General features: G+C 41.4%; 1 protein-coding gene across 1 annotated transcript; it reads left to right on the top strand.

Moving 5' to 3' along the window:
* Positions 1–17,574: 17,574 nt before the first annotated feature.
* olfm3a (olfactomedin 3a) lies at positions 17,575–42,226 on the top strand (the record flags this gene model as incomplete). The annotated part of the gene is made up of 6 exons (XM_084049268.1): positions 17,575–17,643; positions 34,116–34,259; positions 37,401–37,556; positions 39,728–39,947; positions 41,076–41,182; positions 41,549–42,226. 6 exons carry the CDS (start codon positions 17,575–17,577, stop codon positions 42,224–42,226), a joined length of 1,374 nt encoding a protein of 457 aa, XP_083905394.1.
* Positions 42,227–72,089: the final 29,863 nt, after the last annotated feature.

The following is a 72,089-nucleotide window of genomic DNA, read 5'->3' as shown; positions in this document are numbered from 1 at the left end:
CCTTTCAATTTTCAAGTTATCTTACTAACAGCTATTTCAACCACTTTTTAAATCTGATGTGGCTATAACGTTGAGTTGAGTTGAGTTGAGTTGAGTTAACAAACAAACAGACAGACCAACAACACACAAACACATCAAGAAACAGAGGGGACTGGTTACAATACCCTGCCAAACAAAGTTGCATGCTGAAAAAGTATTAAGTTGAAACAAGGTTCAAATACTGTATTGCCCATCCTGACACTGATAACGGCAGTCACCACCAGACATTTTACTTTACAAAATAAAAAGCATCAGACTGCTGACGTCTCTTGAAGCCTGCAGCATGTCCCTTCTCTGTGCTTTACTTTAAATCACTCAAATATGTTTCAAAAGATGGATTCCTCCTCTAAACTATCTCCACACACCAGATGGGAAATAGCCAGATGTACCCTCCGTTTTCACTACAAAAACACCACATCAACTATACAGGCAGAAAGCCATGGTCAGCACAAACAGGACCTCAGGGGAGAAAAAAAAAGAGGTTTGATTCTGTCTCTCAACTGCAGTATTCCGAAACAAGTCTGGGAAATCTTCTGACTTGTTAAGAAGAGGCAAAACCTTTATGAATGTTATGGATTTAGTTTTCAGACAAGATGGACATTTAGTGTCAACTCAGTAAGCACCCAATTGAAATGTAAGCACAGAATTAGGTTACAGAAACACTGACCGATGTCCTGTTCATCTTTGAGAAAGTTTCAAGCATGTTCTTATACAGATGTAATTATCATTGTGTTATTGAACACTGTTGCCAGCGATAACAGAAACATTCTTCCACAATTCTAATAGAAAGTGTATAGCACCGGATATGGATGTGCTGCAATAATAGTCTAGTGGGAAGAAGGGGTTATTATGCAATATGCACCCCCTGGAAATATACTTCTAATCAGTCTTTCCAGACTGGAGAAAATGTGTACAAAATGATGAGCTATGTTAAAAAGTTGTCAAAATGTACCATGCACCATTTCTATGCAAATTAGTAACGCTGTATCGAAAAATCTATTTTCACTATATCTCAGCCAGTATTGCAATTAACTGAACAAATAAGATGCTAGACCTATGTTTCGTGGCTCAAGGATCATAATGACACTAATCTTAAAGTGATCACATATACCTTGGCATGCTGGTGTGCAAATGAGTACTGCCATTACTATATAATCACATTTTTATCAATTATTAGTATAACTTTTTTAGCCATCTGCAAAATAATTGCTCACCAATAGCTTTCTTCACCAGTGTGTTCATAAAGGTGTCTTCTAACACCTCTCAATTAGTCCGACTGATCTGGGAAGCTTCGTGGGAGCCAATCAAAGTTGAGAAGGCCTGGTGTGGAAAAACTGGAAAAATATAAATTGGCCAATATGAGCTTGTGGGATGTCAAATTAGGGGTTTGTGGTGGTGCTGAATCTATTCCAACCATTCGTTTTTATTAACAATGACTGCCTGGCCATATAATCGTCCACGCTTACTTTTCAGGGGGCCTATTCATCAAATTGTGGTGGTCATCATTTTCACTTGTTAATTTTGGTTGAGTGACCAAAAGCTGTCATGGCTCTTCCTTTGGATGAGAAAACCACTGGTCATTACAATATATCATATAATCTGTATTTACCCTGGTTGAGGGGAGTGTTAAAAGAGAGAGAGAGAGAGAGAGAGAGAGAGAGAGAGAGAGAGAGAGAGAGAGAGAACTGATAAACACATATACAGTCCATAAAAAATAAATGGCTGAACGAACATAAAAGCAGTGACAATCACGCATACATTTCCCACAACGCATTTTCTCATCACAAGTAATGACACAAGAACACAATGAAAGAACACAAACACACACTGATCACGCCCCTGGCGCATCCTTGAAAATCCCCCCCTGCCTGTAATAGCCTGAGATGCTACAATATGTATGACTGCACTGTTGTTAACCATGGATTTATTACATTCATATGTGTGGGACTGACAGTATTCTATTCATTTGCTTTCATAAATCCATCCTTGGACTGCTGGCCACTTATCTATCCACTTACATTCAAATATACACAAAATCCCTTTATAGTCATACAACAGGAGCTTTCAGATGCTCCAAAAGTGACAGGCAGGCATGTAGCATACACAACGTTCCTCTGTTAGTGCCCACAAAGAGTGACTCAGATCAGTATGTCCATATTTCCCTCTGATGTCTTGTGTGCGGGGACACATCCAGGGTTGCCAGATCTGCTTATTATAATTTCCCTGCAAGATTTTATTTGAAAATAGCCGATCTACAAGCTCACAACGCGTCGCATCGCAACGCGTTGTGAGCTTGTAGATCTGCTATTTCAAATAGCTGATGTATATGTTAAAGCGCTCATGTGGCCCATAGTTGCTTCTTTTGGGCTGGTTTTCCTAGACCTGGTTGCTTGTTTCTCTCACAGAATCTGGCAACGCTGGACACGCCAGTATGTGCTGTTCGTTTTGTATTCCTTACATGTTATGTACCATGGCTATAGCCTACACTCCAGGGCTTTATATCACTCTCTCCATCTCCTCAGTCCACTCCATACTGAACTTGGTAAGAAGGCCTCCTGCTCTGCCCCCTCGACCAAAGCTGTCTAGCTTGTTTGCCCTTGGACATTTCAAACTTTCTTTTTCAAAACTTAGAGGTAATTTTTCTCACTCACTTTATGACCTGTTTTTATCTTGTCTTTGCACTGAATGTCCTGTCTGTCAGTATCTTTGTGTGGATTGCTGCCACAATGTCTGACTAAGGTCTCTCTTGAGAATAATAGACCTCACACTGCGTCACGTTTGTGCCAGTAAGTAAGTGGCAGCATGTGCGATGGAAAGAATATTCAGAGAACAGAACAAAATCACAAATATCTGTACCTGTCTGTCCACGCGGGTCTGCGGAGGAGACACCCCCCCCCCCCCCCCCATCTCTGTATGTTTGGCTTCCCTGATTGGCCAACACGACCCGTCGGCTTCACTGATTGGCCAACACGACCCGTCGGCTTCACTGATTGCCTGAGCTTTGTGTCATGTTTGTGCAGCTTATAGATGCCAATAAGTGCCAGTGTGTACAATGGAACAAATAGTACGAGATCTATGCTCATGGGTGAAGGAAGAAGCCGCAGCGAATGAAAGCGGCGGTGCGAAGCAAAATATGAGCTGACAATGGGTACAACGAGTACGTCAGATAACATTTTGTATTGCACTACAGGTGGGACGTGTCGTGTATTCCTGGTCTACTTGCATGGCCCCCAAGTATAGCAGGTCTAGTAGAAGTAGTAATAATAACGATAATAATAATAATAATAATAGTAATAATTCCGAATTCACTTCAGAGTAGATGAGGCGTTTTCAGTGGACTGCAGCTGAACTTTCTTGGAGGAGACCGACTGTCAGTATTAATGATTCCTCTGGTCGCACTGAACCAGCACCTACAGTATGTTGTCTCATTCTGTGTTTGTCTTTCACACTCTTCACCCCGACTTCAAGGGTACGCCTAAAAATGTGGGGGAGTGTAAGAAACAGGGTAAGGGATGATCAGAGAAGCAGGCAAAGTGATGTTGAACAAGCCCTGAGGCACACCCCAAGGTTTACCTCTATCAAGAGCACTGAGCTGACCCCATGTGGGGCTTCAAAGCCACTGGGCTCATTTGAATAAGTTCAATCATGAGTCTGTGGTTCGCGTTCCTCCCGTACATTATGTAGCAATGCGTTGCAATTCATTCTGGACAGAATGTCTGTCTGACCTCTCTGCTATAACAACTCCCTGCATAGCTCAACGGTGCAGAGCAGGTGAAGGATATTAAAGTATGAAACGTTGTGTTTGGAGATGAGGGAGGCAAAACTCCCACAGAGGGAGAAAGTATCGAGTAGGTCACTTTTTTCTTTACTTTTACAGTTGACTAATCTCTCAAGAGTCTGTCTTTAGAGACAAGTAAGACGCGCGAACGCTGGAAGCGAACGCAGCTCGAAATATGTTGCAGGCTGTTGTGCATTTTAATCAGAGCATTGTCTACATTCCTGCGTTCTACATGGCCACACTGTAGTGCAGGTGTGTGTGTGTGTGTGTGTGTGTGTGTGTGTGTGTGTGTGTGTGTGTGTGTGTGTGTGTGTGTGTGTGTGTGTGTGTGTGTGTGTGTGAAACTCTGCTCGGCACTCTGGCGCCCTCTAGCGGCTGCACACAGGCAGTGCACGCACACAGACAGACACACACACACACACACAAGCCGAGCAGGATTTCATAGTAAGCTCCACTTGGGCGGAGGCGCGCCTTCGGCGTTCGCAATTAGTCAACTGTAAACATTTGCATTGTAGTGCTCATTTCCCCCCTTGTGGGCAGAATGTGCACATATTGGAGTCATAGCCATCAATACAAACATTTTTCAAATTAGCATATAGAAGGTGTGGTGAGGTAAGGTACTATACACATATACATCATGTACTGTAAGTGAACTTTATGTGTATTTATGCCATACCTCACAGTGCTTTCTATTATCCTCCCTCCTAATTCTGCACATTCCCTATTGCTGGTAAGAGGTTTTTTAAAGAGGGTTACGCCTCCTTTACATTGAACGCTATAATTCTGTTAAATATTATCGTCGCTGTTGTGTGGAAACCTCACATGTCCAAAACCAGCTTGTAGATCTGCTATTTTCACACATTTTGTGCATCACGTCACTTCCACTTAAATATGGAGATTTAGAGGCAGGGGGATGTCGGGCAGAGGTTTCTGCCCGACAGCGACAATATGCAAAATTCCCTCCAGTGTTCAACGCAAGAAAATGTGTTAATTTAACGGATGAATCGAAGCGATCATTTTTTATTAATGTAAAGTGCGACTGAGTACTCTGAAAGCACCCTATATATAAAAACTGTATTATTAACACAGCCAAGCACCTTAATTGAATGAAATGCTGTCTTCTGCATTGTTTCCTGGCACGCAATGCATGCAGTGACTGCAGTCCCTCCGAAATACATAAATAAGTTCAAATCATTTTTTTACGTACTCAAGGCAAATTCCGTATGGAAGAAAAATAGAAAAATAGAATAGTTTCGCAAGCGCTCTCAGATCACGGAGGTTCCCATAGATAGGAGAAGGATGGACCAAACAGAATTACAGACATCACACAGAGCTTGATGGAAATGAGACGTTAGATTGCCTTATTAACTGTACTTTTTAAACCTTATTTTCTAACCTAATTTTTATGTTAATAGTTAATACTATTATATTTACTTTCCTTGCAATCCAGTATTATCGCTATTATTATTGTTGTATATTGTGTTGTTATTGTTAGCACAGTCTTGGATTGAAAGCGCATAGTGCTCAGTTCACATTAAAGACAATTTCATCTCTTTAATCTTTACACTACCTCGCTCAATTTACCTCAGAGCAATGGCAAGTTGATTTGTTGTTGGACATGAATGTAAGTGAACACGTGACATCAAGTACAAGTCTGTCAGAAGTTTATAAAATAAAGACATGGAAAACAAATTTATGAGAGAGGAGCAATTATATTATTGATTACTCCTCTGCCTCTGAATGCGTTCTGTATGCACATCGAAAGTTTATCGAAAGTTCAAAAGTGATATAATTTCAATATAATTATTTTGAACTTGTACAAAGGCTTCCCCACTTGAAAAGGTAATAATTTAAGTTACAAAAGGGAGCAGAGGTTTCTACAAAGAGCCAGTGAAATTAACAGCTCAACAGATACAAATGCCATAATTCGCATATGGGCGGAATAATGCACTCATTTCGTATAAACAAGCACATTTGGAATTGAAGTTAAAACACTATTCTTTATTGAGCATTTGACCATAGGCAAGCGAGGCTGCCATCCTAATGACAAGTTTAAGGCGTAAGCTTTGCAGCTGCGCAGCCGGGTCATGTAGGAATCACACAGTTACCCTCCTCAAGGCTTTCAAGAGACTGTGCTGACCTTAAGGTGGCACACACTCACATACTCAGACAGATCAATAATTCAAACACACACAGGGGCGCGCGCACACACACACACACACACACACACACACACACACACACACACACACACACACACACACACACACACACACACACACACACACACACACACACACACACACACACACACACACACACACACACACACACACACAGTGGATTTGTGCTAATGAAACCATATCAGGTGCCCCAGTGATTCAAGCAGAGGTGAATCAAGGCAAAACTGGAAAGGGGAGCAAGGGCGATATCAGGACAAACTGGAGGGGGGTAGAGGCTGTGACCGTGTCAGTCAGTCTTCTATGCCTGCCAGATCAAGCAGACAAAATGTTGACTAATATCTAAAAGGTGATGAGTCAGCGGTATGCAGAACCAAAAGGTAGCTTAATTTTTACCCATCCATGAATGCATTAAATCTAAATGTACTCTCTGTGAGAGGAAGGCTTAGGCAATCAACACGGTGCACAGCAGAATAAATTAGCGGAGTCTAATCAATGAGTATAGAATGGGCTGGTTAATGAACGCAAACATCCAGTGAGACCACTGCTGCCATTTTGGCCCATTTCCCTGTAGTAATGAACCAATGAACCAGGGTGTCCTTCTGTTGCCTCTTCTTCAAAATTAAAGTTTGTAGTTGCCAGCAGGCTCCCATGACCACAGACATAGCCTGACACCTCTCCTGCTGCTGTTTTAGCTTTTAACAACATAACTGGGCATAATATGCTGAAGTTTGTGTCAGCGAGTAGGCATGATAAAGTTTGTGTCAGCGACTAGGCATGATGGTCTGCTTTGTGTCCAGGTCCTCAGGTGTAGATAGCTGTCAGCTGTCTATGAGGTCATCATTTAGCCTGGCTCCAAAAAAAGTTCTAATGGAGGGAAATAAAATGAAACTTCAGGCTGAGTGTCAGGCCAGTTGTCATTGGAAAGTTTGACCTGAAAGTGGTGCAAGAAGAAAGGTCAAAGGGGTCACCAACACACTCTTTGGGAGCAAGAGTGTGCACACTCACAGCATATCTTGTGTCTATTAGGGCTGTCAAATAAATAATTAACCTTCAACTAACGGTCAACTCTTTCCGTCACGTATCTGAACCATTCTATTGATCGAACCTCAAACTCAGTGTGGGGAGTGCAGTGCCTGGTATGAAGAAGGTTAGATCAGTGCCACGGTTCTCCTATCTATTAATCCACAATTGTAGGCCCCTCAACGTGCTATTCCAATTTTGGTATGATTGGATGTTGCATTATGTTTCTTTGTTTGTTTGTTTTACAGATTTTGTGAAGGCATTTACAGGCAAATGGTATGGAGTAACAATACCCTGTTTGACGGTCATTGTCACATGATTCTCAAAACCATTTCGCTTAATTTGGTGGAAAAGACATTTCCACAACAAACAGTGACATTTGTAGCATTGGTGGAGCACCCTAGAGGAAATGAAATCACTTTAGGCTCTGTGTTGTTTCGAGGCTCCTGAATCTGTGATTAAAATGTCTAGATTAGCCGTTGCATTCATGCTTTTTAAGCCCTTCCGCAAAGCCAATCGTAGCCAATCACAAAGGAATATGAAACATCTGACTAGGAGCAGTAGTACAAGCAATAGCTGTGTTTTTAAGAATGGGGGGAAATCTTGACAGGGGGAAATGGGCGGGTTCTATATGATGTTGCATCATGATCCAAGGAATCCAGGGGATTCGTTTTTTAATTGTATGACCTATCATGGTTCAAGAGTTATAGGCCAAAATGTTAAGCATCCTATTATAGCGCCACCATGAGGCCAATTAGAAAAATATGGGGTGGAGGTTCTTCCTTGGCCTACTGGGAGTGTGTAGAAAAGTTTTGCGAAAATCGTTCAGCGGTGCCTGAGATTAGCTGCTCACTGACACACATGCAGATACACAGACATACAGACACATGGACAGGGGTGGCTGTTCCGGCTTGGCAGAGATAATAAAAGAGAAAAGTGAGTTTGCCTTCCTGTTTCGTGTTCAGACCTACAGTAATAATGATAAAGATAATGAGATGAATGGATGGATGGATGGATGGATGGATGGATGGATGGATGGATGGATGGATAGATGGATGGTTGGATGGATGGATATAATGCAGCCTGTTTCGCTGCTGTGCTGTCACCAGGCCAGTGCTGCTGACTGCACACCAAAAGTCCCTGACTAGTGGGTGACATATTCCTATTCCCTAGACTGCTCATTACAGGCACACTGGGGCAATGCATTCAAATGAAATTATGGGTACACGCCCGCACACATGCACACACACACACACACACACACACACACACACACACACACACGCACGCAAAAATGCATGCAGCACACATTTTGATGTACACAATTTTGTTCACAACTTTTCCAAATGTATTAGGGAGGAAAGTAGGGAGGTAAGTAGATAGATAGATAGATAGATAGATAGATAGATAGATAGATAGATAGATAACAGACAGACAGACAGACAGACAGACAGATAGATAGATAAAAGCAGCTTTTTAGAGATATAAGACTTATAAAAGAATATGGGTATAGTTGAACACTTTCATCTAGCAGAACAAAATGTACTGTTTTTCCTGAAAAGGCCAATATTAGACCCTGTGTGAATATATAACGGTAAACACAGACCATGTGTGTGTACAGCACAAACAACATTACAAAAGACAAACAGGAAGGCCCATGCTTCACAAACACAATCACCTCAGAGAATGTTTAATCTGAATTACTACCATCACCCTCCACGGGCGCAATTATACTTTACACCTGCTCCATTAGATCCCATTAGATTTCGTAAGAATACTTATTATAGTCTACTGCTCAAAGGGGGGGTTTGGAGTCCTCCTAATGCACTTTCAGATGGGACCTCATTTCCTTTTCATATCGTCCACAAAGAGAAGAATGAGCATGGCTAGAATGATGTCCTCTTAAGTGGAATCTGGAACATCCACTCAAAACTCAGAAATAGTTACAAATGGATGGTCTGTGATGGATGAAGTGCACTCAACACCCCTGTTGTGCTCTTTTATATTGATGTGCCACTGATGGATCTTTTGCCAAGCTGCCTAGCTACATGGTGAAAAATAATAATTGCTGAACTACTTGAAAGCTACATTATTCTGAAAGTAGTTGAAGTAGGGAAATAGTATAAGTAGACAACATTTCTGGCTGTTTTGTTTCTTTGTACTATGAAAAGGTCTCTGAGGACCCTGGCCAGACTGAGTAGCGAAGTGAGAAAAAGACGAACGTAGCGAATCAGTCTGGATTCTAGGCTACTTTATCACTGCAAAGTCCATACTGTGTTGAAAATAAAATGTATGTCATAAAAAAAAGTTCTTATATAGTACAAGGTACGGGCACAATAGAAGATCATATTTGTACAGTGCATGTAAGTACAGTAATCAACTACATTCACATGGTGGTCTAAATTAGTCCCTGGGTAAAGTGGATAGAGAATGTACTCCTCAGGACTGCTGAAAGTTGAGGGTTGAGGGTTACTGTAGGTTAAATATAGTCAGCAACATACAAGTTGATAATGGAGAGTCTTGAAATCAGTGTTCGGAAAGTCCCTTTGAAAATGTAAAACATTACACTTTCAATTAAAAGTAAGTAGTTACTAGACTAAATGGAATAGAGACAGCATCCCCAAATAATGGTCTTCAAAAGCAATTTAGCAGCTCATATTTCAATGTCACGATGAAACACAAACAGCTCAGCAGCTGCAGCGGTCTCTGTCAGCACAGCGTATAGATTTTGAAAACTCTTCAGAAAACTATAAATAACACAGTTTCTGAAAGTAATACGTTATTTGACATAGTAGCTGTAGGCTGTTAATTAATTTGCTACTCATTACAATATTATGTTAATTAATGTGTTACCCCAACTATTTGGGCCCAACACTACTTAAATATATGTGTTCATACCATGGTAGGGTCTTTTGGAGGGTGTAGGTTGAAAGCTTTTCTTTTTTTTTTACCAATGGTGCGGTATTTTGGAGTGTGGACAGTGTAGGTTGAAAGCTTGTAGTTTTTTTTAACCAATGGTGGAATATTTTGGATGGTGGATAGTGTAGGTTGAAAGCTTTTCACTCGCTTCACTGCACTGCTGACAGAATGAAGCTGGGCTGAATGCGGAAAAAACCCGAAATATACTCACGCCCACCTTGAACGTCTGCCCAACTTCTGTTCTGACCAATCACAGGAGCGGAACTAGTTTGGCTAGTCAAAACATCTCGGAGGTGCAGACCGAAAACCGAAAATAGTTTTGAGACCGCCCCCCCGACGCTCTGAATGACGTCATATTGTGGTCTGTAGCCAGCCGAACTGAACAAACTTTGCCTGTTCTGGTGTAATAATAATAATAATAATACATCAGACTTATATAGCGCTTTTCCTAGGACCCAAAGTCGCTATAGAAAACAAATCAAAACAATGCTTTAGCATTGTCTCCTTGCTTGGCCCTCCGCACTTTGACCGCCCGGGATTTGCATGTTGTATGATCTGTTAACAGGGATAAATATGAATATACATACATACAAGTTTATTCATTGAATTATTAAATTAATGGTTGGATGCGTCATCCATCGTGTACAACATGACATAATAAATAAGCAGGACACTGATCAAGTCATATGTGATCAAGTATCATGAGAATAAAAATGTTATTGCCAGTTATGTTCACGTGTGCACAAAGGAATTTCACATTTCTATTGCAGTGCCTTTATGCAAAGCATTCACACACAGATGGCAGAGGCATCCATTCAAGGCACCATCAGGAGCATATAAGGGTTAAGTGTCTTGCTCAAGACGCTTTGAGAACTAAACCAGGAGGGCAGGGATCGAAACTGAGAACCTCCCGGCCGCTCGGATACTTTCACTACATTTGAAACACGGCTTCAATACGGTGGTTAATTCATAATTCATAACATCATACTTTTTTCCCCTTCCAAGAAATGTAGTGGAGTCAAAAGTAGGAGAAGGGGAGAGATAGAGAGAGAGAGAGACGTGAAGAGATGCACAGCAACAGGAAAATAATAGTCCATGGAAACCCTTGATCCGCAGCCGGGGGTCCATGATCATTATGGAAGGCACAAGAACTCCAAAGGACTTCCTTACCAAGTATTACACAACACAGGCCTCCTGCTGGAATCGAAGCAGTGATTATTATGTGGTACACACACACAGGCACCGCACACTGTTCTGTGTTTTTAATGATGTTGAGCGCATCGTTGTGGTGCTATCAATTGGTGTAACGAATAGGTCCTCCGCTTATAATTGGCAATACTTTGCACATTTAACTTATTGAACCAGTATTGATTGAATTATTTAAATGTGCACTGCATATGCACTTTAGTCATTTGCACAGTATATTTGCACACAAAGAAAAAGCAGTCATGATTTTAATTGGTTTATTTTAAGTATTAAAACATGGAAGTTTGTTTTCTAGCTGGCAAGATGGCCACTCAGCCTTGGACAGTAGGCTGGGCTGGACCACAGTAGAAGGGGGCAGAGGGGGGTTTTGTGTTTGTGCATTGGAAGCTGCAAAGAATATTGTGATATGGTTTATTTTGCAATAGTGTGCCTAAGTTATATTTATTTACCTGTGTAGATGATATAGATGTCCAATGGAATGTGATGTGGGTTTTTGTTTGGTTGCATGTTTTCAGGTTACCTGTAAAATGGTAGAGTCCACACTGATTGACTCAGTTGAGTATAAAGTGCTGCCAGATACAAATATACTCAGTTACAGTAAAGTAATGTGATGGGACGTGGTGGAGCAGCACTCCACCATGCCACCTTTTGCTGCTTATGCCATTTCCCATTTTGTAAGTTTGTAAACACTCTTTTTGGCCAGCCCTTACAATTGGCTTATTATTTTTCAGATTTTGCGAAAGGACACAGGTATCAGGGAAAGGAAGGGAGCATAAAGGAGGGGAAGAGAGGCTCCAGCTACAGCGAAGGCAAAAGGAAATGTTCTGAAAACACAAAGTGAGGTGGGGGGAGTGCAGACAACAGAAAATGCGAACATGGAGGGGAAAGCTGGAAAAGTTTCTCAGATATGCAATTCATCAGCTATAACTCTTTCTGACCTACTAGAGCACTGTGGCGGCATGTATCAGAACTTCCAGCTGCTACGTTGCTGCTTCTCTTGGCATTGAACTGGGCACCTCTGAAAAAATACCCGCTCAAGGCAGCTGCGTCTCATCTCCCACCCTGCTGCTCCGCTGTTGAAAGAGTCATAAATTTCTCAGGGGTGGGGGGGCGGGGGGGGGGGGGGGGGTTGAAGATGCACCCATCGATGTCGTAAATAATAAAAAGCTCTCCGCTTCTGCTCTGACAGAGTCATAAAGAAATGTATGCATTCTATTGCTTCCCCTCACCTGCGGAAAAAAAGAGAAAGAAATAGCCTTGTGCTGGGTTTATTTGTTTGTTTGGTCTCTCTAAACTCAACAAGTCTTTTCAAACAAGCAATATGTATGTTTGATTTTCATTTACATTCTGGGATCTTTTTGTACACAAGTGAGTGCCTTTCACGTTGAGCAGAATCTGAATACCCCAACATTAATGCTTGGAAGATTTGATTCCAACCTGCAGCAATATAATTATAGGCAAACAATGGAAGTAAACTGATTTAGCTTACAGTATAGGCTATGACTGTTTTGTAAATGTAAGTGTCAGTTGCAAACACATTTTGGGCTGACATATACAGTACTCTAATAAAAAAGTGTTGTGAAAGTGTTGTTGGAATGCAATCTCTAACCACTTACAGCCCGCATAAAGAACAATGCCATAGCCTTCATTGTTTTTTTTACACAACACATGATTGCCCTGACTGACATACAGTATTACAGTAGCTGTTTGAATCGCTGGTGCCATTGCTTTCTTTAATTTAATTCTATCGAAGTAGACTGATTTATTACGGTAGACCTGTGGTCTGGGTCGCTGTCAATAAGCTATCACGCTGATGTCGTATAGCGGCCAATCCTAGAGAGCATCATTATATCCGGAATTACTGCATGGTTTGGCAACCTAACAGTGCAACTTAAAAAAAAAACAGGCTTGCCAGCAAGAACAAAACAGATTAAAGTGTGTTTGTGAGTATACTGTGTGTTTGTGTTTTGGGGTTTCTGCAGCTTATCTTGGAAACTGCTACACTGATCAGCATCAAACCTTTTCTTCAGTAGGTGAAGGAACTCAACTCCCAAATACTTTTCCAGTGTCAACAACAACTGTTTAATTGTTTTGAATTAGGCTTGCTGTCCTTCCAGCGTATGGGATATGTTTCCATGAGGCTATGCTATGGAACAAGTCAATTGGGCACAGTATGGGATCTACTCCTACAGGGATATTCAACTAGGTTAGGTGGGGGGGCCACAATTAAAAATTTACTTCAAAGACTTGAAGTAAAATTACTTCAAGTCGGGGGCCAAAAGACTGTGACAACAAAACCGTTTGTTGTTATATATAGGTCCGATAGGACACAATAATGGACACATTATGTGCATTATATAGTAACTTATCAGGACCTGCTTCATACTGCATTCATGCAGTTTGATGTTTGATAGGAACATTTCTGTGTCAGTCCTTAGTGCACAGGCTTAGATTTTGATTTTGATTAAGAAAATAGGAAGGCAGGCTGGCGAGGTGAAGTGTTTCATCTTTCATCTTTGTATGAATGAAAGGTTATTTCATTTAGTTCAGAGCACCCGGTGATTTTGTGTGTTTGAAGTGGATGGAGATGCTGGGAGATGGACAAAATCCACACAAAACTAACACATACAAGCTAACGGATGCATAAGGAGAATCATTTCTTTGGTGTCATTAACAACATCCACCCAAAACTCAGAAATAGTTAAAAATGGATGGTCTGTGATGGATGAAGTGCACTCAACACCCCTGTTGTGCACTTTTATATTGATGTGTCACTAATGGATCTTTTGCCAAGCTACCTAGATGGGGAAAAATAATAATTGCTGAACTACTTGAAAGCTAGTTATTATTGTGAAAGTAGTTAGAAGTAGGGAAGTAGTATATAAGTAGACAACATTTCAGGCTGTTTTGTTTCTTTGTACTATGAAAAGGTCTTTATACGTTTACTTTTGATATTTGATACATATTTTAACACCAGATGCTTTTCTTAAGTACATATGAGCTATACTTTAACACTTTGAAGCGTTTTTATTTTTGAGTGAATTACTAAAGATTGCATTTACTGCACTTGGGTTCCTGTAGCAGTGTCTTGACTGCAAATGCAGTACTGTTACTGTGGGTGTTCATTTGGGACCCTGGGCGAGTCACTAACATTCCTCCATGCTAAATAGTTGCCTACATTTGATTCTTATCTGTTAATGGTTGATTAACCATGAACGAGCTTCAGTTAACGGTTGTGAAAAACATTCAAAATGGTCATCCTGTACACACCATCTAATTTACATTTACATTAGAACATGGAATATGTTCCAGGGGCCACAAGAAAGCTCTGCTCGGGCCAAATTTGGCCCGCGAGCCACCAGTTGAATATCACTTTACTACTAGATAGAGCAGTGGTTCTCAACCTTTTCAGGCAGTGACCCCCCAAAAAACACTTGGAATTGCAGGAGTTGAAGCATTTAGATTGACTCGGTTCCACAGATAAATATTGTGAAAAAAGCAGATCTACAAGCTCACAATGCCATCTGGGGGACCCCCCCCCCCCCCCCCCGCCTACAACTTCCTGCGGCTCAGGGAGACCATACTGCTGAGGAAGGAAGCCCGTAAGATGTTTGTCCAGGCCAACACCAACGTCAACGGTGACAGCGTAGAGCTGGTGGAATACGACGGCAGCGCATCGGGTTTGATTTGCTCCTTCATAGACCGTTTCCAGGACAACGCAGAGAAGCTAGAGGCCGACCTGTTGGAGCTTAACAAGAGAGATGCGCCTTGTTGGTGTTGATGGGAGAAGCTCCAGCTTACTCGATTCCTCTCACTATGCCAACTGAAACCTTCTTTTTTTAAACCATTCTTTAAACATACAGAATCCCCCCAAAAAATAAAGAAAAAAAATAAAACTATACATGAAAGGGATTCATGTGGGGACCCACAGGGTTGACGACCACTGAGTTGGAGAGAGCATTTGTAATCCGACACCACTGTTTCACAACTTATCAGAGAGACACAGAGACACACACACACAGACACACAGACAGAAATACAGAGACACATAGAGACACTATCAATAGTGCATGCGTACCCCACAGAAAGCGAACGAGAGACTGCATGCAGTCAAAATCTAAACATAACTGGACTTGACTTGACTTTGTTAGCCTTGTTTTTGTTCTGCTAACAATCACATATCAGTGTCAACTTCCTTGTATGTGTTCACATGCTTGGCCAATAAAAATGATATATATGATTACACAAATATGTAGTAGCCATGAAAGTAGACAAATATGGATGTTGCTGCAAAATTCCAAAACATAGATGCGTTACACTCTTGGGTATTTTAGCTTGATGAAGCTTTTGATGCTTGCAGAGCAATTTACAAGTACAAGATCATCAGAGTAAATGGGCGTGCCCTGTCTTTCAACGAAAGACAGGGTAAAACGAAATATGAAGCCTCGGGACGTGATTCACTACTGACGGAAATGGAGACACATCTCCAAACATAAACTCATAAACTGTGATTGCATTTACACCCAAGTTTATGACAAAGTGTATGACCATGATGTGCCAATGGTTAACCACTTAATTCACTATTATGAATCAAAGCCGGCTACTGCCAGAGAGCTCAAACACAAATAAAGACTTTTGTGTGCTCCTGGATTTTAAGAACGAAAGAGAGCTTCTTTGAAGGTGAAACACAAGGGTCTGAAAAACTACAAATATTTTGCTAACACTCGCAGAAGGAGAGAGCTGTCTACTCCAGTAATTCACTAGCAGCAGCCACACGGTCAATGCCGGCAGGCTTGTATCAATAATCCATTATAATACATTGCATTGCATTGCATAGCATTGCATTGCATTGCATTGCATTGCATTGCAACACAACACTGGCAACAATAATGTACAGCTGTCTTTTGTGCTCGAAGTTCAAGTCATGTGGTTGTGAGTGAGTGTAATTAGTCATTGCGTTTAGCCAATGGGAAAATAGCACAATATAAATGTTGGTACTATGTTGTGATTGGTTGGGGGTAAGCTCTACAGCAAAGTTTGTGAGTTATTATTGCTCTACTATGATATATATATATATGTGTGTGTGTGTGTGTGTGTGTGTGTGTGTGTGTGTGTGTGTGTGTGTGTGTGTGTGTGTGTGTGTGTGTGTGTGTGTGTGTGTTTTATCTCTTTATGTAGCACTATCATTTTCTCTGCCTGTATGACCAGTGACCACTGATTGTGCTGCTGCATATAGTCTTTCAGCACCAGGGAGTGGACAGCTCCACACCGAGCTGTTTGGCTGAGACAACAGTGTGTGCGTGTACTGTATGGGTTGAGTGCTACTGCTGCTATATAATGTTTTACACAACCTTCAGCCAGAAAGTATAGCCGTCTACCTGGTAGCTATAGGCTCTACTGTAACTGAATATGTTTTTAACCGTATCTTCACAATCATATTGCATATAATACATAAAAAACGCCTATAATTCACATGTGAAAAACAGCATTTGGTATTCTCATAAACAATAAATATTTTACATTTTAGAAACCGTTGTTTGAGCAGCTAAATCTTCCCCACCCCAACATAAAAAAAACACCCTATATGTGAGTACCAATAAATCCTGAAGGGGGCGTCAACAAGTGTAATTTGGAGCAGAGGACATCTTGGTGGGGGATAAACAGGTTGACTTAACATTGACCCCCACCAGTATGTCTGCAGCTACTTTGCCACGCCCCCATGGTGATGACATGTTGGCAAGCGCTATAGCATCAATAATGTCCTATTTAACAGTAGCCTAGAAAGGGTTCCAGAGCCATATGGGGTTTAAGTGGTTATGTCAATTATATATTTTTATAAAAATAATGGATATTGTTGTCTAGGTAGTAGCCTACTAGCTAATTCTATGTAAATATCTGAAGTTGAAGCAGGTGGTGAGTGGCATTATTGGGTAGGCATGAGCGGAATTTTTGTTTTTTCTTAACCTAAGACCTACCATCATCACCATGATGTCATAATAGGCTCCTCTGCAGTCAGCTAGATAGATCTGAAATACCTTTCCCTACCCCAAACTTCTCTCTCTCTCTCTCTCTCTCTCTCTCTCTCTCTCTCTCTCTCTCTCTCTCTCTCTCTCTCTCTCTCTCTCTCTCTCTCTCTCTCTCTCTCTCTCTCTCTCTCTCTCTCTCTCTCTCTCTCTCTCTCTCTCTCTCTCTCTCTCTCTCTCTCTCTCTCTCTCTCTCTCTCTCTCCCCCATATTGTAGCGTCGGGCACTGCCTCAACAGCGCAGAGAGCCCCAAACAGCAGCATCATATCAGTGCTGAGGTGTGTGGTGGTGAGTGTGGATGTAGCCTCACTGGTTTCTGACTGACTGTGCCAGCGGTCCCTCGGTGGTGAGCTTCATGTGAACAGCTAAAGGAGACACATCAAGCACACGCGGAGCCCTGTCAGCCATGAGGCTCCTGTTGAGCGTCCTGTACCCCGTGCTTTACCTCACTGTCTTCGGATTATATCCGTCAATGGTGAGTTTGATCTGCCTCGTACTTTGTTTGTTGCCTGGTGGTCATCACATCACATACCATGCCGGCTTTTTTTTCCATAATCTTTTACTGAAAAGTGGAATTAGTTGTGTTCATGCGTTGATCGCAGTGATAAGATATTCAACTAGTTTGTTTTTGAAACCTCGGATCTTAAGTCAGATTTTCGCTGAACAAAAGGTTATTGTAATTGTGGAATTGTCGCATAAAGGCTGCTGTAGCCTATTGTGTTTTAAATGCTTTAAATGTACGTAAATCCAATCATTTTGTATGCTGACATTACTGGCAAAGTTGTACCAAAAACAATATTGTAAAAAAACACTTTTAGCCAACTTGATCCTTGTGCCATGCATTAATGTGATATGAATAGAATATTATGCATGCGGGAGATTATTTGATTTTTTATTTTTTTAAATACTTTTTTATTGGGGACAATTAAATAGCATACGGCGAAGTTCATTGCATATAATGTCACTCATGTTATTTCTTTACACCAATATATATGTAAATATGATTTGTTTTATGTCTAACTTTATAGCATGTTGCCTATACTTAGTTTGATACGTGGCTATGTTAAAATATTAAATATTCATAAGGTTGTGAATTATTCTACTGTCCATTGCTCGTGTCGTAGCTGAACGATCTGTTTTATATATGTAAATAATATTAGATTAATATTCCCATACGTGCTCAAGTGTGCTGTGACTGTTTCTGACTGTTTCATTTGCAGTCAACAGCTCGCTGTGGAGCTGTCCCCCTCCTGGTGCTGATCTATGAACTGGGCTATGCAGTGCACCAGCAGGTTGAAAAAGTACTCTTTTTTTGTTACCTACGTAAAAGTATCAAATACTGCAGTGTTAGGAAATACTCTGTTACAAGTAAAATTAATTAAACGATGTACTTGATTAAAAGTACAAAAGTATTGGTGTAAAAATGTACTTAAAGTACCGAAAGTATACTCATTATGCAGAATGTCCCATTTCACACGTTTTCAAATGTATAAAATGTATGAAAATCTTTTGAAATAGCTGCTGGCTTGTAGATCGGCTATTTTCAAATGGTCGAAATGTATATAGGGGCTGTTGTGGTGACTGTATGTGTTGTGATAATAATCAAAATCTGCAAAGTAACTAGTAACTGGTTTTCAAATAATTGTAGTGGAGTAAAAGTGGAGGAAGAATATATTTGCCTCTGAGATGTAGTTGAGTAGAAGTAAAAGTACTGAACATTTAAAATACTCCAGTAAAGTAAAAATACCTCAAAATTGTATAGTACTGGAGTAAATGTACTTAGTTACTTTACGCCACTGTGCACCAGCCACAGTCACAGTGGTCATAGGCAGAGACAAATGACAATAATGGGGAAAGAGTCTTGAATTGTATTTATTTAATAGCCCAAAGCATATTAACCCTTGACCGTTACATAGGCTACTGTGTAGGTTGATACTGACAAAAAGACAAAGTTTTGCATTTTGTTCCTTCAGCAACGATGCTTTATCCTGAGATCATTGAATTGTTCCTCATCATATGTGCAGGCTTATAGCTTCCAGATAATTTATACGGTATATAAATCACTCTTCTTCTTCTTTTACACAAGTGTTTTGCATTCATTCCCCCTGGTTACTTCTAACGCTGCAGCTTTTTTCCAATACTTTCACCATTGTGACACAGGCTTAAAGAAGGTGTCACACCTGAAAAAATGTCTGAAAATGCAGATGTTGTTGATAAGCTTAGTGACTTTCAGTGGTGGAAAAAAGCAGTAGGTTAAAGCACTGATTATGCAGGATGTCCCATTTCACAAGTTTTCAAATGTATAAAATAAATAGCTCACAACGTGTCGGAAAGCGACGTATTATGAGCTTGTAGATTGGCTATTTTCAAATTGCCAAAGTATAGGTCTGAAGTGGTTTTGTAATAATAATCAAAATCTACAAAGTAACTAGTAACTAAAGTTTTCAAATAATCATAGTGGAGTAAAAGTACAATATTTGCCTCTGAGATGTAGTGGAGTCAAAGTATTGAAAATTGAAAGTACTCCAAAAATACAGTCAAAATACCTCAACATAGTACTCAAGTACAGTACTTGAGTAAATGTACTTAGTTACTTTCCACCACTGGTGACTGTGCTCCATCCACAGAGGAACAGCAGAAAGTCATGACATATAAATGCTGAATACTAATTCCCACCATTGCCCTGAAGGCTCTCTGCTCCGCTGTTCAAAAATGATCTGAGCAGCCCAAAGCTTGATGTCTCCAAAACTAAAGGCCGATTTATAATTTGTCGTACGGTACGATTGGTGTCGCGTGGCGAAAACACAGCCAATGTACAAGCTCACAAGGCGTCGTGGATGTCACGCATTGTGAGCTTGTACATCTGTTACTTTTGCGCACGATCCCGTCGTATGAGGGAACCCGGCATGAACTGAGAATCAATCCTTACTGTATAGACCAGTGGTTCTCAAACTTTTTCATGTCAAGGACCCCCAAATTGTTGTATTGTATTGGGCTGTGGACCCCCATCTGGAAAGGTGTTGTGCCAGGGACCACCAGAAGATTTATGTTAGAAAAAAAACAAAATTATAACAAATTTCCCAAACATTTCCAATATTTTTCAGACATTTTTTGATAGCCAACATATACATGGATAAAGCGGTTAAAATGATTGTGATGCTATGTTAACTCATTTTGCTGGGAACCCCCAGGAAGGACCCCTGGGGGACCCCATTTTGAGAACCACTGATAGCTTGTAGATATGCTGTTTTTGAATAGCCAACGTATACATGGATAAAGTGGTTAAAATGATTGTGATGCTATGTTTATTTTGCTGGGGACCCCCTGGCACAATGGACCCTTGGGGGTCCCCGGACCCCATTCTGAGAACCACTGGTATAGACAACTGCATTTGTATTTGGGAGCAGCAACAGGCCCATTTGCACATGGTGTTGGTATATACAGTAGCTCTCACTCCACTGTTCTAATGTGAATAGGCTCTATGCACAGCAGCCATATTGGAAATAAATTGGGCCTCTTCCTTACTTCCTTCATAGGTGTTACCAATGATTCAAATGAGAACCTTTTAATTTCAAGGACCCCCATAAAACTAAGAGTGTACAAATGGAACCAAATGGACCCGTAAGGGTCCATTTGGTTCCATTTGTACACTCTCAGAGTTACACACCCGTAAGGGGCCTTTTAGAACCCCCTCAAGGAACCATGAGGGTACCTGGTCCACACTTTGAGACCCACTGGTGTAGCAGAGTGTTTCCAGTGAGTCAACATGCACAATATCAGCACCCTGACTCTGCTTGACCAGAATGGAACAGACTCAACAGAGCCTTCATTAGTGTCATTGATAACACCTGTGAAGCACATAAGAAGAGGCTCAATTTCTTTCCAATACGGCTGCTGTGCATATAGTGCCCATTCAGCACTGCAGCTTTTTAACTGCGTGTTACACATACACGAGGGATTCTTCCATTTTGAGCCAATGCCTGTGCATTCGGTAATGACAGTGTGGCAGTGTACACAAGTGATCCCCAAGCAGGCTTTGTGAGAAAAATAAATATTGGCATAGCAGAGCTTCGTCGTGGTCCTATGCCAGGCTACTGATTGCACTGTTGCCGTCGAGGGCCCGACTGATTCTCATCATGATCAGAATGATGTGGAGAGGGGTTGTGTTTTATGATTACTAATTAGATCATACACCTCAGGGATATATCGATCGCAGATGCCAGAGACAATTAGTGGCCGGCAGTATGAGACTGTAATGTACAGTATGTGTGTGGATGGAGGGTGTACAGTACACACTTTGGAGCGCATACAAGTGTGTGCACAAACACAAGTGAGACCATGAGAAATGGCACACATGCAAACACACACACGTGACATGGAGGCATTAAGACAGACACAGACAGGTAGAGATATGGGCAAAGGAAGGCTACACACAAGCAAGCATGAACAAGGCAAGCCACACACACATGCACATGCACACACTGCCCACGCACAGCCCACGCACACACAAAGTTTACACAAAGTTTACACAAAGTTCACACATTATATGAAACTCCATAAATAAAGGGCAAAAATGTTCAATCAAATTGTGCATTTTCATCCTATGACTGGGAAACAATACACTCTTTTGGAGAACTCGAGACAGTAGACACTGTAAAGATGAAAAGAGACTCTCCTCCACACGTCTGTGTGTCAACGAGGCCCCTAATTATAAAGAATGGTGAGGCACACACACTCTTTGATGTTATATTGTATTAGTGAGCTCAAGGGGGTTGGCTGCCACTCGCTGATGGTTTCCTCGCTAAAGTCGAAATGAGTTTACTTATTTTTTTTCTTTTCCAGCCAGCATGAGCTTTTTATTTGGATGACATCTTCCATTTTGTTTAGGGGGCACAGCTGACACAGATGCCAAACTAAAAACAAAAGAGATGAGAGAGCCTGGGTGCAAGCAGACACCGCACGCACGCACGCACGCACGCACGCACGCACGCCACGCACGCACGCACGCCCGCACGCACGCACGCTTGTTTGTAATACCATACTTGTGAGGACCTCAACAGTTTAGCACGGCACTGAAAATAGTTGGAAAAATAGCAGACGCTCCTCTCTCTCTCTGTACGCCCCCCCCCCCCCCCCCCACACACACACACAAAAAAAAATAAAGTTTAAAAAAGTCTTTCCACTCAAATTCAAATCAAATTAAGGACAGACAACTCTTGTCAACACAAAAGCTGCTAACAGCCCGCTGTGACAAGCCTGTCTACCAAGTCATTAGCTTGATACTACACCGTCTGGTGGGTGGGGGGGTGCGGGAGGTGGGTGGGGGCTGGCAGGTGTACTGGCTTGGAAACAAAGACGGCTAGCTAAACCGATGATGGATGTGGATTGTTTAAGGAAGTATCACACAAGTAAATGGATGTGTTGCGTTTCTTCTTCTTCTTCTTCTATGCATCCTTTGAAAGATGTTTCACTGTGTGAACCTGGAAATCGTAATGTCGACGTTCTGTCAGCCAGGGTGTTTGAGGTTGGCAGGTGATTGGGTGATGCACTTTGTGTTCATGGAAATTCATTTGAATAGTTCTTATCACTTTACAGTAGGTGGCCAGTGACTTTGACCGGTTTCACTTTCAAAACTTTTTGCATCATGCATGTCACACAAACAGAATGCGGCACACAACACCACCAATGGTTTTGATAATGTGGATTGTGGAAGTTAAAAGGTGGATTTGTGGATAGGACTCTAAATGAACAAACATGTTATATCAACACATGCATGATGCGAAGGTTTTGAAAGTGAAACTGGTCAAAGTCACTGGCCACCTACTGCACAGAGCATTGTGCGTGTATTGATAGAGAACTAGTGAGGACGGATTAAACTTAAACCCCATGCTTCCTTGACCGGAATCCCCCAGGAGTCTATCCTATAGGCTTCCTATCCTTTTCCCCCATTATACCTAATCTCTTCATCAAACATTGCTGATCTACAAGCTCTTGTTGTCTATTTTCGCCTAATATTCGTGACTCTGGGGTTCATGGTTACAAGTAGTGAGAGGAATTAATTGACATAGCAACTCAATTGGGAGGAAAAAAATGTATTGGCTACTCTAAATAAAAAAAGAAAAGAAAAGAAACACCGACCACCAATAGTCACCAAGGGACAACTTGATAGTCTTGTCATTTTCAGAAATGTGTTGTGCTGCTTTTCTATGCTCTTGGCGTTCCATATAAAAAGGTTAAACAAGTCCAATAATAATGATATACAGTAATTATGAGATACTTTCAAACTCACTTATCACCTCATAGACATATTATTACCCCACTTACAATTACTTGTCTGCGGTTTAAATGCTCCTTTTTCCTTTTTCTGGATGAACGCTTACTGACTAATACTGTTCAAGGAATAATTATAGCAGTCAAAGCATGATGTTAAAACTACTAGGGGCAAAGCTCCAGCTCTCTCTCTCTTCTCTCTTTTCCTCTATTAATTACTGTAATTGCAGCCCAGAGGAACAGTGTGGTTTCTATATACAGGCCTCCTGGAGATCCTGCCTATATCAGACACCATTGCATGATGGCTGAAAAACTGGATTTGGGGGAATTGTCAGCCAGAATTTGAGAGTCCTGCAGTCACTCAACAAGAGATTATTACAGGCTATGATTGTTAATTCAGAACCGGGGAGAATAATAATAATGATAATTGTATTACCAGTTGTCGAGTAATTTCCACATTACCACTTACGCCCTAAATACTTAGTTGTATGACAAATAGAGAATATAGAAGATCTACCAGCCTCACAATGCATCGCAATGCGTTAAACACGATGCATTGTGAGCTTGTAGATCGGCTACTTTCGGCGAAGAGATTTGGTGTAGAGGGAAAAAAGGAGGTGGTCACGGATAGACCACTGGGGGACCCCGGTCAAAGCAGCAAATAGGGTTTAAGAGGTTAAAGGGGCAGGTTTGGGATGGAAATGTACCCATTAAAAACGGGAACGCATCTGTGTAACCACTTTAACCATTATTATATACTTTGGCTGTTCAAAAATAGCAGATATACAAGCTCATAGCGCGGCAGCGAGTGCCGCACTATGAGCTTGTATATCTGCCATTTCTGAAAAATTGTGAAAATGTATGCAAATCTTTGAAAATATATTGAATATTTTTTTAAGCGAACATTTTTAACTCAAATCTTTTCTTCTCTATATTCAAAGATTTGCAAAAACTTTCATGATTTTTCCCAAAAAAATATCAGATCTACAAGCTCATAGCACAGCACTCTGTGCCGCGCTATGAGGGTTGAGACTTGATACCGTCGCTTTTATTGACATAGCTAGTATGAACGAGCAGATTCATAACAATCATTTTCTGTTGCTTCATCTCCTGCTCCCCATGTTTGCAATAATCCTCGCTGAGGCTACTAAGACCCCACTCCCCATCCCAACCTCAACCTAAAAATCCCCCGAAATAAGCTTAAGTAAGAGATTTGTCACAGCAGCTTTGTGTTTCGCTCATGCAAGCATGTGTCATTTACCAAAGCCCCTGAGCTGTCCAGAGGCATTAGTTCCCACATCATATTTGATGACAGGTTCATTATCGTCCATCCGTGGACAGTTATGACCGGTGCGGTGTCTTGTCCCCAGCACGCACAATCTGGGAGGAGGAGCGAGGCCGTCAACATGCTAATGTGGCCCATATAGCGCACGTCGACCGTAAAAATGTGCAGAGCCACTGCAGAATTATCTGTTCAATCTAGGCCCGGGGTCATGAAGAGCCACAGAGGTGGCTGGCCTCTATGAAATTAATCTCCTCCCCAACACCTCCATCGAGCTGCCGAACTCCAACGCTGGATCTTGTAGTGCTATTAGAACAGTGGTTCTCAACCTGTGGGTCCGGACCCCAGATGACAGTGAAGTGACAATTTGAGGACCTTTAAGTCCTTTTTAATACCTCAAGGAAAGAAAGAAAAGAAAATGATGCATTACTGCATCAAAAGTAGGCAAACTATACTATAAAAACTGGTCAAGCATTGGCCAAATTGTCAAATAATATTAGAAAGAGGGAACATTTGCGTTGTGAGGCTATTTTCACAATTTGTATCTGTGGAACCGAGTCAAACTAAATTGAATGCCTCAACTCCTAAAATCCAAGTGCTTATCAGGATGGGGGTCCCCAGTTCAAATGTGATTATTTTGGGAGGTCACGGCCTAAAAGGGTTGAGGACATTGATAGAGCAATGTGCAATAAATACAGTAGCACTTAGCACGTTTGTACTTCTTACAGTTCGTTTGTTTTTTGTTTTCTTTTGAGCTGTCATGTTAAATTTATAGTCAAACTTGTCTCATGTTTTTGTGATGTTTTTTTTTTAATGTGAAGCAATGGACTGTAGCACTGTGCCTAAGAGAAATGTACCCTCAGGGACAACAATGTTTACCCACACCCTTACCTTCCATCGCAGTCACATTTCAGAGATAGAACAATATGCAATCTTCATCAGAGTCACATTTGAGGGATAGAACAATATGCAATCTCTATCAATCTCTAGGGTTCAATTTTCTTAACCGCTTAAGCCCTATACTATTTGTATGACAAATAGCGAATCTACAAGAGCACAACGTGATCTACAAGCTCATGATGCATTGTGAGCTTGTTATCTGCTATTATCACCATTTTTAAATAAAATAATTGAAACATATTGAATTAAATAATAAACACATCAGTCTACATTTCCCAAAAGAAAATGTATTTCATTCAGTCTGACCAGAGGCTTGAATAAAACATATACCGGCGATAACAATGAATGACAATGGCCCAGAGGTGAAGATATCAGAAGCAGAGACATGACCCCCCCCCCCTCTCTTTCTTCTTTTCCCTTTCCATCTTTGTAAGATATTCACTCGTCAAACTCTCATTGCATTTTAATGGATCTGCTCAGTTGTTGTCCATCCGAGTTTTGCCATTGTTGCCGTTCCTGCCATTGTTGCTGCTTTGTGCCTTTTGGGATGTTGCCATTCGTCATGGCATGCTGCCTGAGATGTCTGTATCAATCCAGTTACGGAGATGGGCGCACAGACACCAGTTCATCTTCCCCTGCCATTAGAGCAGAAAATATTAACTCGTTTAAAGGAGACTGATCATCAGTTACAGCCCTGACATGCGCATTCCACGTTGCTTCGCCTCCAATCCCCTCGTAGCTTTTTAGTTTGGACAGTTTTGATTGATGAACCCATATAAATCATCTGTTTAGGTCCCGTTCTTCGAGTAGGCAAAAAAAACAAGTTGTGCGTGCCTGGCAGCACTTATGGTAAATGGATTTATTTCAAACTTTATAGATATTGTACAAGGCCATTTTTTGATGAGTTGTTATGAAATACATATTCTTTTGCCAATTTTAGCTTCCTGGCCGAGCTTTACTAAGCTGACACAAGGTGGCTTGGTGTTTGCTTACTGCCTGCCGATACACTGGGCTTATAATGACACTAGCAGAACCAATGCAACGGCTAAGCCGTTTATAGAAGCTGTGAATACATAACTGTTGCCCTTGACTCCATAAAGTACACAGATGACTGCGTAAATGTCAGAAGGGAGAGATGAACCGTAGAAGCACATGCTAGAAAAGAAAACGTATCAGCCAACATCAGTCTTTGATGTCTCTGGGAATTTCAGGGATAGATCATAGTCATCTTCTAAGTCTGAATTGTTATCAGTGTTGCCATGTCCGCTTATTAGAAGCGACTTTGGGATAGTTTTTCTGTGAAGTCGCTTGTAAATATTGGTAGTTGCGGGTTGCGTTTTTTTGGGCTTGTTTCTTTAGTGTTTGCTGATTTGGGCGTGCTTCCTAATGTTGTTTAAGTTTTCATGTCAAGGACCCCCATGTATTTATCCACGGACCCCCCCCCCCATCTAAAAGTATTTTGTTACCCCTGTACCAGACTTGTGTTGTTAAGATGTTTCACTTTTATTTAAAGATCATTTTGAAAATAACTTATCTACAAGCTCACAACGCGTCGCATCGTGACGCGTTGTGAGCTTGTAGATCGGCTATTTTCAAATATTCGATGCTCATGTGGTCTATAGTGGCTTCTTTTTAGCCTGGTATCCAGCCTGCTTTGCTACGTTCGGCGGACTTTTTTTTCTCTCTTCGGTTCTCAGTCTGGAATGCCTCCTATCTCCAAGGGATGCGGGACATGGCAAACGTTTCGAGTCGTGCCGTGGCTTCTGATTGGTCTGTGGTGCGGGGCGGGACAAAAAAAACAGTGTGATCGTTGTGATTCGTCATTCGTTTGAACAACATCCAATCAGCAACGACGTTGCCTAACGTAACATATGTAGTTCCAGTGTAGTTCTGCAAAACGAGTCAATGGGGTGCATTCCAGACTGAGAAGCGAAGAGAGAAAAAAAAGTCCGCCGAACGTAGCGAAGCAGGCTGGATACCAGGCTAGCTTCTTTTGGGCTTGTTTTCATAGACCTAGTTGCTTATTTCTCTCGCGAAATCTGAAATCTAGCAACACTGTCTGTTATTTTAACTTGAGAGTTAAGTACACACACTCAGGATTCTTCTTCCTGCTCGTTGTTTTGTTGAGCGCTGTTGAGGACTCTAGGGAATGTCCAGGAGGGAAATGGCATTTAATCAAGACTCGCCTCTTTACAGTTCCAATTCCATGTGTTCCACTTACAGTGAGTGACAAAAGAACTCTTGCCACTTCAAATTAAACCCGTTATTTGGCTTCACAGAGATGCCCTTGGCTCCAACAACTCATGCTGCTGTTGTGTGCGAGTCGTTTTCTTTTCTTTCACATTACTTACCCCACTAGGCTGTATTTATAATTGGTTGATGCTACAGTATGGCCCGTCAAACTTTTTAAAATTTTGAACAGCATGCACGCTGGGATCTGTCCTGGAAAGTTCTCTCTCTCAGCTGGCCAGGCTCATCACACTGGAGCAGCTCAGCAAATAGTTGGTGGCATTTTAAGCCATTAAAACTGGGAAAGCATCTGTGTCAATAAAAAAAAGCCATATTTTATGCTTTGGCTATTCAAAAATAGCAGATATACAAGCTCATAGCGCGTCACTTCATGCCGTGCTATGAGCTTGCAAATCTGAAAAAGCGTGAACATTTTTGCAAATATATACAGTATATATCTTTTAAAGCAGACATTTTGAACTCAAATCTTTGCTTCTGGGGGTCCCTGGAACAAACTATTTTGAGATGGGGGCCGGCGGCCAAATACATATCATTTTAGGGGGTCCTTGACATGAAAAGGTTTGGGCATCACTGATACAGATGTGCCATTTCAAAACTTCAAATGTCCTGCCATCGCCAAGACAGTACATTTTCAGGGGATTCCCAGGGCAATAAGAGGGACAAAGAAGGGCATTTAAAATGCTGAATTATTTTGATGATCACTGCTTTTATGATGCTAATTAATTTGAGCAACTGGTCAAGGACCTCTTCAAATCACCTTTCGCCTCATAATGAGTCTGACACCTTCTTCAACACACATTCTTTTGTTCTCATGTATATGGATGTCTGTTGAAGGGAAAAACGGGGGTGTGTAGTGACAACTTCTTTTCAGGGGCAAAACAGTGCCATTTTAAGGGCAGAACAGGGAGGAAAAAATGCATTTTCAGGGCACTTTCAGGGAAAGAACAGTAACGTGTGAAGTTTTGAAGTGGCACATCTGTATAGCGACATAAGTTTAGGATTTAGAAGACATTTTGTAGAATCGGCCTCAGGCCTTAATGGGTTAAGGCTGCCGCAAGAGAATAGATTAAGACTCGCGGGCCAGCCCAGCTCCAAACTAGATCCATGCAGCATGAAGGTATAGCCTACAGCAGAAACAACTATATGTTAATGTGTTGGGCTGATTATTGCTTCTCAGAGTGTCCAATTTTCATGGCTGACCATTTATGAAGATATTCTGCTAAAGATGAAACAGAACCTCAACAAAACCTCTTACAAAACTGTAACCAACGTCATGTGCTAGGGGTCTTCAACGGGGAGTCCGGGACCCCTAGGGGGTCCTCAGAGTTACTACAGGTGGGCCTCCAAATCTTTGTGATATAGGAATATGTGTTTTATTATTATGTATTTTTTACATTAACAATCTGAACCCTAGCATCCATTCTACGGGGAACATTTTGCCGAGCTTGTAGATCGGCTATTTTTGGCAGTGAGATTTGGTGTAGAGGGGAAAAGAGCAGACCAAGTACAGAGCCAAAGGTCAAGTTTACTAAGTATTGACGTTTTAAGTGGTTAATTGTCTTATCTTCTCTACACATATGTTGGATTCAGGTTAATGAGTATTTTCAAACAAACAAACCTACGCAACACTGATGATAGTGCTGTCAAACAAGTCTATGAAGCTATATGAAATCTATGAAAAAGTTTAATCTGCAACACAATTTTATACGAATATGTAGTGGGAGGTCCCTGCTTCATCTCTCTCTCGGCTAAGGGGTCCTTGGCCTGGTTGACGACCCCTGTGCTAGAGTCAGCAGGCAAAGGAATTGGCTTCCCCAAACCTAACCCTATCCCCAACCCCAACCTCTATCCTAACCCTAATAGAAACCCCAATGGTAACCCCCATATTTTACTATTGTTTTAATGGTTTGTAAATGGCTGATGGGGTAATGAGAATATGGATGTACGTGTAAGCAACGCGTGCAAAGTATCGTAGTTTGGTCATGTTTCAGGAACATTTTATTGGCATGATGGCTCTCATTAACAGCATTCAATTATATAGAACAAATTATTGCCCAAAATATTCATTATTGACACCTTTTTTTATCACCCTTACAATTTTGACAAACTAATTTGGTTTACCATCTGTTCATTCCACAGTTGTTAACTTGTTCTAATTGCAACATGTTAGGAGAAATTATGATTCATCTAAAGGCTATAGTGATTTATTCATAGTTAAACTTGAATCCGTGTTTTTGAAATGCAACATTTTCTACTGCTACTTTTGACGCTGTAGTAAGATCAAATAGGCTGTTAATTTACAAATAAACACAAAAGGTTAGAATATGGATATAAGAGGTTTCTGACCGACAGCAATGATTTGTCTTCCCACATTGATGAGGACTGCTGCTGAAAGCTGAAATATAGGTGATGTCTTTCATAGTGATCATTTGCAATATTCCTATAAGGACCTGCTAGCATGAAAGACAATGCATGTTATACAAGCAGCCACCCATAATTACCAGAGGCAGATCCATTCATGTTTAATGCACCCTTGCTGGAGGGCAGTACACAGAGTCGGGCACATTCTGTAATCCAACAAAACCTCAGCATTCATAAATAATGAGGCAGTGGTGGAAGTACATTTACTCAAGTACTGTACTTAAAACATTTGAGGTACAGTACTTTTTTACTTGAGTATTTCCATTTTTCAACATTGTATACTTCTATTTTCTATTACAAACGTCCTACTGGGGAAACTCCCCCCTGTCAGGTGACAAGAAGGTCAGTTAGCTCTCATGCATTGATGGAGGCATGAGCTCGGCCCTGGGCTCCCTAGGCTGGTGGGGGGAGTGTAGCGCCCGGGATCACTTAGAAAATTGGCACCGGGTGAAAAAAAGGGTTACAAAATCGTGGGATAAAAAATGTAGAAGAAAAAGAAAATAGCCGATCTGCAAGCTCACAGTTTGTAGATTTGTTTTTAAGTTTGACAAATGTTTAACATTTGAGGTCTTTTACTTTGGTATATTTGGATGCCAATCATTTTTTACTTTTCCTCAAGTAAAAGTTTGACTTTTACATGTCACAGAGCATTCTCATATGGTGGTACTGCTACTTTTACTAAAGTAAAAATATCTCTTCCACCTCTGTGAGATTGTAAACTGAAATATTTCCACAGTGATGTATCGTATTAGTATCTGGACTGGAGACTTTTGCACACTGCAGACTTTCCTTCAATGAAAAAAAAAGACATTTGCTCCAAACTGTGCTCACTTCTTTCCCCTTTTTTCTTAAATGCAGTATTGGGAAACTTTTTTTTCTCTTTACATCTTGCTCCTTCCATTTCAAACGTGTTTCTTTGGAGAGTGATAGTACTGACTGAGTCTTGCTCAGGCATATTCATCGCCATTTCCCAGCAGCCCTCTCTTTCTCTCCGAGCTACTGTATAAGAGAGGAGGAGTTTCCGCTCCTCCAAGGTGTTTCATAGAGGTTTCCAGTGGTGTAAAGTAACTAAGTACATTTACTCAAGTACTGTACTTAAGTACATTTTTTAGTTACTTTTACTGGAGTATTTTCAATACTTGTACTTCTACTCCAATACATCTCAGAGGCAAATATTGTACTTTTTACTGCACTACAATTATTTGAAAACTTTATTAGTTACTAGTTACTTTGTTGATTTTGATTATTATTATAAAACATACATTAACCACTTCAACCCTATATATACTTAGGCTATTTGAAAATAGCCGATCTACAAGCTCACAACACAGCTTGTAGATCTGCTATTTTCAAAATATTTTTTATACATTTGAGTCATTTGAAAACTTGTGAAATGGGACATTCTGCATATTGAGCATATTACTTTTGGTACTTTAAATATGTATTTATTTACTCAAGTGAATTGAGAGTATTTCTCCATTGCCGTATTGATACTTTTACTTAAATAAAAAAAAGAGTACTTTTTCCTCCACTGGAGGGTTCATAGTCATAGAGATACATGCCAACGTCTAGTCATTCATCATCCTCACAAAACACCATCCACTACTAGACTATACTCTAGCTCAAGCTATCCTCAATGGACCAGACCAGACCAGTACCGGCTTTACACAGGCATCTGTGGCTGTGGTGCACACACACAAACACACACACACACACACGCACACACACACACGCGCGCGCGCGCGCACGCACGCACACACACATGATGACATCAACATTTTAGGACTGCGATATTATGAATGCCATTTGTTTGCAGTTTTAAATAACTCTAAAGTCAAAAGCCAAATATTTTCACCGAAAATATTAAACTACTAGGTATAGATCAGGCATAACTGCAACCCCTAAGCCCTAAACCTCACCCAGCCTGAATATTTTCATAAGAACTCCCCAAGTCTTTTTAACCCGACAATTTAAAACAACGATTTCTCTTGTGAGGACCAGGAAAATGGTTCTCGCAATGCATGGCATGCCGTGTGAGTCTGGTAGGCTACTTATATTCTCATGTTGCCGCTGGCAACACGTGCATGGAGGAGCAGCTTGCACACACTCAGATCTCCACGAACGTCTGCAAATTTGTTTCTCCTTATTTTTCTCTTTGGCGGATGAGTTTCATCATTACCAATCTCTCCGCCTCTTTCTCAATTGCTTACCGTCTGTCTTTGAATGTCCTTCTGTGCATCTCTCCCTCTATCTGTATCTCACTCACTCTTTCTCATGTTCAAAATGCTTTATTGGCATGATAAAATAAGTTTTACATTTTATTTATTTATATATTTTTACATTTTAGGGAAGAGTGATGCTTCTTATGTATTTTATATTTGTCACATTGTAACAGGAAGTGTAGCTCTGTCTACACCTCCCCTTGAGAGAAGAGTGAACACAGTCTGTCTTCTCTAGGACAGCCAGTTCTGTTTGTGTCTGCCTGTTTCTACTGCCAGGTGGTGGTCACTGAGTCTGTACATAGTCAGTCATACTCTCTGTTTGTCTCTGTCTCTCTCCTTCTCTAAGCTGTACTTTTTCTTTCAATGTTTTGTGCTCTTGTTCTTCAGCCACTGTTTTCCCTGCCCACCTGTCTTTCCTCGCATTTTTATAGTCTATGCCTGTTACATTCTGTGTTTTTCTGCAAAAATGTCATTCAAAATTATAGGTTGTAGGCTTAAATGACTCAGTCTGGCATTTAGAGGACACTCACATGAGGCCTGGTATTTACAGAAATATCAAGGCAGCCTGTGTGTATTCATTTTGTTTACACAGAATAATTACTGCAGTTGAGTTGTATGCTAAAAAAATCAATACAAATGGTTAAAGAGACAAAGCAGCCATATTATCCTCCAGTTTGATCAAAGCGCTCTGCTGCTCTGCATACACACACACACGCACATGCACTGTACAATATGTGTATTTCTATTACAAAAAGCTATGTAAAGGAAGTATTCGCAAATCTACTTCTTTTGGATGCAGGTGCGTTGGACAGTAAAAACTGAAGCAAACATGAAAAAATATTCTCATTAACAAAAAGTCCCGCACACCAGAATTGATTTCGTCGACTAAAACTATGACAAAAAATGTTCGTCGATTGCCTTTTTTTACTGACAAAAACGAAATAAAAACTAAGCTATGATGACCAAAAATAAGACTAAATATATTGACAATTTTGTCAACAAATAAAAACTAGACTAAAATGTTAGTGAGGGACTGGGGGAGAAGAGATCCAGTAGAACTAAAAGACAAGTCATTTCATGTTTGGTTGCGCTAGGGTGTTCATGCTGAAAATAGCAGATCTACAAGCTCACAACGCGTCGCGTTGCGACGCGTTGTGAGCTTGTAGACCATTATGACACCATCAAGGCACCGGCAAAATACAGTAGATTTTGTCGACTATTATCTTATGATATTTAGTCAACTAAAACTAGACTAACAGTAAAACATTTCAGATGACTAAAATATGACTAAAGCTAAATGGAATTTGATTCAAAAGACTATGACTAAAACAGAATCAAAATTTGTTGTCAAAATCAACACTGCCGCACACTGCTCTTGCTCAGCAGCCTCAAATTGACAGACCTTTCGGTGCCGCTGGACCTTCAGCAAGAGTGTCTTTATTCCAAAAAGCTACCACATGCTGCATCCAGTGCACAAGGAGGATCTGTTCAGGGTTAAGTGTCTTGCTCAGGGACTCTTTTTGTGTGTGTGTGTGTGTGTGTGTGTGTGTGTGTGTGTGTGTGTGTGTGTGTGTGTGTGTGTGTGTGTGTGTGTGTTTTCAGACCATCGGCCCTAAAGAGGGCTGGCAGGTGTACAGCTCGGCCCAGGATGCCGATGGGCGCTGTATCTGCACGGTGGTGGCACCCGAACAGAGCCTGTGCTCCAGGGATGCCAAGAGCAGGCAGCTCCGACAACTACTGGAAAAGGTACAGACACACACACAGACACACGCATGCAAGCCACGCACACACACATACACAGGGGGGATTATAAAGGAAGATCGTGGTTTTTAATTAAATGGAATCAATGAAATCGTGATTTTTTATTTTATTGTCCTTTTATATCGTTGCTGTCGGGCAGAAACCTCTTATCTTATGTGACTTTTTGTGTTTTTTTGTAAATTAACACCCTAGCCTACTTGATCATACTACATTATACAACAGGTAGTTCCGACAAAGCTGTTTGAAATCGGTATCTACCCGTGCTCAAACGAGCATGACAGCACACCTAATCAAAATATGGATATATTTATATTGATATCGGATAAGTGAACAAAGGGACATGACATATTTATTGTGGTGTTTGTGTTACAAACATAATTATTTCAATATTTGACTTTGTGCAATGATGTGATGCTGATGATGCTGATGATGATGCAATGCGCTAATGAGATTCTGCAGCTTTCACTTACTGAAAGGGAATGTAACTTTTCATTTGTGTTTTTGGTGTCTTATGAGCTAGTAAGGGATGGGTCTCAAGGCAAAACACAGAAAGAAAAATTCACTCATTCATTCATTCTCTCATTCATTCGCTCACTTGTTCGATCGTGCACACACACACACACACACACACACACACACACACACACACACACACACACACACACACACGCACACGCACACGCACACGCACACGCACACGCACACGCACACGCACACACACACGCACACAGACACACATTCCAGATGGGATTGGAAGACACCACCAGTAGCTTTATTGTTCTCTCCAGGAATCATTTGACCTTTAACACCACAATGTACGGGCACCTTTGTCACCTTCTTTTTTTATCAAATCTCAGATGCTCAAGATCTCAGGACCTTTAATTAACCCCGGCTGCAGTGCTAGAGCACTTTCCTAACACTATACTATACGTTATATTACTGCAGACTGCAGACCGTGAACTGGCTCTGAGCTTTTTAGCTCCAGTAGAGCTGGCCAGGCTTAAGAGTCTCATCCATGTCTACTAACTTTGTCCTGCCCAGGGCTTCTCCAGGCTGATCCAGGGCCTCAGACAGCACAGTAAAATAAGATTTTACTGCAACCCTCGGAGCAAGCTCGCGGCTTTAATCTTAAGCTTGCCAAAGTGCCACTGCTATAAGGGCTGAGCGTGCTGCCCGAACTGATTTCACTTCAAATATATACAGCGTAACTTCAAATAGCAAAGTGCCAAACTTCAGTTCAGTATCCTTGTTACATGCTCTCAGTACCTTTACTTGAGTATTTGTATTTTTGGATGTGTATGACTTTCGCCCCACTACATTTTCAAAGCTGGGATCTGCTATTTTCACTATTATTGAAAATGTCTGGGAAATCTTTCATTTTTGGGGGGAAATGTCAACATTTTAGTTCGGCAATGCATTGATATTAAAAATAAATCATACTTTGTAATTTGTTCTTTTGAATACTTGCTGCATTATGTAACTTCCCTCTTTTACTCCGGATTTGAACCCGGTTTCCTGCGTAAGAGCTGACATTTTTTACCATTGAGCTAATAGAGCCTGCCTGCTTGCTCAGGGGATAAGTTGAATCTTATCCATCAGGTCAAACTTTGTGTCAGATCCTGTGTCTAGGTGAGACATGACCTTTGACCTGATCTAAATGTCTCAATAGAAGAGCAGACAAAATACAACCACCCCAATTATATAAGTTATTGTATTAACATACTCTACCATATAGATTGGACAACATAAAATGTGATTAAAGGTAGGGTCAGTGATTTTTTTTGGTTAAAACAAAAAGGTTTTTGTTAAAAGGTTAAAGCACTATATTCTGATCGTAATCATTGCTATAGAGTGTTTGTTCAGTAATAGGGGTCTCCCTGTCTCTCCAGCTCTTTGATAAACAGTAAATACATTTTCAGGTAGGTGACACCATTTCAGTCAATCAGGAGAGAGTACCCATTTATCAGCTTCATTTTTGTTGGAAATTGGAAGTGTTCCAGTTCCAGTTTTGTCTGCTCATTTCTTTGTGTCATCACTTCCTATTTCACTTGTTTAATCTGTATCCCGTCTGAGTTCTCCTGATCTATCATGAATAAGTTGGTATCCCAACCTGAAAATACATTTTCTGTTTAATAAAGAGCCGGAGAGACATGGAGACTTATTTTAACAAAAGAAAAAAGTGAGTACTCCGGTACTATAACCCAAGTGCAAATTTAACAGAGCAACTTTCGCTTGTAATTGGGTAACATTTGACCGTGAGAATCTATATACTTTGCCTCAAGCACTGCGTGCTTCTGTCCACCACCGCTCAGTGCACAACAGTTAGAACCATAATTTTTAGCTCATCAAGCCTGGAGGTTCTCCCCAGGGAACATCTGTGAGGAATTTAACTGCCAGCGGCAGTTTTAAATACCTGCACTCCTGATTAATCACTCAGCTGTAGATCATCTCTCAAGCAATGCAGTTCTGTGAGAATACGTGCATTCCTGGACTCGTTCTCTATGGATAGTTGTTAATCGTTAATTAAGGATTTTCGAGTGTGGGAACACGTTGTACAGCAGCACGTTTGATAACTCTAGTGGATGAACAAATAGGCACCCAGTGTCCTGAGTATTTGGGAATGATGTGGTTTAAATGTATGGTAATATGCATTTAAGCTTCAAGTGTGTCCTTCTACATGAAATTACATGAAAATGTGAGGTATTTCATGCAGTATAAGAAAATGACAAGAGCCTCTTTTGTCCCTCTTGGAAGAGCCCTCATATCTACATAATTATGCTGATGATGATGTTGAGTGCAGTGCAACTTGCTGGTTGAAGGGTGTACTGTACAGTAGTGGTTCTCAAAGTGGGGCCCTGGGACCCTGGGGGGTACTTGAGGAGTTACGGGTCTTTCAGTTGTACATTCTCTGAGTTAAGATTTTACAGTGTAGATTGGAGTCCCAGAGATAGAAAATTTGAGTCTGCATGGCCTAATACCACAGACTGAAAACAGAGCACTTTTTGTTTCCTAAACAGTGCGGTAGAGTAGAGTCAAAAGGTTATGCTAAAAAGAGGATAATAAACCCCCAGGGGCTTGTTTCCATTGTGGTCCTTTGTACTCAATTCATCAAGTACTCCATTGCAGGTCCAGAACATGTCCCAGTCCATCGAGGTGTTGAACCTGCGCACCCAGAGGGACTTCCAGTACGTCATCAAGATGGAGAACCAGATGAAGGGCTTGAGGACCAAGTTCAGACAGATCGAGGACGACAGAAAAACCACCATGGCTAGAAACTTCCAGGTACCATAATAGCTGATATGATAATACTACTGTTTTGTCCGTGAAGTATAGTTACGCCTCCTAGGAGCCTTTACTAAGTGGACATTTTGTTCACTATATGCAGGTCTATTTACAACTCACGGTTTAGTAAGCAAACCATGTTCCCACGGTCACCTCAAAGAACAAAGGCGAGCCGAGTGCTTCTGAGAGTTCACAGGGTGATGATGACTCCAGTCCAGGTGGTGATGAGGCGCTCACAAAGTTAAATCAGGATTATACATGAAGAGGGGTCCCATCGAAACACGGCAAACTTCAAGCAAACTCTAAGCAAGGATTAAGCAGTGGTGTAAAGTAACTAAGTACATTTCAAGTACTGTACTTAAGTACAATTTTGGGGTATTTGTACTTTACTTGAGTATTTCCAATTTCCAATACTTTTACTTCTACTCCTCTACATCTCGAATCCAAATATTGTACTTTTACTCCACTACAATTATTTGAAAACAAAGTTACTAGTTACTTTGCAAAATATATTTCTTTTTTATTATAAAACATACATTAACCACTTTAGCCCTATTTTATACATAGGCTATTTGAAAATAGCCGATCAACAATATATAATGTAGATCTGCTATTTTCAAACATTTTAGTACTTTTACGTTTGGTACTTTAAGTACATTTTGATACCAATACTTTTGTACTTTTACTCAAGTACATTTTGTATTCCTGAATTTGACATGTAACAGAGTATTTCTATGTTGCATTATTGGTACTTTTACTTAAGTAAAAAATCTGAGTACCTTTTCCACCACTGGTTAATTCCTGCCACGATACTACTTCTCAACCTGTGGGGTTGGTGGTCCGTGGTTCAGAAAGAGGCCCCAACTGGTAAAACACTAAGATTTTAATGATAAAAAATAACATTAATACTAAATAACAACGTTAGCTCAGTTAGCCCAGCCATCTGACAGATGGGTGGGCCGCGAGCACTTTAGGGATTTTCCAGTGGCCCCTGATCCAGAAAACTGCTACAGAGCCTGCTCTAAAAGTCTGGCTTTATTTCCTAGGATGTTTTCCCGTTATTTATTGTCGTATCCGAGCCAGATGCTAACTAAACCTGCCAACAAGGATTATTGCAGCATAAATAATTTACATTTGCTAATTACTTTTTATTTCAGGTTGGCGATAACTTCGGGCGCTAATTCTATGAGATACTTTAGAATCCGCGTTGCACCCATGATACATTACTGCAACTCCTCAATTAGAAGTCTGATACAGTTCAACGAGTCAAATAACCAAATTAAATGAAACAAAATGCAATATGCCCCAAGCTATGCATAATTATTGTTTTTTTTCCCTTCAGATTCACAATCTCTTGGTTCACACATCTTCAGATGATATGGAAGTGTGACAAACTATAACTTCATCACTTTCTAGCTTACATTCATAACTCTTTTATATATATTTTAGCCCCACTAAAAAGGAAGGCAAGGATGTTTGACTTTAACCCTTAGGCCAAAATTTTCCACGTTCACACAATATCTCACAATGTAATGGGCAGATTGCCATGAAACTTGTTGCGCACATTCATGCTCTCCGAAGGATGAACCCTACTGATTTTGGTGAGCCCATGGTCTGTCCTGGTTCCCGGTGTCAGTGGTTACCAAACATTTTACCAAACATCTCAAGACCCAAAAGAGAAATTTGAAAGTCTTCCTTTGGCCGAAACTTGTGAAAATAGCCGATCTACAATTGCGACACGTTGTGAGCTTTAAATTCATGGAATTTCTTTGATTTCTTTATATAATTCATGAAATTCTCTCGTTTGAAATGTAATTATAGTTTCTGATTTTGTTTTATTTTGTGTATTATGTTGTATGTGTATGGCTGTGTGTATGTGGGGATGATAATAGTAACATTGTAAGTATTTAATAGTCAAACATTTTAAGTTTAAAATTTCTCATACAAAGACAATCAACTTCCGCACCTGGAAAAACTTTTTTCCTGTATAAACTCAGAGACCCCATCAGTTTATCCCCACCCACCTGTTACTTATGCTATTCTTGTTGCTGTGTAATTGTATTGAACAGCTGGTATGGGAGTAGCAATATCCAGTCCTTTCTGCTTGCTAATCCACTCTCTAACTCTTTTTTTTGCCATTTCTCCCCCCCTGTCACCCACCACCTCTCCAGGAGCTTAATGACAAGATGGATGAGCTGAAGCCTTTGATCCCGGTGCTGGAACAGTACAAGACGGACGCCGTGATCATCTCCCAGTTCAAGGAGGAGATCAGGAACCTGTCGGCGGTGCTGACGGGCATCCAGGAGGAGCTGGGGGCCTACGACTACGACGACCTCTACCAGCGGGTCCTCCGACTGGACAACCGGCTCCGCAGCTGCATGGGCAAGCTAAGTGAGTGGTGTTGCCATGTCTGCTTATTATAAGCGACTTTCGGCTTGTTGTTTTTTCTGATAAGTCGCTTGTAGATATTGGTCGTGGGTTGGTTGCGGGTTATTTTTTGTTGGGCTTGTTTCTAGTTGCTTATTTGGGCTTTTTTTTCCTAATGTTGTTTACAAACCAGTGGTTCTTAAACATTTTCATGGCAAGGATCCCCAATTTAATATACATTTGTCCTTAGACAAGTGAGCTTGTAGATCTGCTATTTTCAAATAGCCGCAGCCTAGTCGCTTCTTTTGGGCTTGTTTTCATAGACCTGGTTGTTTTTTATTTCTTGTTTTTTTTTGTAAAATAGAAGATCTACAAGCTCACGGCGCACTGCATTGCGACGTGCTGTGAACTTGTAGATCGGCTATTTTCAAATAGCCGTAGTAGCCTAGTCGCTTCTTTTGGGCTTGTTTTCATAGATCTGGTTGCTTCTCTCTGGCAACACTGGTGCAGTGATACATCTGACAGTCAAAGAGCCAGAGTGCAAGGGCCTTTGCACGCTGCACTAAATTATATTGACGGCTACACTGAATTTAATCAAATTTCTTGCTAGGCATATACTTCCTTACTAATGGGTTCAACTGCACCAGTAAATAAGGGGAGCTGTAATAGATTGCATGCATAATGTAGCCGACCCATTGAAAATACCATAGGGAGGGTATAGAATGCTTCCCGTATTTCATTTTCAATTTAACACAAATCGGTGGTGGAATAATCTTTCTTCTTAAGGTGCTAAAGACGTAATCTTCTGTAATTGTATTATGACACTAAATACCGCACAGCCTCTAGATAGAAAGACTTATAGACGGCCTCAAGCGTATTAAGGGGAAATGATAATACTGTACCACCAGCCATAAGTAAAGCTCAACTGTCATCAGCCGCAGTGCAAACAGCAGTTTGTGCCTCTGTTGTTCACCATCAGCTACAAAGGCTCACTGCCTCTGGTATCTTTTTGTACGCAGAGCCTCAGAGGACAAACTCTCTGGTGGCACAGGCATGAAATTGGCTTGAGAAATCTAGGGTGGAGGAAGAAGAGAAAAAAACAAAAGAGAACGGTACAGCACATCTTACTGCTGCATTTCTTTTATTTAACAGCGTGTGGGAAATTAATGAAAATCACTGGACCGGTTACAATAAAGACATCTGGAACCCGATTCGGGGCATGGATGACTGACCCCCAAGCGTCAACGAGAAACAATAGGGTAAGTTATGGGAAGTGGAGGAGTGTGGGGGCGCTCTCCATGGGTCATATGCGGTGCACAATGTCTGCATCTTGTTTTCAGACTAGGGATGATTTATCACAATAATCAAAGCATGCCCTGAATAATATCACGGTGTGCAGTTTTAAGCTGGTGAAATGTAATAGATTGGTTCGCACACACAAGTGTGTGATTATGTCTTCTGATTTATCATAGCCCATGTGTGCAGTGGTTCATATAATATTCACAGTGGTAAATGTAAAAGGTGACCTTTTTTTTAGGTTTTGCTTGTGATCGGTTTGCATGTTCATCGGCCCGTGACTCTCGCTAATTCTAACTATCCGTCATCTTTATCTTTCCCCGGTCTAGGTGTGGTATATGGACAGCTATACCAATAGTAAGATTGTGCGCGAGTACAAGTCGATGCCCGACTTTGTGGCGGGGGTGGTCTCTCGAACTTACAGTCTCCCGTTCAAATGGGAGGGAACCAACCACATCGTCTACAACGGATCGCTTTACTACAACAAGTACCAGAGCAACATCATCGTCAAGTACAGCTTCGAGATGGGCAGCGTGCTCGCCCAGCGCGCCCTGGAGTTCGCCGGCTTCCACAACATGTACCCGTACACGTGGGGCGGGTTCTCCGACATCGACGTCATGACCGACGAGCTCGGCATGTGGGTGGTGTACGCGACCAATCAGAACGCGGGGAACATCGTCCTCTCGCAGATCGACCCGGACACCCTGCACGTCCTGAACACATGGAACACGGAGTACTCCAAGCGGAACGCTGGCGAGTCTTTCATGATCTGTGGAACTCTCTACATCACCAACTCTCACCTGTCGGGGGCAAAGGTGTACTACGCGTACTCCACGAAGACCTCGACCTACGAGTACACGGACATCCCGTTCCACAACCAGTACTTTCATATCTCCATGCTCGACTATAACGCCAGGGACAGAGCTCTGTATGCCTGGAATAATGGCCACCAGGTGATATTCAACGTTACCCTCTTCCACGTCATAAAGACAGAGGATGACTCTTAAGATGTTTGCATTACTAAGACAAATGCAAATAACAAAAGCACCGTTAGCAATTTGTGATACAAGGACATTGTTTCCTCTCGTGGACTAGGGTACCTTTACGTTAACCAAAATTGCATTTTGTAATTCGTTGATGTGGATACTTGGCTAGTTGGGCATGGACGCCAATGACTCAACCGAATAATAAAACAACACGCCAGAATTTATTTTATTTTGTTTTATATTTTACATTGCTGCTGATCAGACTGCTATGCCTTATTTGCTTTGTGTTGGTTTTACCAGCCCAAGACTCTTGATAAGCTTTTGCATGATTGTTTACATTTTGTCTGCTGTGATTTCCGATGATATGGCGATGTTTCTGTTGCATTTCTTTTCTCAGTGTTTGTATTTGTCTCTTGAAGAGTATTTAAATATTGAAAATGTATTGCACATTTGCTACAAAATGTAAAGTCAGGCTATTATGAAATATAGGTATTCTTTTAAAAGATGCAGGCCTGTAAAACATCGCAATTATGTATGTCTCTGTGTGAGAAGTAAATTTGTATTTTTTATAAAAACAATATCATAAGAGGGTACATGTGTATGTTTCTTTTTTTTTATGGCTTGGACAATTGACACAATTGACATGCTTTGATCTGAAAGAAAAGTTCTGTGAATTGAGCTATAGTCCCAAACTGAAACAGCAGTTTCATCCATGATTTATCTTGACATTTCCGTTATCCGGGAAACATGCAAATAGTGATGAAAAAATTATGCCAGTGAATGATGGCCGTGCACTGACAGCGTGCTCGAGATAAGAATGCTCATGCACTCAAAGTGAAGCTCACTTGATGGCCGTGCGCTTTGGCATTTCAATCAAGATGAGACACGGAAGTACTAGAATGATTCAAGGCACTCTCTGTAATGTTCTCCCCTTTTCCCACCCAGCCTCCATCTTTATGGACAAGTCAGCCCCTGGTTTATGGTGCCTGATGGTGACTTTTCAATGCATTATGGTGTGTTCTGCCTTTATTTTATAGGTAGGCTATACGCACACACATACACAGTCATGTTTTAGATCACACACACCTACAAACGTGTCATGCGGACACCCATGCTCGACGGTAAATCACAGTCTGTTTTTTTAGCATAGCACTTGATCATGTGACTGGTTTATTTACCCGCCCCCCGCCCCACTCTGTTCGGGGGGAGAGTTGGGGGCAGTAAAGTCTCCCCTGCAATCATGCATCCTTATCGATTTCCCATCTAAGGTTCCGGGCTACAAGTGTCACCCTGCACAAGCCCACCCGTCCCCACCACCACCCCCCCTCTGTCTGTTCTCTCCACCTCCCTCCGCCCTCCCCAAAAAAACATCACCTCACATCAGTGGGCCTGTATTAAATCAGAGATAGCTCCAGCAGAGAACCTGATTAGCATTGATTTTTACCACCCTTCCTCCTCCTCCCTTGCACACACATGGCTATAGCTATCACGCCGGCTGTCTGTCTGGTCGGGTTGGAGGGGACGGCTCTCGCCCCCCCTTAGAGATATGATCGCTATAGATCAAGCCGTACGTGGACACACGTGTCTTTATCCGCGCTCGCCAGCTGTCAAGGTGCAACAGGCTGGACTGGGGCAGACTCCGGTGGGTGTTGTACTGCCAGAGACTGTTAATGATGGTGGAGAGAGACCGCCCATGACTTTTCAAATGGTCGCTGTCGAGCAGAAACCTCTTATCTCTGTATTCTAACTTTTGGTGATTTTTTTGTAAATGTACGCCCTGCTTGATCATACTACAACTACAGCGTCACACAAAAACATCAAAAGTAGCAGATCCACAAGCTTGAAGCGCGGGGTGAAGAGATGCGTTTTGAGCTTGTCGATCTGCGATTTTTGCAAATTTTTTTGCATTTGAATCCTGAAAAGTAACAGTTTTCAACAGATTTCCACCCAGACGATATGATTGAGGCCAGTTGAAGTCCATGGGAATTTTATTGAAAAACAAATTTGTCCTTCTTTTGAGGCCAAGACTGGGAGAATTGACATACTGTCCGTGAAGGTTACCACTACTCACCACTACTTTGTTAGTTGGAAAGCAACAAATGTGAATGGGTCACATTTTAAATGCAGTGCTTTTCTAAACGTCTGTTTCCAAAAGCAAAAAACTTGCAGAAGCTTGAATGTTCGAGGCAAGGCAAGTGAGTGAACGTGCTTATTTCCTTGAGGTCATGGGGACCTCTTATCACAACCTCTCGGGTGCATTTCGCCTTTCCGACATGTCGCCTTTCCGACGTTAACAAACCCTATACCTAACCCTAACCCTAACCCTAACCGCACGCGGAAGCCACTAGTCGGAGTGGCGAGATGTCGGAATGGAAGGAGCACCCCCAACCTCTCATTGTCTCCGCCAGGCCGACGGCATGGCCGAGATTATGTTTTGCACCCTGTCCGTCCGTCCATGTGTCCGTGTGTGTGTCTGTCTGTGATCAGCTATCCTGATTGGCTAAGATTGGCTTCCAAAGTTTGCAGGAGTGATCCATTTTGAACAAAATGCCACAAATCATGAACACAGTGTGCAATTTCCGTGATATTTTACATGGACATTCCCAGTAGGCAGAGGAAGAAATGTATATATTTTTTCAAATCAACCTCATGGCGCTATAACAGGCCGATTCGTGTTTTTACCTACAACTGCACCAATCTGTGTAAAACTTTGTATGCGCACTCCCTAGAGGCCAAGGAAAAACCTTTGCCCTGCATTTTTCACATCTGACTTTTATAGCGCCACCAGGAGGCCAACTTATGTAAAAAATAGAAATTGATATTACTCCTTCAGATTTTATCCAAATTTCATGCAAAGTGGCACACATGATCTCTATAAGATTGGCTAAAATTGACATCGAAAGTTTGCTGGAGTGGCCTGTTTTGAACAAAATCATGAACACAGTGTCCAATTGCCCTTTGCGCGCACATTCGCACTACGTTGAGGAACAAATGCCACCCTTTTAACATTGCCCTATTATAGCGCCACCAGGAGGCCGAATTGTGTAGTGTGGGCTTGTAGATCGGCTATTTTTGTTATTTGTGCATATAATGTGCATTAATAAAAAATAAAAAAAACATTTGAAATATGGAGATACAAGATTTCTGCCCGACAGCGGCGATAGATCCTGCTGGTTGAGCTTGGTGGAGCATATCGACTCTGTCGGGTGGAAACCTCATTATGTCCAAAACCGTTACTTTGCCAGGATTCAAATTCAAAAGAAGCAAAAGTAGCAGATCTACAAGCTCAAAACGGGTCGCTTCGTGCCGCACGTCTAGAGCTTGTAGATCTGCTACTTTTGATGCTTTGGTGTGATGCTGCACGTAGTATGATCAAGTAGGGCGTTCATTTACGAAAAAACACAAAAAAGTAGGAGAGATAGAGGTTTCTGCCCGTCAGATAATACTTCTTCATTGTCTATGTGGGGGTGTTCTACCCGTGGATTTAAAGGTGACTTTGTGCAGCCTATATTGCTCAATATTTCATTTCAGCTGAATTAATGCAAATGGAGAAAAAGTCATTCTACTCATCTTCAGTAATGACTAGGGGTGGTATCTGTCAATAGTCAATACCAAGGTAAGGTCATATCATTTACCTGGAATATGTGCCTTGGAACTTCTTCAAATTCCCTGCACTTTTCACAATAGCTTGAAGGGCTTTGTCTGAGAGAGATTCCTGAGTCTTCGCATCACTTTGTTCTCGACATCACAGGCTGCAGGATTCGATTGCTCAGGGGGTCTGTGATGTATGGCTGATTGCCTTAGATGTTGGAGAGCTAAAGCAAGGGAGTGGTGCAGTTTTATGTAGCCCGGTAATTTCCTTGAGTCAAAGAAGAGAGGATGGATGGTATCTATCACCTGCCAGAAAGTGTATGGCCTCTGCTCTAAGCAGCACCAACACGCACGCACGCACGTACACACACACACGTGCGCACACACACACACACACACACACACACACACACACACACACACGCACGTGCACACACACACACACACGCACACATACACAAAACTCATCCGCCCCTATCGTGACTGATCCTGACAGTGAATCAACAGAAGAGAGTGAACTTTCTTCGATATGGTGTAATCTCAGCGGGACATTTCTTCCCTCAGTCCCCGGCTCATCTAACGTAATACATATTTTATTACTGCAGGAGAGTCTGTATTAAGAGGTGCTCATGGATTCACCAAAAAAAAATGTAGGTGTCACAGCCTCATCCAAATCACATAATATTTTGTTTGCCTCGTTTTACTCTCGTTCTTGCCTTTTGTTAACCACTTGATACCCAGCATCCCGATTCTGGTGGGGAACATTCGGGTCGAAACGCGGTGTGAGCTTGTAGATCGGCTTGTAGATCAGCTATTTTTGGAGAAGAGACTTGGAGCCATATTTTCGCCCTGCCTTACCCATTATCCCTACACTTCTTTGCCATTTTTTACTATTTAAAAAAAAAAAATTCAAATAGTTCAACTAGCCGATCGACATCGACACGTTGTGAGCTTGTAGATTGGCTATTTGAACTATTTGAAAATGTTTTTAAAAATAGTAAAAAATTGCAAAGTGTTGACGGAAAAAACGGTCCAAGTAGTTGTAGTTGTAAGTCAGGTCCCTTTTACTGAGAATAGCGTTTAAGTGGTTAAGAAAAAAGAAATTGAAGGAAAAAAAGTGAGGGTGTCACTGCCATGGAATACAGGCACAGGAAAAATTGTACTTGTCAGGAGTAACAATCTCCATGCATTGTGGTCCTTTGTACCATGTAATTGCCCTGTACAGTAATTACAATGTAATTTTGCACAAACGTGTCAGAGCGCTAACTGAGATGAGAGGAGGATAATGTTATCAGAAATGGTTTACAATGGAGGAATAGGTGCAATTAACATGATATGAGTACCTGGATTATGCTTTTACATGCTTCACATTTAAAGTAGGCTATCTCTCTCAATTTCTGCATACTGTAAGGTAATCTCTCTGACAGAGATCTGTATAAAACACTTCTGTGTACAACACTCCCACGTTTATTGTAAGAATGTACTGTATTCTCAAGTATAATAACCTGTGGAAAAGGTAACACTGTATCTTAAGGAAGTATTGCAGACGTTATGTTTATGACCGTTCAGTTCTGTATCAGACAAACGCTATAATGACATCACAAGAGGCGTTGCCAAAAAGACTTGAATGTCACACTGTATGACTTTAATCTTATTTTTAAATTGTATTTACTTGTGCAAGTGTATGGATGTGAATAGGCTACAACATGACAATGCATGCCATAAACATGTATCACCCATATGAACATAACTGGGGCCGGCATAATTAGGCTTAACAGTGGCACCCTAGGCTGATTTTGTAGTTTGTTTTACAGCTCAGGTTAAAGGTCCAGTGCAATGACATGGCACGGTACAATCTCACTCACGTGCACAGTGTTATTGTTTGTAGCCTGCAGGAGCAGGCTGGCCAAGGGAGAGAAAGACGGCCACTGTGCAGAATGTTTGTTACTAAGTTGCTTATTTCTAACCTATAATGTTTTCAGATACATATTTTATGTGTGCTGATTAAGTTTACAATGAGTGATACACCTTCTGGATGTCATCTTGAATGAGATTCAAAACGGAGTAGCTCTGTAATTAAAATCAGCTGTGTTTGAAGGAACATGCAGCTATGGAAATCACACAGGTGAATTAAATCAAGATTCATTTATATTCATGAAAGTTGATCTATGTCATCATGCTGCATGTTTTTGTTCACAGGAAGTAATTAAGTTTGGCTTTTTAGGCACTTTTGATATAAATACACATACGCTTTTTTTTTGTTGTTTTTTGTTATGCTCTAAAATTGTGAAAAACATATTTTTTTCATTTCACTAGACCTTTAAAAACTACAGCAGATTAAAAACATGGCAGACTAGTAAACAGCACAGCTGCACCAAACTAATTAATAATGAGTGTTAGACTTTCATAGGTGTGTCCAGAGCCAAGGGCATGCCAATGTGCAAGAATGATAGACATTATTGGCCACCTAAAATCTAACACAACCATTATGCCATGTCAGCACTCTCGTGTCAATTAATAATCACGATAACGCACACACCCTCGCGTGTAATATTGCTTAATTGGTACACAGTGATGGCAGCCTCCCATGTTTTGGCCCTGCTGTAGTTTTGTGCAAAACAAACTAGAAAATCAGCCTAGGGTGTCATCACTCTTGAGTCTTTGATATATATTCTGTCATACAATGGTGTCGCACGCTGAAAATACTGCCTATTTTTGGATTACAACACCATCGTACAGTAAAAATCCTTTACCCTTGTCGCCTCAATGATGCATGAGGTTTCTGGGGACATATTAAAGTTTACATTGGCCTTGAAGGTACTGTATGTGGGTGCATATTAAAGTTTACATTGGCATTGAAGGTAGAGCCAAAATGTTTTATGAGATAATAGTTACTCGGCTCCAATTTTCATTATCTTTTTTTTCTCTGAAGGATAAAATGAACCAGCTTGTTTTGAAAATAGCACAGCAAAATTAAGTGTCATCAGTCTTTCAGGCAGAATTTGGCTGTGGGATTCAAATCCCAATTAACAAACCCCAAGTTTGTTAACGTTTTACTTTTTTTGAAAGGTTTAATTTTAATTGTCAAAGTGAATCAACTTTGAAAACTCAATTTGAAAGTATGTTGTGTGAATACAAATATTTTAGACAATTTACTCATTCCATGGCTGCTAGACAAGACAAAAAAAAGAAAAGAGAAGAACAATTGTTCTATTCCGCCATCGTTCTTCACTCAGTCCAAGCATCAAGAGCCATCCAGTCCCATGTAACCACAGAAAACCTCAAATCAACACCCAGGTTGAATTTGTTTACTGTTAAAGTAAAACGTCTGGAAAGCTTGTGGGGATTTCCATATAAAAAGAATTGATGTTATTTATTTACTATTATATATATTTTTTCCTGATCAGCCTATATTATTCAAACGTTGCTATTATTGATATTCTCCTGGGCACATTCAACCAGTATGGGATGCAGTCCTTACAGAACACATCCCATGGTGTTCTGACGAAGAAAGGTCTGAGGTATGAAACAAACGCCTCCGCCGAGTCTAAGGGGTTTGTTTGAATCCTCCGTGGAGCATCCGGCATGGCTGAGCATCCATATAAACACAAATGACTGTGTTTGTGGGAGGAAAGTGGGGCGGGCGAGGAGGGCATCCTTTGCAGCTGCACAGTGCCTCCAATGGATTGTGGCACCGCCTATCAGTGGTTTGTGTTGAAAGGTGCAGCATTAGTGTGGTTCCCAAACTTTTCAGGCCGTGCCCCCCCCCCAAAATAATCACATTTGAACTGGGGACCCCCCAACCTGACAAGCACTTGAAATTGTTGGAGATGAGGCATTCAATTTAGTTTGACTCGATTCTACAGATAAATAGTGAAAATAGCCAATCCTCGCATTGGGAGGCTTGTTAGCTTGTTTTTTTCATATTTTTTGCCTCTTCCTTATATTATTTGACATTTTGGCCAATGTTTGGCCAACGTTTCATCCTACCGGTGGGGCACTCCTCACTGGCAGGTGAACCAGCAGGGATCAACAGCGGTAACAACAAAACATAAATGTATTAATTCGGGAATCGCCATAATGCTACTCAAACTGGTTAGAAACAAACCATAATACTACAGTTTATATAGCGAAGGCGGAAAGGGAACATTTGCCTTTAGACAATTATATTGTCAAATAAGCTACTTCTCTGGATTATAATGCTAAATCATGTGCTGTGTTATTAGAGTTTATGCGTCACCAGGCAGTTCTATTATGCTCTTATCCACTGAAAGGGGCCAACCGTGAGCAAATTCAAGTTTCACTCAAGGTTTACTGACAGTCATTCATATTCATACTGGATTGAACACTACATATGCCAATATTTGATCTGGTTTCAACAATTGTAACACTCAGACCGCACTATTAAGCTGGAAGTTTGCACTTCTCATTCTGCTTGCTTTTGCTGCACACACACACACACACACACGGTTGCTGCTGCTGCTCTGCTGTTCATTGCGGTTGCTAAAATTGCTGCTCACCCTCCACCACCCCATGCTACCACCTGTTGTTTTGGATCTGCTGTTTATGTACGGGGGCTTCGGAGTCCCTATGGTTGGGAGATGCGCTTTATCAGAGTACCTAAAAGCAGATCCAATTCATTGCCAAACCATAATAAATATATTGCTCATTTTATATTCAATAAATATAAGTTGTCTTTATCCATTTATGAGTTGTCCTGACAGCACTATAATTCAACTAGATATTTATTATATGATAGGAAAGGATATAATAATGTAATCATTTTTTAACTGTTTGCCAGAAGAGATTCATAATACATAGTACAAAACCTGTCATGACTTGAACTATGGTAACATTCTTGGATGAAAATAAACCTAATTCCTGTGGTAATACACAATCTAATTATTTAAAAAATATAAAGTTCCCCTCAAACCACAAAACTAGAAGACTATGGTTCAAACCTGTGATTTCAGCTGGTTTAACTACTGATTGTGAAGTGAATGGCACACAGATGGCTGTTTCAATGTGCAAAACAATACAAAAAATCACACCCTGTGTGAAGGAAGCGGTGCCTTTGGGGCGGGGCTTAACTCATTTCAGTTCGTCCCTATTGGTGGTCTGAGTCCACTTACTGTACCAAATTTGTACTTGGTAGCATGCTGCAAACTGGAATGATGGCTGTTTAAAGCCCAGCCAATGGGAAGACAGAGGGGGCGGGGTTTCAGCAATTCATGCTCGTCCCTATTGGTGGTCTAAGTCCACATACCAAATTTGGACTTGGTGGCATGCTGCAAACTGGAGTTATAGCTGTTTAAAATCCCGTGCTCATCCCGTGCTCATACGGGCGGATGGACATAACATACGCTGGGGGTCCCTGGACCCCTCTTTTATAACTTCAGCAATTCATGCTCGTCCCTATTGGTGGTCTAAGTCCACATACCAAATTTGGACTTGGTGGCATGCTGCAAACTGGAGTTATAGCTGTTTAAAATCCCGTGCTCATCCCGTGCTCATACGGGCGGACGGACATAACATACGCTGGGGGTCCCTGGACCCCTCTTTGATAACCAGTGGCACGTGTGGCCAATGAGAGGAGAGATGGCATAGGCAATCTCCAAGTCTGTGTGTGTGTGTGTGTGTGTGTGCGTGTGTTTGTATGTGTGTTCTTTGCCGTGCTCATCCCGTGCTCAAACAAACGGGCAGACAGAGTCAAACGTAGAGCGGTTGGCACCGCTAAAAAACAATATAAATAGCTAACAATTGTACAACTATTTATAAGACCCCAGGCTAGACAAAGAAACCATGCATTTCAAGACATTTAGACCACGCTAGACCCAGACTCTGCTCCACCTTAACCATCCCTTTAGGGGAGATTTAAAAGAATCCTAGGAACAGTTACTCTTAAGGTCTCTAGGTAACCCATTCCAACCCATTCCTTGACACAATCTATTGCACAGTATGCCCTGCACCTGCCCATCTTCATGCAATCATGTTGGCCAGTCTAATGACAAGATTCCACAAAGAGAAATCTTCCCAGGCAATGTTACTGCAACCAACCCGAAACAAGAGCAAAATGAAATGTCTGTCATGAAGTTTATTTTGCTTGTGAACTTGTTTTTTAATATGCTTCAGCACCCAGTGGCTCTTTTCCATCTGAGTCTTGTCCTTGATAACATACGCTGGTGTTGCCATGTGCTTATTAAGTGATGGATGGCTCTCATGTCAGCAGGCCGTCAACCCATGCAGGTAACAGGTGATAGGATTTACATCACTTCAGTGCCACAGGACAGGAATTAATTAAAAACAAAAAAAAACATCACAGTCATAAATGACAGTAAGAGCATGTGTGTACTGGAGACCCCCGACAAAATTTTGCTGAGAACAGAGTTAATTTCAGTGCTGCAATGTGCCTGTCCGACAGCCCATTATTTCCAAAACCCCAATAGGCAGACAAATGTTAGCTTAGGGTGAAGTTTATGATTAGGGTTAGTAATAATGTTTGCCGTTGGACCAGTGCTTCGGAATAAAGAGCCCTCGGAGCCAATGCCGTGGCACCCTTGAAAAAAGGCCAGTGAAGAACAGTTGTATTGCTTTCAGTTCTGCTCCTTCGACAGTCCAGGCAATCTAGCTCATTTTGGGCCCAAAAGTCAGACTAATTGTAAGAGTATTTCTTTCACCATACACCATTTCTATAAGGTGTCTAGAATAACATACTAAAAGTCCTAAGAAATCCTAGTTGCAGAAGTATGTTTTTTTCTCATTAATCCAAGATGTGTGCCAATATCGCCTGACAACAATACACCCCAATGGGCTTATTTTTCCCTTTCCTCCTATCACAATGAAACTTTCCAGAATGAAAGTTAACATGAAAAGTAACATTTTTTGTATTACAATTTTTTTTTTTATGACTTTGAATATGCAAATGAGCAAAAAAAACTACTAAAAATACACCCTAAAAGGCGTTTTTTCCCCCCTGGAACTCATGAAACGTAACACAATGAAAGTGGGTGATGGCAATGCTGCTTTTGGACTGGCCTCTAACCTGAAAACTTCCCGGCTTGGTTGCACCTGCCAGGGGTATAACCCCGGCCGGTATAGTCCTCAGGGTCACGGAGGCACACCAGCCTCCCCACCACGACAAGGTAGCAACAACAGGGGAGGTTTTTTTTTTTTCTTTTTTTTCTTTTCTTTTTTTGTCTTTTCTCCAGCCTGGATCCTCGGCCCCTTCTCTTTGCTTCCATGGCTCCCCCTATGTCAGTTCCTGTCTTGTTCTTTGCTTAGTTCTGGGTCTGGGTCGTAGTCATCCGATAAATCTGGCAACTGGGAGTTTGTACAGCTGCTACCACGACATTCTCTGCATATGGCAGTGCAAGGGAGCCCATGTTTTTTGCATGTGCATCTCTTTGTGCTGCAGTCTTTCTTGCAACCATAGCAGACAATATCCAATAATTCTGGTGGTGCTGCTGGCTGATCAGTCATTATTGGCATAAATCTACCATCCATCACATGCCACCCCCAGTCTTTAGGTTCCATGCTTTCACTTCTCCCCTTCCACTCCATCATTTGGTAAAAGACACGCAGACTATGGAACTTTGCAGCCGTTGATGTTGGTGGTAGAGTTTGAGGTTCTACTGGAGATGTGGTCTTAGACACCTTATCACAGAATCGCCTGTGTCTCAGCATATCCAGTGATTCATCCTTGTCACCCCCATACAGTGATACAAGAGCCTTTTCACCAGCTGCAATGATGATGCCCTTTTCCACATTTTCTTGGGACTGGCTGAACACCTTAGCTTGCTTGAGAAAGCTAGAGTCATTCTTTACTTTTTTCAGTGCCAATCCCTTTCCTATGCCAAATAGACGTGAAGTAGAATCACAGCCTAAAATGGCATGGATGAAGAGGAGATTGTCACACACATTGGGACCCAGTAACTCCTTTATCTGCTTTATGCACCATATTCGTCTTGTTTTTGTTGCCTTCTTTGGTTCTGGGACCAGAAACAGCTCTTGTGCATTCAGATCAGCATGATGCAACAAGAGAACTAACAAGTCTGTTTCATCACCAACTAGGACTGTGTCTTTTGTTCTGGAAGAGGCAATGGCAGTTTGGACAATGAGCACATCAGCATCATGCTCTGCATGATCTGTGATACACCCAGCCCTCTCAAGTTTATCACTAAGATAACCCAAGAAACGCTGTTTGTTTTCCTTATTCTTAAGGAACTCGTCCTTTTTGGATCTGATGATCATGTCCCCAGAGAAATGGACAGTCACACCTGGATTAGATCCGGTCCGTCGTAGGTGGGTGGTGTCTTTTATGGTTGGTTCGTCTTTGTAGCCATCAAACACGATGATAGTAGCCGTACCATATTTCTGCGTGACATATCTCACATACATTTCACACACACTGTCATATGTGGAACCTTGTGGCCATGGTAGACGATGTAGTAATGCACCGCCATCAAGGACATGCTGGACATCACTGCTGGGGACAACCCAGTGATGATGTCCAGCATGTCCTTGATGCTTCTCAATCGATTTCCATAGGGCATCAGCAAGGATTGCCTTGTTTGCCTGGAGGGGTAGGTGAGACGATTCAAACAAAGCAGGTGGATGACTGCAGAGTTCATATGTGAACAATGATGGCAAATCGTCACAACGGTCTCTCACTGCTAAGAGCCGCTGGAATAATAGCTGTGGATCCACTACTACCGTCTCTCCTTTGATTTTGACAGTTGATCTTGATCCAAGTGTAGTTGCTTGGTCAGATTTTTTAAATGTGAATTCCTCCACTGCTTTCCCCACCATTGATTTCAAAATCTTGCAGCCAATTTCTCTTGACTTTTCAACATTAACTGTCTGCTGGGCTGTCAAACCATTCGCAATGTTGTGCAGGGAAGGATTGTTGGTGAATGGGTCTCTCTCTTTTAGATAGCTAACCAGGGCAAGAGTGTCACTGACATCTCTAGTCTGCCTGGCCTTTGACAGGTCTTTATGTTGGTCGCTGGTCTCGTATGAGATACCCGTAAAGGACTGCATAGCGTTGTTGATGTTTGCACACGCTGGCATTGAAAGGACCCACACCAAGCGTTGATTTTCTGTAAATCCCTTTCCTCTCGTTAAGCCTCCATGAGTTTTCACACTTCTCATGAGAACCTGTTCAATGATGAGATCAGTGGACAGTCCAGCCCAATACCTGTTGCTGCGCCTCACTACGTGAAATCCTTCCTCAAATTTCTTGTGGACATCTGGATGTGTTTCAGGTAGGGCTATCATCATTTGCAGGTATACATAAGCTGACTTTGCATATTGTCTGTGTCCAGAAGCGGCAAAGTAGGGTAGCATGTCATGCACACATTGAAGGTGCAATCTCCAGTTGCCTGTCCTCTCAGCTTTGATGAAGTTTCTCAGAATATCAATCATGTTCATGTACTGCAGCCAAAGCTGTGCTGTCCTCATATCCATTGTTTCCTTCTGTTATTTATGTATACTTTGATTGTGTAACATTTCATTATGATGGGAGTAAAGGGGGGAAATTGCTGTTAATTAAAGGGGTATTTTGGCCCCATTTTAATGAGTTTAAGCTCATTTGCCTATTCAAATCCATAAAAAAAATATATATAATACAAAAAATGTTACTTTTCATGGCAACTTACATTCTGGAAAGTTTCATTGTGATAGGAGTAAAGGAAAAAAATAAGCGGGGTGTATTGTTGTCAGGCGATATTGGCACACATCTTGGATTAATGAGAAAAAAACATACTTCTGCAACTAGGATTTCTTAGGACTTTTAGTATGTTATTCTAGACACCTCATAGAAATGGTGTATGGTGAAAGAAATACTCTTACAATTAGTCTGTCGTAAAAGTCTACTTTGCCTGGACTATGTAGTTCCATAAAATGAGAGACCAAGTTGTTGCAAACGAAAAGTTTTATTGAATAAAAGTGTTCTTGCCGATTAGACGCTGTTAACATTTAACGTATACGTTTAATATGGAGAACCCCTCCTGGAGTGTAGACGCTGGTGGTGGCAGTGCAGATGAACCTCCTTCCTTCTCAGCTCTAGACAATAGAGACTTTAAAAGGTGGCGTTGGCGATGGAGGTGGGTCGCTTGCTGAAAAGAGGGTCAGAGGCAGTGATATTCAAAGGCGGAATCCAATCGCCTGATTGGCTGACTGCAGATTGGCAGATTGGCTAGAAGTGCTCACACTTCAAGCTGTGAATGAAAGGCTGTTTGTGAAGCATCCCCAGCAAAAAAGATGAAAGTGTGTGAGAGAGAGAGATCTTCCTTTAAACTTACGCTTAGAGCTACGTACATTTTCATTTTCAACATCATGTGTGTGGTCTGGAAGTTCAACATCACAGGTCAATTGATTAAATCAGAATACATGCATAGTATACGAAGTGGTCTCAGCACTGGGTACAAAGAGAACCCAGATGCTTGTTGAATAATGCAGGGTGCACCTTGGAGACATTTGAAAGTAGATGGGACTTAATGATGTGTATCTGAGGATTCAATGGTCGCGCTAAGCCCGTGAAAAACGCGAGGCTGTCAGTGTCAGCTCTGATTAATTTCCCATAGGTGTACGTTTCTGTTATTTTCGGCTACACAGCTGGTCTAATGTGTATCATAGTATCCACGTCCTACACATGAGAATGTACACGGCACAGGCAAGATTTGCCAAGAGTTCATTCAACAGATTTCTTCATTGTTTAATCCCGCTATCAGTGGGGCTCTGCTCGGTTTGTCCGTCCACCACTTTGGTGCAAAACAACATATCACTGCTGTGGGGCAGTCTTTCTTTGTATATTTTTTCTAAATTTAATCTTCATTCAAAAGAGTCACACAAAAGCATCAAAAGTAGCAGATCGGAAGCTCAAAACGCAGCACGAAGTGACCCGTTTTGAGCTTGTCGATCTGCTACTTTTGCTGTTTTCGAATTTGAATCCTGAAAAGTAACAGTTTTGGACATATGAGGTTTCCACCCGACAGAGACGATATCCTAAAAACTCCCAGCTGGATTTCCATGGATTTATCTGTGCTCCTTCAAGCTCCCTCGAGGATATGGCCCCTACTGACAGCTGATTTTGCTGACCCCAGTACCTTTCCTCTTGTGCCAACATCAGGGAAAACATCTCCACTTGCACACATTTTTCTATAATAACACTATTGGCTGGATAGAACCAGAAATTGTTGTGTGCACCTTCATGCTCCCACAGGGAATGGCCCTTATTGATTTTGGTGACCCCCCAAGTCCTTTCCCTCTAGGGCCAAAGTTTCTAGTTTCACACATGATAGCTCAAAAATCGAACAGGCGGCATGCCATGAATGTTGTGTGAGTGAAATCATGCAACCTGGCAAATAATGTTTGTGTGTGAGTGTACGAGTGTGTGTGTGTGTGTGTGTATATATATATATATATATATATATATATATATATATATATATATATATTACATAATACATAGTATATACATGTATAGTGTCTTTAAATTTAGACCTAGAACACATACGTTGTTATACCTTTCAATCCGGGAACACCTCATTAACATTAGTAAGGCGTTTTTAGAATCGGCCTCAGGTCTAAATGGGTTAATGAAATCTGTGACATTTAAAAGAGGCCTAGTTGAACTCTTTCCTGCATGCATTATGATCTGTGCTATTGCTCTAAATCCCATTATACTCTGTGCCCATCCTACCAGGAAATGAGATATGCAAAGCATATTTGTCTTCTCAACATGGACGTAAATTTGGTTACAACGAGGAGTCTCTGTTACTTAACTAATTAACAATATATCACAAACTGATGACAAGCAGACTGGAATCATTTACCGACTTAAACTGCCCCAGAACTTCATTAATTTGCGCACAGCGTGTGACACAAGACATACAACACCCACGACTAAGTCAAATCCATCATACCCAACATGCATGCCAGTTAAGGCTCCAGTCCATTTATTGGCTTCATGAACTAGTGACTTATATTTTGTCATTACAGTAGCTTACGTGGGGTTTTCTGTTAAATAGGGTAGACATCCCCAGCATGCTAACTTATAGTTATGTCAAGGCAGCAGAAGTTTAGAGGACAGACAGACAGCAAGGTGCATAGCAGCTGGTATATACAGTTCATGATATAGACATTAGGGTGCAAGAAGAGTATCCGCACGTTGTACATGAGATAAGATGCAAATGACAGACAGAGCCCAGAAACGTTTAGACTTCTTGCGGAGACTGAAAAAAGTGAATTCTCCATCCCCCGCGCGCACGCACGCACGCACACACACACACACACACACACACACACACACACACACACACACACACACACACACACACACACACACACACACACACACACACACACACACACACACACACACACACACACACACACACACACACACACACACAATCTCTTTGCACTCCTGCCATCTGGTATCTGGAGGTTCAAGAGCATCCAGGCAAACAAGCACCAGCAGGCTGTCCAACAGTTTCTTCCCCAAAACCATCAGAACCCTGAACACTCGCCATATACTGCCCCCAAAAGCAAAACCAACATCATGAGATGATAGCACTTCTGAATAGTACTACTGTGCCTACGTATATTGCACTTTGAATGCACTAGCAGTTTTTTACCAATGTTGTTTTTCCTTATTTTACTGCTGCTTTCTCTCTTGTTAATGCCATTGGCTCTTTTTAATGTGTCTGTTGTTTTTAAATGCATCATGAGCTGCGGAGAACGGTATTTTGCCCCCATACCAAGTGTGTATTATGGAAGTGACAATAAAACTGATTCCGATTCTGAAGAGTAACCGTGCGTTGTACATGAGATAAGGTGCAGAGACACTACTACAGACAGACAGACAGACAGACACACACACACACACTCACACTCACACACACACACACACACACACACCATGTCCATCGAATCCGATGATGACTTCCACTTCTGTCCTTAACGGTGGGTTCTTAGATGGCTAAAGAGTCCTATCCTGGAACCACATGTTCTATTGCAGGTGGGGCATGTGTAGGTTGTAGTGGTATTGATCTGGTTGTTCTGGTTGCCTCAGCATTGCCCCTATATCTACCATTAACAGAGGCTACGAGGGGCGTCTGGGTAGCAGAGGTTATTGGAAATGACTCAAGTGGGGACTGGGGAGAAAAACATTGTTTGGAAAAATGTTATACCATGTTTGGTTGCCACAGCCAAACCAATTAATTTTCAATTACAAGGAAAGGACTGTAAATTACATTGTCATAAAAGCCAACAGCTAATCTATTCCAAAGACTGTGAGAATCAGTCCTATACATTTTTCACATTGCCTTTGGATTCCTCCCTACACATTGCACGCTGGCCCCACTCATAATTAATATTTCCATCTGATTATAAAAGTATTTCAGTGTAGTGGCAGACTGCACGATGAACGCACCAATGTTGCGACTAGTCTTCAACACAGCAGCGATAACGGAGTAGAGTAATAGCATTAATAATGAAAACTGACTCAATATATTCACCACCGCCGCTTGTTATTCTGCGCAGACACACGTGTCACCTCTGGAATAAATGAATCATTCCAGATGTTATTTACATTCTGTGTATCCACGTGTCATGGGCCTGCTTCAGTAAACTGGCTCTCATAAATCTTCAGCAGCATTGAAGTTCATACGTGTTACTCAATTGATAGCCTTGCCCCAGGCTAACCTCATCAAACTTCTCACCTCTCGAGTCTCGAGACACCATTTCCAGCTTTTGTTTTGATAAAAGCCATGCCCATACAATACAACAGCTATGGTTTTAATGAGTGTGTGCTCTTTTGAAAAAATAGAAAAAAGAAAAAGACGAAAAAAAGGTCCCTGATAATTAAATACAGGTGGTGAAGCACTATAAATGCAAATCTGCCGACAGAATTGCAGATACTTTTTGCATTGGAAAAAAAGATGTATCCTGGCTTCATGCTTAATTGGAAAAAGAACATGTGGGCTTAGCTTGTTTCTTGTTAAATTGATGCGAATCAAAAGGCAGGTCCTGGTGAACATAAAAGAGAATCCCTGAGCAGAACATTGTTTCTGCTGCTCTCTGCTTTCTGCAAGCTACATACTTTTACTACTTTTAATGTGTTAGGTTTGATAGAAGATGCAACATGGTCTGTCTAACTGTCTAATCCAGGGGTCTTCAACGTTTTTCAGGCTAAGGCGCCCCTAGCTGAGAGAGATGAAGCAGGGACCCCCCCCAGGGACCCCCCCCAGGGACCCCCCCCCCCACTGCATATTCCATATTGTATAAAATTGTGTTGCAGATTAAACTTTTTCATAGATAGCTTAATTTAGACTTTGACAGCACTATTGTCAGTGTATGTTGGATGGGTGTTAATGGGTATCACACAAAGATTTGGCGGCTCCCGTGTAGTAACTCTGAGGACGCCCTAGGGGTCCCGGACCCCCTGTTGAAGACCCCTGGTCTAAGTACTGAAAGTTTGTATCTAGCTTGCATGACATGGGCTAAATCATGTTAGTGAATGGTGCAGTGCCCTATATCAAAATACATAATTTATCAGTATACTGTAACTAGAATACCTCCAAGTAAGTGAGCAAAGCCCGTAACATTACATTACATTACAGTCATTTAGCAGACGCTTTTATCCATCCACCAAGCGACTTATACAATAAGTGCATTCAACATAGGTAGGGAACAAAACTACTAATCACCAGAAGTCTTAAGTGCATTTTCTGCAAAAACAAGCAACCAAGAGTATACCTAGCGCTACGGTAAAAGTGCAATATATCAGCCACCTACTTTCTTAAACAGATGAGACAAAATAGCAAAATCAAATGAGCAAGATCTAAAACAAATAAGTGTATCGACTAAACAAGATCCAATAAAACCATACAACAATAAAACAAGAGTTCGTACAACTAGTTAACAACAAGTAGGCCAGGCAAAGAGGAAGGGTAGTGTTTCCTGAAGAGGTGGGTTTTCAGCCTGGGGCGAAAGATGGGCAACCCCATGTGCAGTGTCCCTACATGAGGCCAATGGGTCTATACTTAAAAAAAATAAGTATCATGGTGCAGAAAGGCAACAATTTTATGTCCGCATATGAGGATGCAGGGTCTCAGGACGGCATATGTATTGGTGAGATAAATGGAGGACAGTTATGGGCAGGCTTGTATGAGGTTTGTACATCTTCATACCACCCTGACCCTACTGTGTGTCCTCCATTTTGGATTAGGCTAATGAATAGAATGGCTAATTTAAAGTGGAGCCCTGTCAGCATTTACAGCTACATCACAGACAGCCCTCAAATAGACAATTCCCAAAGGTGTTTGTAGAACCGATTTGTCTGAAAGGAGAGCAAAAGATAAAGTTGATGGATCGATGCTATGTCAGTGTGTTCCAGTTTCAACGGATAATAATGCTATCCCCTATGCACTGCACTGACTACACCCAGATGGATCCCCATTCCACTGACCAAAAAGTCAGGGTGGCATACTGGAGAGGATGGGGGTAAATTATCCCATGGAGAAAGCCACAGGCAGTAGTGTAAAGTAACTAAGTACATTTAAGTAGGTACTTAAGTAGAATTTTGAGGTACTTTTCCTTTACTGGAGTATTAGTACTCGCACATAGGACATGTGGCTGGGTCCGGGCAGGGCTTGTAAACGAATATCTTAGTTACCATGAGATTAAGTTAAGTTTTGTTTCGCTGTGTGTTTGTTTGGGAAAAGTTGACGTCTAACAAACAGTGCCTGGCCGCACTGGCTGTGTAAACAGGCACTGTCGGAAGTGGCTCTTCCTGATAGAACTACTTTCTTGAAGCCGGAAACGACTTTCTTGTAGAAGTTGTTCTTGTAGTAAATTAAACTTTTTTTTAAATAAACTTTTCTAAGCAGTTTTAATTGGGACGTGTCTATGATTTTCCTGTTGCCATATTTGTGACCGTTTTAGAAAAGCAATAAGCCACGCAAGGTCTCAGTTTACCTCTATTTTATAATGGCAACTTAAGTGTCTACCTACGCCTCTCAGCCATTAGAAAATACAAGGTTAACTGCAACCTCAGGGCTACTCAACTCAGGATGACTCAGGGGCCACTCAACAAAATACCAAGAGTCCAAGGGCCGCAAGCTAAAAATGTCAGTCCTATTTTGAACGTTTACAAATTTATTTTGTAACAGACTACATGACTAGTCTAAAAATTAAGGAAACACACAGTATAAAGCCACATTTTCAAACAAGGCCAAAACTCATTGAACAAAATGATTGTCATGGAATGATTAATGATAAAGTAGAAAAATTAGGCTTTATTCACAAAATGTTAAGAGAACATAATGAACAGATTGCTGTTCCAAAAAATCAGAAGACAATTATCAGAGGTGGATAAATTAGTGGTAAGTAAGTGGTTAATAATCAGCTGAAATTAGGCCATATCACACTCTCTTGGAACAAACACTAAAATACCTATAAAAAAATCTAAACAATTAAAATAAGTTTTTGGAAACAAACCTCACTTGTTCCTATTCTTTTTTTGGATTGTTTCAAGCTCCCTGGATATGAAATGATTAAATTCCAAAATAAACGGGCTTCATTCACAAAATGTGAACACAACAATGGGAAGAAATTGTAACAAGTGGTGTAATGATTCAGAAAAGGGCAATATACTCAAAATTAGTTATTTCTTCTTTAGAAACAAACTAGACTAAAAATAAAATAGAATGGTCACACCATGTCACTTTCCTTACAGCTGAATCTCATCACAGCTTGTTGGCCACTTACAATTAATTAGAATGTTGTCTTTCCTTACATTGCTCCCAGGTGCAAAAGCTGAACAGATTTCACGTTTTGAAATGGCAATTGTTTTCTGGCAAAGGAGGCACCCTGGCTTATTATTGACTTCCACACATGTAAATTATTCCTCCCATGTTTACAGAAACACTCTGTGTTCATCACTAACCTTTCATTTTGGCTTGGCCATGTTGTTGACAGACTGCTGCTTCTTTGTGCACAACGTACGTGTCCCGGATGCAACGCTTCGTGGACTTGTAAATCGGCTGTGTTTGCAGCGGGACACTGTCCTACAATGAAGTATAAATCAGCATAAGGTCAACACGACACGCCCACTTCTGGTCAGTAAGTCAGACATCGATCAGTGCAATTGCATAATATGATCGCCCTCTTGTGGTTAGTAAAGTTACAAATGCTCCACACTGAAAGTAAAAAAAATACGTTCTTATTGGTATGACCATGACGGGCCGCAGACACATGAAGCAGGGGCTTTGGCCACGGGTTGAGTAGCACTGTGCCTTATTACTTTAGTAACAAACTCTTATTTTTTATTGGTTAAAATATGCAGGCCTATAAAACCCGCACACAGACTTAACGAAACAATCTTTTTTCGATTTCGACCAATCACAACTAGAGCGTCAACGTCATTTCCTTGGGTGGTACTTCCGCCAAATTCCAGTACTTCTGAGACACTCCACCAGCTAGGTCTTGCCCAGCGTGGGTGTCCTATAGGTTCAGAGGGCTAGTGCTAAAGGTTTTAGCTGATTCCTCCCCCCTTGCAAGCAAGCCAGTTACTCTAATCCACACAATTAAACTCTTCTTGCGCTGAGGCGGATTAAGACTATGTAATCATCAGACTTGCATGGTAGACCCAGGGTTTTGACCAGGCTTAAGAATACATATCAATGCATACATATCAACGAGCATGCCTGAGACATGAGACAAAGATATAGCAAGAGATATGACAACTACTCTGGCTCACAGACAGAGAGAGGTTGAGTAGATTGGACTAATTCCTTTAAATTAGGAATTAGAACTCCGAATGGGACACATGCAGTACTGAGCATCTGTCTGCGAGGCGGAAAGACTCCTACATGTGCAGCACATCAGCTGTGGAAGCAGACAGATATGCACCGTGATGTTGTCTGGCAGTCAGCCAAATCACTGTGTATACTAGGGACTGACTGACTCAAAATGAGGATCAAATACTGTGAAGGGGTCAAATGTGCCTGTGAGGCAGAGCAGCCTACTCCAGCGGTTCCCAAACTGGGGGTCGGGACCCCCCAAATTATTTGTGGGGGTCCCCAGATGATTGGTTTAATGTGCAAAGTTGTTTTCTATCTCAACAGTAAACAAACCAACATACAGTATAAGTGTATACAGCAGGGTTTCTACACATTTCTAAAATTTCAATTTAAGGCCAAATTGTCAAAAATTAAAACATTGTGAAAATAGCCGATCTACAAGCTGTGCGAGGCGTTGTAGTTCAGCTATTTTTCAGCTATTTTCACAATGTTTATCTGTGGAACCGAGTCAAACTAATGCCTACAATTCCAAGTGCTTGACATGGTGGGGGGTCCCCAGTTCAAATATGATTATTTTGGGAAGCCTTGTCATACACCAGCTTTGCAGGGAAGTATTCCATGAAATTGTATGTAGTGGTGGATTAAGTACAGATCCTGGTCAAATATTACTCAAGGGAAAGTTGTCGCAACAGGTTGTGAGCTTGTAGATCAGCAATTTGTGCTACTTTTGAGTGACACTATCATTATGATGAAAGATCAAATTAATAGAATTAAAAAAACACTATGGAGATACAACACAACAGCAATGTAATGTAAAATTGCTTCCATAACTTTTCATGCTGTGATCATAATAGAATGGAATCGAAATGTTGTTGCGCTTCACTGCAGTATAATGAAAAAACATAGACAACATGGTATAATACACAATCAAACAACACAGGATTAAACAACATAACATGTTTTCCAGTGCATATTATGCTAGTTCATATTTAGAAAACAAACCAAAAAAATTCAATCTTCATGCAGAATTAATGCTCTTACAAGAGTTTCAATTCCCCAGTGAAAAGTATATCGTCTCCGTCAGGTGGAAACCTCATTATGTCCAAAACTGTTACTTTTCAGGATTAAAATTCCAAAATAGCAAAAGTAGCAGTTCTACAAGCTCAAAACGCGTTGCTTCGCACTGCATTTCGAGCTTGTATATGTGATATACAAGCTCATATGATCAAGTAGGCCGTTAATTTACGAAAAAAACTAAAAGTTAGAAAATGGAGATAAGAGGTTTCTGCCTGATAGCAACGATATTCATAATGGCCTGCTAATGGGTCAGATTTCCACTTTGATAGAGTGAGAAATTATTTCTGCCGATCGCGTCCAGCAGTGCTTGTTTATCAGATGGATGCGTGTTCAGTTACAGCACTCCACTCTTGTAAATAAATCATTTTTTGACTACAGGGAATTGGTGACTGTACACGCGAGAGAGAGAGAAGTAGGTTGTTTGTAATAAAGTAGTGGCAGTCCTAAGGATTACATTGATTTACCACTTTGACGAATGTTCCTTCAGTCAGCTGCACCATTAAACACTGACTTTTACCACGCAGTAAAATGCTCGGTGCAAACCTCGTGGGTCCATTTTGATCCATTTTCACACTCTCAGGGTTCAGTTATAAAGCTGCAACCTGGGACTTATTTGAATGAATAAAACATAATTTTAAGCAATCTGTATGGTAGAGCAGTTAGTTCTCAAACTTTTTCGTGCCAAGGAACCCCAAATTGATATATATTTTGCCACCCCCCCCCCCCCCATCTGAAAATGTTTTGTGCCAGGGGCCCCCAGAAAAGAAGATGTATGTAAATAAAAAATGCATTATTCAAAAGTTTCCAAACATTTTAAAAAATAGCAGATCTACAAGAGAGTAGAGACCAACAAACATTTCAGCCACAACTGCCAGGAAAATGATTTAGTATGCAAAGAAATACCCACAACAACTTGAGCTGGCATAGGCTTCTGTACAGAAAAGTGGTGTGGAGGCGCTTGAAGAAAACTGGGCTCCATGGTAGAGATTGTTTATGTTATGTTTTTCATTATTTAGGGGGACGCACAACAGCGGCAAAGGGAATTGGGTCAAAATTGATGGCAAGATGAACGGAGCATGTTATCAAAAACACTCCAGGACATCTTGCACTCATCAGCCCAGAAAGCAGCACATGGGACGTGTTTGTACTTTCCAATATGACAGGGATCCAAAACACAAGGCCGAGTCAATCTGTCATTGGCTAACAGCAGGGAGAAAAAAGTGAAGGTTCTAGACTAGAGCGGCCATCACAGTCTCCTGGCCTCAATATCGTTGAGCCACTTTGGGGAGATCTCAAACGTGCAGTTCACGCAAGACAGCCCAGAATGTACAGGAACTGGAGGCGTTTTGACAAGACGAATGGGCAGCTTTACCATCTGAGAAAATAAAGTGCCTCATCTCAACAACTATCACGAAAGTCTGCACGCTGTCATTGATGCTAAAGGGGCCAACACACAGTATTCAAAACTAAAAGTATGGGGCGCCGATGGCCTAGTGTTTAAGGCGCGTACTATATTGTTGCCGTGTTTTAGTTTTTTGGTAAATGAATGCCCTACTTGATCGTACTGCAGCGTCACTCAGAAGTAGCAGAAACATGGTGCCAAGTGACACGTTTTGAGCTTGTTGATCTACAGTACCACTGTTTTTTTTTTTTACTGCTGTTTTTTATCCTGAAATCCTGAAAAGTACATATGAGGTTTCCACCGACAGAGACGATATGTAGGCTCTTATGCAACCTTACGGCGAGTCCCCCGAGTTCGACAGACCTTTTCTGCATGTCACTCCCCAACTCTTTCCCCAGTGGTTCCTGTGAAATCTTCACTGTACTATCAATAAAGGCAGAAAGTCCAAAAATAGATGACAAATAGCGACATGCCCAAAAGAGTGATGCCAGGTTTAAAGTGGTTAAAATATATTTTTTTTAGGGTAAAAAATGTTGTAACTTGCCTCTGTATTTGGAAATGGCTATTTCACAGGACACAAATAAGATATTATATGCCTTTTAACAGCTTAAACGCAGCTATATTGTGGGAAAGCTTTAGCAGAAAATAGCAGACGGGAAAGCTTACAACGCGTCGCAGCTTGTCGATCGGCTATTTTCAGCAAAAGCTTTCCCCACAATAACAGAAAAGACACAAGCATAGAGCCCTGAGGGCTAAACCATATGGGGTTTAAGTGGTTAAAGGGTTTACTCAGGGTAGAGGACAGAGTACAGCAACTTGCAATGGGCCTGGTCTGCAAGATGCACTACACCACAAAGACACCCATGTACCTGTCAAACTACTTCAAAAACGTCAATCAAGTCCACAATCACAACACCAGAGGGAGCTCCACTAATCATGTCCAACCCATATTTGGCTCAAACAAGGGGTTAAATTCGTTCTCCTGCTATGCCACAAAAATGTGGAACGCCCTACCAACAGTCGTAAAGAGGTGTGAATCCCTACTCTCCTTCAAAACTGCTCTTACAGGTGGCTGCAATTCAAAACTGGCCCCTGTAAAAAGTCAAAGCCTAGTCCCCTCCTCAAACTGTTTACTGTACATATTTTTGTTTTTGTTTTCAAACTGTTTATGAATGATGAATTGAGTACAAAGGACCCCAATGGAAATGGTTTAAAATCCTCTTAGCAGACCTTGTATTGAACTGTACTTTCCTGTGCTTTTTTTGCAAACTGCTAATAAAGTATTCAATCAATCAATCAATTAAAGCCAGGTGACAAAGAATTCAAATAAATACTTTTTTTTTTGTTTCACTTTTGTCTCCTCAGCAAGAAAACCGCCACCTCCCAGAATAGGGGGAGGATTATGTTTTTACTAGTAACTAACTAGTAATTTACAATAGCAAATATAATCTCAGTGGTATTATTGTACCACTGAGATCATCTGCAGTTGTAATACATCTTTTTCTCAAGTTACATAAATGTACAGATGTTATTATTACACAGATGTTATTATGCTTAAATTGCATGTAATGCAGCGATGACTGTATGTATACATCCTGCATCCTTCAGTCCACAGCCGTTGGCCTCATAAACGCGTTTTGTTATGAGCTCATTCTGACTACTGCAGTTATACTCGCTGATGAAACAACTGCAACCAAGAGTGCAGGCAGGGAACAGATAGTGTCAGGGGAGGCATTGGTGGGGCGCATTGTTTACAGATGGTAAAATAATGACTTTTTGGGAGCATGATGACGCAAGACCTGAGTTTTTGTAAAGACTGCCTGGCTGCCAGCCAGCCACGGCCCAAGTATCTGCCCTGTGGATCAGATAGAGAATGGAGGAGCTCTGCCTTTTGTCTGAATGTAGATGTGGGCCCTTTGTTGCCCCTGGCTGGGTTCAGATTCAGAAAACCACAGCTCATCATGTGAATCCAGATAGGACTCGTCTTGTTATCACATTTAGCTTAGGCTAATGAGAATTTCTCCGTCCGTGTCTGCGTGGAGTGCTCTCGGAGCAGGTCCCAAGGACGAGGAGGACTATGAAGATCTGCTTTTTCCACTTTGATCTTGACATTTCCCCTCCCAAACAGTTTTGCAAATGTCACACGCAAAACTCCATGACAGTGGAACCCATTTGGAAAGAGTGTGCTACCGAGAATTGCTTATTAGTGCGTTATTCATGAGGCACTTTGTCACTGCATTTTTAAAAGCCCTTCATTTTGGTTGAAAAATTTGCATGTCACTCCGACTCCGTTTTGAAAAGCCCTTCATTTTGGTTGAAAAATGTGCATGTGCGGAAACATTCAGTCTCCAACTGCTCATTTATCAGACATTAGAGGGAATGTTTCAGGGTTTTTGCACATATCCAGGCAGTAGTAGTGTGTTGGCCTGGCTGGCTCTGATCTTTGTGGCACTCCAAGACCTCAATCCATCCAGCCGATCTTCACTGATCCATCTAACCCAGTGGTTCTCAACCACTGGTGGTCCGGGGACCACCAGTGGTCCTTGAGGGGGTTCCAGGTGGTCCCCAGCTAAATGATGGAGAGTTGGTAACCAAATGGACCCTTATGGATCTTTAACTCTTGAGAGCGTAAATGTAAGGGTCCATTTGGTTTCATTTTACGCTCTCAAGAGTTACATTATTAAATGATTAAATATCTGCATTATTTAATTAAAGAATTGTTATTTTGATCAACGTGTGCCTGTCATCTCTCCTACGGTACCAACATCAATACAGCATGGAATTGTGTACAAAAAAGCGTATCCAACGATAACAAAATATCCCAAGTTTTGGGTCTGAGAGTCTAAATCTCATCACATGGTGGTCCGTGGCTCTAATGCCGAATAAATAATGGACCTTGATATGAAAAGGTTTGAAAACCACTGATCTAACCAAAGTATGAGGACTGTTTAGTGTTGCAAAGATTTTATGGTCATTGGTCAGTCTTGTTCAAACCAATACAAATACGACCAAAGCTCTTTAAGTTCTCATAAATAAATAGCACACAGGCAATTAGTCAAATTAATTAATATTGGATTTATACTTCAAACCTCAAATTCAAATATCAAATCACAGGTTGAGGTGATAAGAGAAGGAAAATGTTGCCTCTCTCTTAGAACATCCTCCTCATAAGCTGGAGCTTACAGTACAAGCATAAAGTGTCTGGTCTTAATTCCCAGACAGTATAGGAATACACTGAGAGAGAAAATAAGTGAGAAAGCCTCTCCTCCCGTCCTCTATAACAGCGTGGGTGGGCACCATGAGGTGTGTGAGTCGCTTTGATAGATAGTGGACTCCTATAAGTTCCTGGGTGTGCACAATATATACTGTAAACAACAAACTGTACTGTAACTGGCAACGCTGGGTCTCTCTCTCTCTCTCTCTCTCTCTCAGAAGGAACAGAACAGGCTGTTCTTCTTCTTGAGGAGGCTAGCCCTGTAATGTGTGCAGCAGGCTAGCTATAGTGAAGATATTCTACCAGTCATTAGCAGTGGTTCTCAACCAGTGGTCCGAGGACCACCAGTGGTCCTTGAGGGGGTTCCAGGTGGTCCCCAGCTAAACGATGTTGAGTTGAACAACTCTTGAGAGTGTAAAATGAAACCTAATGGACCCTTACGGGTCTACGACAATATCTATGAAATCTATGAAAAGGTTTAATCTGCAACACTGCTTGCACACAACAATAATTAGTTGGCGTCACTGGTTCACCTCTCTCAGATAAGGGGTCCATGGCCTTTCAAATCAGGACCTCCATGCTAAGGTACGTTCCTCGCTCAATGTCATTAAAATCACATCAGGTAGTTTCCGAGGCCTGTTTGAAGTCACCCACCCTCCGAGCAGCCAATCAGGAGACAGTGAGCGAGGCAGGTTGGAGGGGAGGTTGCGGTGGTTCAACTGAATTACAGCCTGCTGATTTATATTCATATCAAGTCATTATAAGAGCTTAAGCACTGCTTTAATGTCTGAGTGTTACGACAGCCTTTGTTGACTCTCTCACACACACACACACACACACACACACACACACACACACACACACACACACACACACACACACACACACACACACACACACACACACACACACACACACACACACACACACACACACACACACACACACACATGAGTGTCTGATTATGCATATCGTTAGTCGGGTAGAACCTCCTATCTCCATATTTTAACTTTTTGTGTTTTTTCGTAAATTAACGCCCTACTTGTCATAGCACAGCTTCACACAAAAGCATCAAAAGTATCAGATCCACAAGCTCAAAACGTGGTGCAAATGCTTTTGAAAGCAACAATTTTGGACATATGAGGTTTCCATCCAACAGAGATGATATGCTACACTTTATGTTTTCATATTACCAGACGACATCCACTCATGGGAAAAAGCATTAGAATGAAGGGAACTTATATATGATATGATATACAGTATATCATATCGTATAAGCCCCCCCCCCCACCTTCTCTCTCTACCTTCCTCACTACGAGGTCCTTCCATCAACTCATGTACTGAACCTCTTTCAAACAAATGTAGTGTTCTTTGGCTGGGTTTGTTTTACTCATTTACTGAAAGTGGTATTACTTTCTGAGAGAGAGAAAATACGGGATGGAGTGCCACTGAACAAGGTCCTCTCACAAATGACAAATGCCTGCAGCGATAGTGGTTGTTATGAAAGTGTGAGAGTGGCTATGATGAGTACAGTACTGTCCAGTATATTTTTTTCATAACAGAAAAAGAAACTTTTCAGGATGGTATTTACCTCAAATACAACCGACCCTTTTGGACAAGGTGATAGAGAAGGCCCTGATAACACTGAAAAAGTGAAAAAGCCAATGCAAGACCGCCAAGTTGAAAATAAACCATGTTATTACAAGTAACGAGAAAATAACTTTTCCTTAGTTTTTTCTCTGGCTTTTCTCGCACATAAGGCAATCACACCCACGCTCCTAACAACTGCATCAATTACACATGCAATCTGAGTGTTTTATAAGCGTTAAGAGCTTTTACACATAATACATGAAAAAAACAAATGTGAAATGAAGCAATTTGGAACTTGGGGGTGACTCGCACCCACGTCACCCCGGGGGTGGGGGTTCAAAGTACATTAAGGTGCAAAGTACGAATAAAGGAACAACGTTGCGATGTGTATTGCATCTTGTCAGTTCCTTGTATTCAGTGTTGCTTCCTCAGAGTTATTACAGTCGGGCCGCCAAATCTTTGTGTGATAGGTAGTTTTTTTTATATCACTTGAACCCTATATAGCATTCCTATTCTGAGGGGAATATATATATCGGCTATTTTCAGTGAAGAGGTTTGGTGTATGTGGAAAAAAAGAGCAGTCCAAGTACAAGTTTGCCAAGTAAGTTGTTAATTGTCTGAAAATACACATTAACACGAATCCAACAAAACGATACATATTGACAATACTGTCAAACAAGTCTATGAAGCTATCTATGAAAAAGTTTAATATGCAACACAGGTTTATACAATACGTAGTGGGGGTCCCTATACTTCATCTCTCAGCTAAAGGGGTCCTTGGCCTGAAAAACGTTGAGGACCCCTGCTCTAATCTGTTGGATGTCCAGCCGTACAGTGCACCGCTCGGCCCTGCAATTGAACCTGCTTTTCTTTTTCAGCTCCTTGCACTGAGCACACAAAAGCATGTGTGTGATGTGTATACCTGCAGCAGCACCGTGTATAGGAGACGTGCTGAAGCCACAGGGAGCAGGGGGAGTCAACTGGAACAGGTCGAGTGCAGAAGCGGTAAACAAATGAGCTCTTCCCAAAGCACACGCACAACTCCAGGCCATTTATCTAGGACTAGTAAGTGTAATCAGGGTTCGATTTGTAAAAAGAAAACACAGACAGGGGGACTTAAGCCCTATTCCTCGTACAACAAATAGCGAAAATAGCCGATCTACAAGCTCACAATGCGTTGTGAGCTTGTATATTGGCTATTTT

Source organism: Gymnoscopelus microlampas, assembly GCF_963454915.1.
Source record: "Gymnoscopelus microlampas genome assembly, chromosome: 22".
Taxonomy (NCBI): domain Eukaryota; kingdom Metazoa; phylum Chordata; class Actinopteri; order Myctophiformes; family Myctophidae; genus Gymnoscopelus; species Gymnoscopelus microlampas.
Note: the sequence above shows the minus strand (reverse complement) of the source record. Positions and strands in the feature narration are given on the sequence as shown.